At 24.9% G+C, this 72089-nt stretch overlaps 3 protein-coding genes across 4 annotated transcripts; 1 reads left to right on the top strand and 2 right to left on the bottom strand.

The window, feature by feature from the left end:
* Positions 1-13049: 13049 nt before the first annotated feature.
* Positions 13050-54953, bottom strand: LOC145829721 (JNK1/MAPK8-associated membrane protein-like). 2 transcript variants are annotated; one of them, XM_082937584.1, is made up of 7 exons: positions 54942-54953; positions 18443-18549; positions 17450-17633; positions 15740-15946; positions 14584-14768; positions 14226-14302; positions 13050-13656 (listed from the first exon to the last, which is right to left on the bottom strand). In XM_082937584.1, exons 2-7 carry the CDS (start codon positions 18495-18497, stop codon positions 13447-13449), a joined length of 918 nt encoding a protein of 305 aa, XP_082793710.1. In that variant the 5' UTR covers positions 18498-18549; positions 54942-54953; the 3' UTR covers positions 13050-13446. The 2 variants fall into 2 exon arrangements, with proteins under 2 accessions (XP_082793710.1, XP_082793709.1); XM_082937583.1 differs by lacking the exon at positions 54942-54953 and having other exon boundaries at positions 18443-18560.
* On the top strand, positions 35210-48657 carry LOC145829433 (leucine-rich repeat-containing protein 57-like). The gene is made up of 6 exons (XM_082937217.1): positions 35210-35279; positions 38161-38284; positions 41562-41697; positions 42056-42324; positions 45799-45978; positions 48176-48657. Exons 2-6 carry the CDS (start codon positions 38192-38194, stop codon positions 48215-48217), a joined length of 720 nt encoding a protein of 239 aa, XP_082793343.1. The 5' UTR covers positions 35210-35279; positions 38161-38191; the 3' UTR covers positions 48218-48657.
* A 4717-nt stretch (positions 54954-59670) lies between the features above and the next one.
* Positions 59671-63419, bottom strand: LOC145828524 (uncharacterized). The gene is made up of 3 exons (XM_082936279.1): positions 63167-63419; positions 60690-60799; positions 59671-59922 (listed from the first exon to the last, which is right to left on the bottom strand). The coding sequence occupies exons 1-3, from the start codon at positions 63417-63419 to the stop codon at positions 59671-59673; spliced, it is 615 nt and encodes a 204-aa protein (XP_082792405.1).
* Positions 63420-72089: the final 8670 nt, after the last annotated feature.

Here is a 72089-nt window from a genome sequence, read left to right as displayed (position 1 = left end):
TATTTTTATTACTGTGTTTAAAAAACATTTATGGGTCATTTTAATTTTTTTTTTATATATTCAACTACTTTTTTATATCTTTTTTAATTTTAATTTATAAAACAATTAATGCGGATTAAATAACTTGCATTCTTTAAAAAAATCAGTTATATTAATTAGTTAACCCAAATAAATTTACAACTACTATTATTAAAAAAACTATAATAAGTTTTTCGACATAACTAGTGTCTAAATACTTTAAGAAAATACTTTATTAGTAATCAATTAGAGTTTTACACATAGCAGCCACTTTTTAAAGCAAAACTGCCGGAATTACATCAAACCAGCCTAAGTTTATTAAAAGTGGAAAAGTAAAAATTGAAAAATTGTCTGTTAATCAAGCTTAAATACCAATGTTATAAAAATGTTCATAATTTGTAGCTAGAATAGAAAAAAAAGCATACAATTAATAAACTACAACCTTAAAAAATATTCTGAGAATTAAAATAATTAACAAGGTAGCTTAAAACAAAACTCACAAACACCTAAGTTTTATTTAAATGTCTTAAACATGTTTAACCTAGTCTGAGTTTTTCGAGTTTTCAAACTAGGATATTTGTTTGGTAACCCTGTTTAAATTTAATAAAAAAACAAAGTTATAACGAAGTTTATTAACAGTAAAATATATTTACACGGCAAAAACACAAAATTTTAGTTATTATAAGTCAGCTTTGAAAAGACAGAAAGTTTCTAAACAACTTTAAAATAATAAAATATTATAAATTAATATAGTAGGAGAGTTTTAATTTTATAGACTATTATGGCATTTCTTTATTACTTTATCTCCAATTAAAATCTTGCATTTGGAAATTAGTAAATGTGAAAGTTAAAACAAACTGTAAGAACTTTTAGCAAAATTTCCTCTGAACAAAAACTTTTTTATGTTACATTCTTATTTTTGTTGAAATGCGTCAGTAGACATTTTAGTCATAATTAGAGTTAAACAGTAATTATAATAGAAAATTATGCTTTAACTACATTTAATCTAAATCAAATATTAATTTAAAAATTAGTTCGTCAAATGAGCATCTTTGTACATTGATTTTCATAGTAATTAATTTAAAGTGCACAGATATTTATTTAAAAATCAAAGTGTGTCATACACTAATAAAACAAACTTATGTATTATTATCATGTTGTTTCAAATGTTTTGTGTAGACTCAAAAGTTATATGCAGTGATAAAACATTTATAAAAGAAACTTAAGTACAAATTGTATTTAAACAAAATCCCTAAATTTTAAAGAAATGATATTTTAGTTATCTATTTTGTTTTACTCATATACATAATGAAAACATTTGCATTTAGTTTATTTAGTTTGAGTATTATATGATAATTCTTAATCTAGGTACTTTTAAAACTTTGTTTTAGTTCACCAGCTGTTGTTGTAAGAATGAAGTAAGAAGAAAGTTATTATCTAAATACTAAAGTGAAAAAACGCTGCTAGAATTTTTTCACATTTTACTCCTAAGCAGTAATGCACAGCAATACAATACAAGATGATTTGTTATCAAGCTGTTTAAATGTTTAAAAATTTGATCATTTATGAAAAAAAATGAAATCTCATTTGTATCTGTTTTAGCAGATGATACAACTGATTTTTCAGAAAGTATGCAAACTGTCATTGTGTTTAGGTATTTAGTAAAAGATAAAGTTAAGGAAAGATCTTGGGTTTTTTCTTACCAGAAAACCAGAAAGCTTCCGGAATTTCAAGTTGTATACTTAAAAAAATAGATTTAGTTTTAGGTAACCATGTGTATAAATTAAATTGTCAGACATATGATGGAGTATCAGTGATATCTGGAAAATATCAAGGTGTACAGGTAAATATTAAGGAAAATATCATTGTGCTTGGTTTGTTCATTGTCATGCTCACCAAGTAAATCTTATAGTAGTAGCTAATTATTGTAATTGTAATAAAGGTGCTCGTATATTCTTTTCTAATGTAGAAGGCTTAACTAACTTTTTTTCTAAGTCACCATAAAGATAAAATGTTTTACTTGAAAGTTTTTCTGAACGGTTGCCTAGAAATTCTGGAACAAGATGGAATTTCAAGCACCGTTCAATTAAAAAAAAATAAGGATAACTATAAGGAAATTATTTTAGCTCTGTCAAAGCTTGATATTGGAAGTTTTTCTCAAGAAATAATTTCATGAGCTTCAGGATTTTTTAAAATATTGAAAACTAGTGAATTTACTTTTTGATTGTTTTACCATGTTTTAATTTCAGTAAATGTTTTATTCTTAAAAACGCAAAAACTTAATTTAACAGTTGATGAAACAAAAAGTTGCGTTAAAAGTTTTAAGTCTCAAATACAGATAACTCCAATCACATTTTTTTCTACAAGATTCTTTGTCTCAACAGGCCAAAAAGGTTATTGACAGTATAATGGTGAGAGTTTCTTCAAGGTTTACGTTTACAGGGCATTTGTTAATACGCTAGCTTCTTGATAGAGAAAAAATTAGTTTGTATAAAAATAGTTTTCCAAAAGTTTAGTAGGCAGTGTTAAGCTGCTTATCCTTTTATAAGTAGTGGAAAATTAGTAAGTGAGTTAACTTCATTTTACACAAGGGTAGATACTCCTGATTTTAATAACTGTAAGGAATTACTTTCAGTTCTGTTAGCTTATAATTTAGATAAAATATTTGAGGAAATTAAGGTAGTTGTTAAAATTATGAATACAATATCGTTAACAACCGATGTTTCTCATTTTTAAGAAGAATTAAAGGTAATTTAAGAAATACCTTGAATCAAAACAAGTTAAATAGTTTAGCTGTTCTTTCTTGTAATAAAAAATTTACACAAGAATTTTCATCATTTAAAGATGAAGTGATTAACCATGTTATTAATTCTAAAAACCGTAAGCTAAAATTAAAATATAAATAGATAATCTTTTGAGAAGAATCAAGTAGCATTAAGTAAATATTTCTACACAAATTTGTACATATATACTTCAGAATATTACATTGTTTTTGTTAATTAACTCAGTTTAGCTAAAAAATGTAAAGGCTTTTATTTCTAACATTTTAATTGAGTTTATTTTAAAAGTTTTAGTAAGCTTTAATATTAAAATCTTTTGAAGAACTTTGGTTTTTTCAGTGATGCATTTTTATAAAGTACATCTTTAATTAGTAACAATTTTAGAACTTGGCTTAGTTTGTTAATGTTAATTTTTATTCATTTTTTATATGCTCTCATTATAATAATTAGCTTAACTGTTTTGATTGGAACTATTTAACTAGGTAATTTGTTTACATTATCATTCTGAATATTTTTCTATTATTAAGACAATTTTTTCTACTAATTTTAAATAGTTCATTGTTTTTAGTATCTTAAGTAAAAAAGTTTTCATTCCACATATTAGCTCCGTAATGTAAGGAAATTTTTTTACATTGTATATAATAACAGCACAGATCTTAGGTTTATTTTTTACTAAAAAAATGATTTATTTTCAAGATTTTACATTCTGTTTTACTTGTATTTTTAGATTGATTAAAGTTCAAAAGTTTTTATTTACCTTAGAAAATTTTATTCCAGCTGTGCTTTTTATTAATTCTGTTACAAACAAAATATGAAAATTAATGATAATGATCGTAAAAATTATGTTCTCAATTGTTTTATTTAACTGACTTGCAATTTTGTTTTCGACAACTTGTAAAGGTTTTTTATTGAGTTTTGTAGTTTACAATAGATTTATTTGAATTATTTTTCAAAGTTCAAACCAATGATTTTAATATAATAAGACTACCTGCAAGTTTTGGTCTTTTGTTACCTATATTAGTCATAGTACAATGTTCGTTATTTTCGGTAATTAAATAAACAGTATGTAACATATTAATTTAAAAAACTGATTTAAATTTGATATGAAATTTGTAAGTTCATAATTATTTTCTGGTTCTATTAGTTTTAATTTATCTAAATTTAATACAGTATAATAAACAAATAAATATAAAAAATTTCTATTACTACTTACATGTTTTTTTTTTCTAAGCAGAAAAAAGCATTTTAAACACAGAGTTTTTCGGCTAAATATTGCGTACTTAACTGGCAGTGCATACCTAAGAAATGCTTACTTAAGCGGAAAACTAAGAACAAAAAAATTATGAACCCCTTTGAAAAAAGTCTAGACACGCCCCTCTTGCTTACTAATTACAATAAGGTAGATACGATAAAAAAATATTTAAAACACAAGTTTTTATACTTAAAATGTATTTTTGAAATGCATTTAAGAAAAAGTAACTGTTTCCTGTACTGTCTTGGACGTTAAAAGGTGTTCAAGTGGTGTGCGACTCTATAACTGAAAGGTTCTTCGTACACCAGGTTCTAGGATCAAAAATTTTGACCGTTTATTTTTGTCGTTTAATAAACTAAATGTAATATACTATACATTAATACAGTGTCTTAAATAGTAGGTGCAAACAGATCAACTTACTGTGCTCAAACATTCAAAAAGAGGTGAAAATGAGTTCCTACTAGTACAATATTTCACCTTAACAATATTCTAATGATTTTTCAATTTTTCTTTAAAAAACAATTAAACATTGCAGTGAAATTTTTTTTTTGATGAAAGTTACATGTAAAATATTTGAACAAAATAATTAGTGTGATTAGAGTTAACTTTTTAATTAATTACTGTGCAGAGCTTAAGGTTACATTGGAAAATACTAAAATGTGCATTAAGAAAAATTATTCAACAACTATTAAAGTTGTAACTTATAAAGTCCAAGAAGAACGAAAATAGACCAGTATTTTATAGTTTCAACTAGTTAACACTAACAGATGAAGAAAAAAAAAAGCCTTGATGTTTCTACTGTAAAGAAGTAGTCATAAATAGGCAATCTGTCTTTTTAAGTTTAAGCAGTAATACTGTTAGAATACTTTTTATCAGTGACATAAAATAGAAATTTTTTATACAAAAAATAATAAGACTTTAAATTAAATATGGTACACTTAAAGTAAAATTTTAGTGTGCCATATCAACATGCTTGCGTGCAAAAGAATTAAATTTTGCGGACTACATCCGCGGACCACGTGTTGCCGACCCTTTTGACTTAGTAACTTTCAAAGTACTACTCATAAACTGCTATATGACTTGTAATAAAATTCTACTTACTTAAAACAATTTAATAAAATTAGAAATATACTGAAGTGGAAAACTGGCTTTATTGACGTTTTTCAATGTCGACGACTTTAAGTTCAATAATTACACTTTTCCTTTTATCAGTTTTTTTTTAATCTACTGTGCACACGTACACACACTTTTAGAACTACTGAGCTTGTTAAGAATATAGAACAATATTTGAGAAGGAAAGACTATTTTTGACATATAAAAAGCTATCAAAATATCTGTCGGTAAGGAGTTCTGCAAATAAAAAATAGTACTAAGCCAAGGATAAGCCGAATACAAACTGTGAAGTATTTTATCAGACTGCAGATTTACGTTATTTCAAAAAAAAATTTTTTTTTGTAATAAGAAACTTACAGGTAGCCAGAAAAAATTTTTAAAAAATATAAAATAATGTGTAAAAAATTCCTTTTTTTTAATTTTTGAAACGAATATCAAAAAGTTCTTACTAATAATTGCTTCAGTAATGTTAAAATAAAGGATCTTAGTTTTTCTTTTCAATTTATAAAAAATCAGCTTAATTTTAAAAGACGCCTTAACGAAAAGTGAATTATAATTACCATTGTAATTGTTTCAGAGATTTTTTGAAGTGATAAAAGTTAATCGACTTTATATTGTGATCATCATGTTGTTTACGACTTTAGAGTCTTATAAATAAATATTTTTTAGTTCATGAAAAAAAAATTGGTATCACAACACTACGCTGAAATTAAGTATTGACTATTGAATATTATGTAGCCTTTTTTCTTTGTTAAGTTTTACTTTAGTTTCAACGTTCTACTGAAGAAACTAAAACTTAGTAAACTAATATGTAGTGTATTAGTCATTAAGTCTAACAAAATCTATTAAATTGTATAACATCAGATTAGAGTTAAACTTTACTTTTTACTTAGGATCCTTTATCTTTAACTAATTTTAGTCTCATTCTTAAATTTTGTACTGTAACTTTTAATGACTTTACTTACTTTTAGTAAATTACAGTAACCTCTCGCATCTTTACGCACTCGTGACGTTACGCACTCTCGTTTAGTTACGCATTTTAGAATTCTAAAAAATTCAAAAAATAAAAAATTTAGTTTTTCTTAGTATTGCACAAGTTAGGTTTGTTGTATATTTTTAATTTAAAATATGTTGTTAAATGCTATCTCACCTCTCTATATCTTTAGACTTCGTAAACTTATGTTTTTTGACTAATTGATAAACATTTAGATTAATTAAGTTAGCAATAAGAGATTAAATAAAAATTCTGAAAGAAATATGACTGTCTTAAATAATAAAAGTATAATGAAATTATGATAGCTAAAAACACAAAAAAATAATACAGCACTCTTGCTATATATAAATAAAGCAACACAAATTTTAATATAGACACCACACTATTTTTTAATTGTAACCAATTGCTTTATTATAAATTGAATTTGCTAAGTAGAATAGAATATGAATGTTAAGTATCAAATAAATGACATTTAAGTATAGATATAGATAAAACTTCTTATTATTTTAGATATATTTTTATCTTATTTTTTAGTATATTTATAGTTTTATCTTTTGTTTTCATATTTATAAATAAAGTAAACAAATTGTTAAAAGTGGGAAAGTTCCCAGTCTGCCCTTAACTAGAAGCAATATCAAAACATAGCCATTATAGTAAGTATATTTGGTACCTCTCGTATCTTTACGATCTCTCGCATCTTTACGCACTTTTTCTGTGGACACAATGTGCGTAAATAAGCGAGAGGTTACTGTACTAATAACTTTTTTAATGATATCAGGGAATTTTTCTGTATTTTGTTTTTTGTTGAAAACTTTTAAAATAAACTCGGTAAACATACATTCTTCACCAAACTTATTGTTGATAAACTTTACAGCGATGAAATCTTAATGTACATGGACTAAAGTTTTTTTAAGACCTAATCTAGTATAAAATGTTCTGTATTAATTTGAAGTAAATACATTTATCTATAATTAATATACAACTTTACTAAAATATCTCAAAATATTTAGAGAGACGCTTTAAAATTATTCGAATTATAATAATTGAGTTAAAAAAACCAACAGATGAGATTTAAATTGAAAATTTATTTAGCAAATTAGTCTTATACACAAATTTCGTACCTTAGTTTTACAAATATTTTTTTAGTGTATGGGCTATTTGTTAAATATTTTTAATGGTCCAAGGTGCACGAAAAAACATTTCGGTTATCAAGTAATACACCAGAACAGTTTAACGTCATGTCCAGGACAAATAACTTTAGACTTTAATTTGTATAATGCCTATTTATAAACTATAAGTTTTAATAATATAAAAATAAATCAATTGTAAATTATTCTATAGTTTTTTTTTTCTACAAGCATCAGTATCGTGTAAAATTTTTTCATTGGAAAAGCTTAAATATTAACTAAAAAAATAAGATTAAACTTTAGGCACAATTCACAACATAAAGGTTTAAAGTTTTCATAAACTAGTAGTTTATAGACCAATAACAAACAATAGTATAGAAATATCCTAACTCTTAGTGACTATGTGTAACTAAAAAATTAAATAATCATATGAAATGTTTTAACCACTAAATATTCTTTTTAGCTGTAACATGTTTAAGGTTGTTAATAAAACAAAAAAATATTTATCGAACAAGCTTTATTCATTAAAATTGAATCAAAAAACACATTTGGTATCAAGTGTTAAAAATTAAACTCTCATATGAAGCTTTAAACACGTCTATTTATGCTTTTAATCTTTTTCCTACAAACTTTTTTTACGATTCACATTTTTAAAATCAGGTTGTTTTTTTTAAGTCTAAATAAATAGACTTTTTTTATTCTTAGCTTTTAAGTGAAGTTTTGTAATTTAGAAAGAAGTGTATAATAAACGTAGACTCTTCATCTTTAAAATTTAAATTCATAAATATATTTAATGTCTAAAGATGGAATTGCTTTATTCTATGCAGAAGTCGTTTTAGATGTTATATTAAAGTTGACCTTTTAAATTTTTCTTTATAATTTTTGCTAATCTTTTTAGAAGCTGTTTTGCTTTTTGAAATAAAAGTTTATTAAAAACTAAAAAATTTTTACAAATTGTAAGCATTTAATATATGTTAATTCAATTGTTAGTTTTATAAGTTTTAATACAAGAAAGCAAACGTAAGAGATTTTTTTAAATCATGGACAGTTAATTTAAATTGTATTGGAAAAATGTTTGCTTACTTGGTCTAAAAATAGAATAATAGTTCTTGTCTGTTAACTTGGACAACAAAAGTTTTGACACCAAATTTAAAAAATGGTTAACTTAAAATACATATCCTACTAAACTGTGCATTATCAAAACTATTTTAACCCTAGTTATGAGCTGTAGTAACTTTTTTTACTGTAAAGTATAATCTGTAGCTTATGAAGTCTGTTTTGATATGAGTTCATTAATCATACTTTTAACTATTTTAAAGTTTATAACAATAACTTGCTTGCAGAAAACTAAGGGAACAAAACTTGTTTAAAAGTAAAAAAATAAAAAAATGACTTTAATTGATCAAAAACTGGTATGTAAAGTGAGAATAGATTAAATAGAAGAACGTTAAAAATGAGAATTTTGTCATAAAACATACTTTAACTCCGAGGCGTTTATCCTCTTTTTTTTACACTCAGTAAAGACTAGAGGTTTGTCTACCTTTTTGAGCTATAGAGCACATTCTATCAGGAAACATTAATATATAATTAAAAGTATTTATCATAATAAGAAAAATAAGTATTAGTTTTGGACAAACTGTGCTTATTTGAAAATCTTAACTTCAAAATGAAGAAAGATAGATTTTATATGAAACAGTTTTTTTTTTGTCTTCAATTAGCAAAGTAGTGTTTTACTTATGGATTTAAATATTTTAAATTACTTTGAACTTTGTGAAGCGTTTTTAAGTGTCTGATAGTTAAAATTAAACTCTACGAAACAAGATCAGCATCTAAAATATAAGGTTGATCCTCTAGTTTCCTTAATGTTTGCACACCGAAAAGTTAAACACATCGTTATTAGCTAAAAAACTTTCTTTTCGACATCAAAGTCAATATTTTTGCACCTGAAGTTTTTATTATTTAATCTTTCGATATACTTGAAGTTAATTTGGTATAAAAAATTAGACCTGTGCTGTTGAACTTAAAAAGCCGTAATTTATTCTTGATTAAATTTTATGATATGTAGATATATTGAAAGTAACATAAAAGTATAAACTTATCTAGTTTATGCATAAACAACTGAACTACCAAGGCGTAAATGTTTATTTACCTGAAATAAACGAGCGCACGCTGTCTATGTTACGCAACTGAGAAATTGTTTGATCTTAACCAGTAAAGTTATAGCAAAAAAAAAAATGAAGGTAGCAAACTATTTCTGATTGCTAAGACTTGATTAAATTATAGAACATTTTTTTGTTAAAATAAGTCAGAGTATGAGAATGTCTGCGTTATTTTATGTATCTTATATAGTAAAACACTAATAAATAAATTTTTCGATTTATAATGAAACCAAAGTCTGAAAGTAACAGTAGAAAATAATAAGGTCTTAAAAAACTTAAAGATTCAGCTTTTTTCTTCTAATTTTTTTTTTTAACGCAGAGGGGGCAATTGAAAATTTCTTATCAAATATCTACTTCAATGACTCAGGTGAGAGAGTATTGTTTATTTATTCTTTAAGATAGATTTTTCGAATCTAATTGAAATTTTGTTACTTTTTATGTATTTTTTTTTAACTCTCGGTTTTCAATATTCAAAATTCCAGTTTTTTTCGATATTTTTCAATTTCAAGGTATTTTTTTGGCCTAAATTGTCAAATTCCAGGTTTTTTGGCAACCCTGTAAAAAAAAAGGTTTGGGTTACGTTTAGAAAAATATTCTAAACTAACTGATTTGGAACTAATAGTATGCATCTAAGTTCTTGATTAATTTAAATATTTCTAGTCTAAGTTATATATGCACTAATAATGTAGAAATATCTTCTTATATGAAGATAACAATTTCTTTTGAAACAGATTTGTTGCCAAACAGACTTGTTTATTATTAGTATAACACTGTTTTTTAGCACAAGTTTAAGAACTAGTCTAATAAGCACTAGACTGCATCGCACGACAATAAACAACAGTTTCCAAGACGATCTACAATCAGTTTTTTCCAAATTAGGTCTCATCAGGAAACGCGAAAAACCACTTTATATCAAAGTAAGTACACTGAAGTTTGTATTTAGAATTGTAAAAAATGGACGTAACTAAATAGTTCACAACTTAACGTCAAGACTTTGTCAGTTTTATGTACGACTATCTTTAAGCTCGTTTGTTCAGTGAAGTAGTATAAAAACTTCGACAATTTTTAGCATTGTTGAGATGGTTTTGTCATTATCTAATTAAAACTAGACCGCTCGACCATCAACTACAGCTTCCGATAAAATATGAGACACTATGCTTTAGCGCTTATGAACTTAAGCCCGCTTGTTAGACTAAAACAGTGGTGCAGTGTAGCGCTAAATGAATGATGGCAAAATATCAGCTTTATTGAGGATAGCCGAAAAATTGTTATTAAAATTACTCAAAATATGGAAAACTTTTGTAAAAAAGTAAATCAATTAATTACATGTTTAAAAACGATTGATTATAACTGACATGATACATAATCTACTAAGAACTATACATTTGAGAGAAAATACCTATTTTGGTGTATTTATAATACGCAGTATTGAATTAATAAAATATTAAGTACTCTTATTCTATTTATGAAATAAAATATGTATCATTTTATTTAGTAAACTATTACTTTTTAAAATAAACATTGCCTTCTCTGAGCCGCTGTAGCGAAATAGCGTATTTAACATTATTAATAGATTTTTTTTTCAAAAGTGGACACTTGTTTATAGATGTTTTCAAGTACAGGCATCATTACTAGCTTTCAAAAGCGTGTAAATTTTATATATCAGTTTAATAAAATGTAGACTGCATCAAACAGTTGTAGTAAAAAGTAATGCATGGTTGCCACTGATCAAGCTGAGAAAAGACTTTTCTAAATCAAACTCTTAAATTAAACTTATTCTAAAATACATAATCTAACACTTGAAACTATCTAAAGCTTTCAATTTAATTTTGATACAGGTTGAAAACAACAGTTTTTTGCTGAATTCTATCATCAAACTTCTAGTACATCACTTAAACTATCTGTGTATGATTGATGTTTGTAATAAACAGCTCTAACAGCAAAATACTTGTATTACTACCTTATAAACACAGCTTGTCTAAAAAAAGACACAATTATTTAGCATTTCCTAGCATAAATGAATCTAGATAAACAAACGACATATAAGGAAACTTTACAATTAAAATCTTAAATTAATAACGAACTTTCACAACTAAAATCTAAAAACAATAACAAATTTTTACATTTGAAACCTTAAAACAATAAAGAACACAGTTTTTTAAGATTTCCTAGCATAATTGTATCTAAATAAACGAAACGACATATAAGGAACATTTACAATTAAAATCTTAAATCAATAAGAAACTTTCACAACTCAAACCTTGAAAAAATAACGAACTTTTACAGTTAAAACAATAAAGAACTTAATCAAATACTGTTTTTTTAATTGTATGTACTAAAATTTATTTTCTCCGTTTTTTTATTAGCACTTCAACGTCTTTCCTTCATCATGGTTTCCTTCATCTGAACTGCATTCCGCTTCATTTTCTTGGCAGTTAAAATCATTTGACTCATTTTATTCAAATCGTTATCATCTGCTGTCCCTACACTTGTTGAAAAGAATCTTTTCTCTAAATCAAGCCACAACTTGTGGGCTTCATTTCTTTTAGCACTCATTTATTTTTACTTTCATTTATAAAATATTTCCTTTTATCATTTAATATAAAATTTGTAACAAATAAATATACTCTTATTTACTTTAAAAACTTAAGTTACTCTACAAAAAAATACAAATAATAAGTAAACTTAATCTTGACATATACCTCTCTTATAACTTATTTTATAAATTTAAACAACTTTGAAAAAATTATAAAGAGGTAAGGTATACACATTAACTTGTTACATAAAATACTAAACTAACTGCTTAGTTATAAAGAACTCAATTATTTACCTAAACAAAAAACACTTGATTCTAAAATTATGCTAGATAAACTTTTGTGTATATATCACAGTTTCACTATGGAAGTGTCCTTGCTACTGATCATCAATACTAAAAAACTTACAAAATCTGCTTGTTTTCAAGTAGGGTAGTTGTTCAATATATAAAAATAGAAAGTTTTTGCAGTTTTGTAAAGGATATTTTACTAATTTATACCAGATGAAGGCGTTGGAAAAAAAATAAATATTTTTGTAAATTTCTAGGAATATTTTGGAATTTTTTTCTGACTTTATAGGACTTTTAATTAATGTTTACCGTTTGAAGGCTTTGGAAAACAAGGAATTTTGTAAATTTAAACTGACAAAATCTGACTTTTTTTATTTTATTTTATCAAATTTCCTGACTTTTCCTGACTTTTGTCTTTTTTTTATTATTTTTCCTGACTTTTGTCTTTTTTTTTAATTTTTCCTGACTTTTCCTGACCGAGTGGCAACCCTGATAATGTATTAATGATGCATTTTTGTGTAATTATTGTTTACCTTTTTTAGAGCTTATAGTATTGGTCTAGCTTTTACTTGTTGTGTATTCTTTCATAAACCTTTTTTAGTTTGTGTTAATAAACCTTATATCTCATTCGCTTTTTATAATAAATGATGATTTTTTTTTGCCAAAGGTGTGCAAAATCACCGCATACTTCTTAAATCATTATACTTTCCTCAAAATACAAAAACATGTTGAGGTGAAAAAAACAAAAATGTAACACACATAAGGCAAATACTATATTTTTCACATTTATTAAAAATATTTTACTTTTATAACAAATTAAAGGCAAGTTAAAAAAATTCAAGTAAATTAAAGTATTTTATACACAGTTTAACTACACTTTTATGTTTATAAACATTAAAATTATATTTAAATACTTTAAGTTAGTTTTTGAATTTGAGTCAACAATTAAAAAAATATATATAACTTAGTCTAAAAAATAAAGTACAGAACTTCAGATATTAAACTTTATAAACTGACTTAAAATTTTATTATAGTATTTATACATTTGAATACTAATAACAAAAAAAAATAACAAAAACATGTGTTTCTATACAACACATTTTAATCCGTTCTTATCCCCATAGTTTTCAATATTCAAAAGACTGTGATAAGCTCAAATACACCAGGTATACCACACAACTATGAAGTAACTCTTTCTTCGTCGATTTTATCTGGTCGTGAAAAGGGTTCAGTAGCAACCAGCATTACAATTGGCAAAGGGGCTAACAGCAACAGCCACCAACTACCGTCAATAAAACGAGATGATATTGAAGCTAGTGTGTATAGCATTGCCAGGAGGTGACAACAAATAAATAGTATGTGATTTTTATTTGCAATGCTGAATATAGTCTGTAAAAATTTTTAAAAGCAGATAAATAAAAATTTTGCAAATGTTTTTAACATTTTTTCAATTTTAAATAACAGCTTTTATAATTATATATAATCATTACATTTTTTCCAAACTGCAAGTCGTAATTGTGTTACAAAAAATTCCGTATCAATTAAAGTTGTAACTTTCTTGAGAAATACTATAAAAAACGAAGCATTTTTCAACTAAACACATTAAGACATTTTAGGTGAAATAAATACCTACTATAATAAGGAGCTAAATATAATATTTAAAAAAGTTAAGCTTAAATTGAGGTTAGTCAATTAAATTTTAAATTTATTAAAAAACTTGTAAATAAAAAAATACAACTTATGTTTGAAAGTTAATGAAACTAGTTTTATAAGTATTATACTAATTAATATTATAAGCAGTAAGATTTGCTTGTGGAAAGACTTTTTGCTTGTCACTGCAGTATTATTTTAGTTAAAACATAACTGACTTCAAAAATTAAAAAAAATGTTTTAACGATTTTTTTATTAATAAAACATAACTTTATGATGAAAACTTGCTAATAAATTAAAAAACTAACCATAACATTTTTTCGGACACAGTACACCAAAAGACTTATGATTGCTACAAATACAGTTATATACGGATATCCATAATCTATGTAAACATATATTTATGTATATCTAAATTCTGTTAACATTATAAAAACTTATAAAGTTACTCTTTACAAGAATTTTAAGATGTTTAACTCACAAGTAAAATTTAAAATTTTATAAATTTTGTAACTCAATGTTAAATTGTAGTATATATAAATTTAAATTTTTTTTTTAAGTTATGCCATATTAAAAGAACAATTTTGAAACCAAAACTAGTAACATGTTTAAATATTTAGAATTTTAATTATTTAATTTGTAAACATTACTACCACAAACACTAACATAATAAACCAGACGCAACACAGTGTATGGCAGCAAGTACTGGGTACTGGTACAACGATTTGTTTACTACATACTGCTTTAATTTGATGTGCATTTTTTGTTTTAAAATTACTGATGAAATTACGCCTCGGATGATCAACATGAGAAGTAAAGAGATGAAATAGTTTAAGAAGACATAAGATTGACTGTTTAGAAAATTAGAGTCTTTTAAAAACTTACTTACAATTTTTATAAACTGTATACAAATACTTGCATTTAGTTGCCATGTATAATCGTTTAAAATCACTGACCTTTAATGTAGGCACTATACTTTTAAATTCCTACAAATTTAAGATAAGAGTTTGTTACAAATATCATGCACAACTGTTTTCCAACTCTATTTTATTTAATTTTATATTGTTAGACTTCTTTGAAAAAAGCAAACTTTGTAGGTAGAACAAGTATTTTTAATATTTATACTTAAAAAAACTCTTTATATTCGAAATAAACTCTACATTTTAAACTAAAAAACTGTTGCCCTTACTTTTCTAGAATGGACAATAGACAAAGCTTTTGATGTTTTTTGTATTATAAAACAGCATTTTATAAAACAACTTAATTAATGATTTCAGTCCTAACTAATTTTATTAAAAACTAATTTTCAACTGCTTTAGATAGGTTAAGATTACATATTTATGAATCAAAAAATATGATTTAATTTAATGTGCAACACATTAATTTAAGCTTACATAGTGAACAAATGCACCATAGTAAAAATGTCTTGAAAAAGGTTAATGTAAAAATTAATTTCTTATTGCAAATACTGTAATATCATTTAAAGTAAGGCTTTTAAACAAAATATGTAACTGACAAAATTAGTTGTAAAAACCATTGATAACCATCTAAAAGTAATTGTGTTTTATCGAATTTAAGAATAGAAAATACATACAGAAATTTGTACTAAACACAATCTTGCTTCATACATTATTAGTAACTTAAAAATTACAACAAACAAACCTAACCAAAAATTTTCTATATTAATAAGATTTATAATTAAGTTTTATAAAAAAAAACTAAACTAATTAATTGTCAATATCATTTAACTTGAAACTTATTAAGCATTTTGGAACCATTTAATACAGTGAAAATTTTTTATGTCATATAAGTTTAAACTTACAAGGGATATACTGCTTCTTGAGCACATCTTACAACCTTTGTGTGGTTTATTAAAGGATTTTGAAAGACAGTGTACCAATCTTTTAAAGAGAAGACACCACATGAATTTAGTTCAAAAGACATGTAAGGAGGAAAACACATAAGAGTGATAACTGCTGAAAATAAACATTCTAAAAATATTAAGACGGCTTGAATGATTGCTGGTTTCCTGTTTAAATTAATTTTAGTAGGCTAAGCTTCCATTTTTATTTAGTTTGAGAATATAAAATTTATTTTTTTTTACGGAAATATAACTAGAAAATTATAGTATCATTTTATTGAGTTTAAAATTTAACGTGTACAGTAAGCTATAAATATTAAACTGCATAGTAGGGTGCATCTGTTTTCCCTCATAGGTTAAAATTTATGAATAGCCCACTGAATTTTTTTCAGTTTTGGGAATCACATAAAAAACAACACAATTATAAAGCTTTCTAGCTTTTACCACCATTCAGCGATTTGACATCTTTCTGAAACAACCCTTATGTAAATTGTTTGGGACCTTAAAAATTTAAATTCAAGTATTTGGTTGGAAATTTTTCTACATGTTAGAATTATCAAAAAACATTCTACGCTTACTAACACAATTTTAAAAAAGTTTTATGGAGGTGTATTTCGTTTTCCTCAAAAAAGAAATGTTAAAAGCAATTTATTTAAATAACCTCAGTTTTATTTTAACTAAATAATCAAAAGTCCTATTGAAGAAGTTAAAAAAATATTAAAACTATATTTAATAAAAAAAAAAAAAAATTTTATAGTCGAAAATTCTTATTTTTAAATATTCTTTAATAAATATTACAATAGCGTTTTTTTTATTGAAAGAAATATTGTATAAGAGTTTGACTACTATTTTTTAGAAATGAACAAAAGGGGAAATAGACTTTTATTAAGATTTTTTTTAATCTTATAAATTCAACAATCAAAAGTTTCACCTTTTGCCATATGTTTTAAAAGTTTTTTTTATTAAATTAAATATATCTCAAACAACAATTGAAATCTCTATGTTCTTTAAAAACTAACTTATAGTATATTGTTTTAGCTTTAAAGTAAGGGCTAATTTTAATTCATAAAAAAGGTTGAACCCCTATGGCTTTAAATAACTAGTGATTATAACGCAGCATATTTGGGAACAAGTTAAAACAAATCTTCAACACTTTTATGGTCTTAAAAAGTAAAGCAGTTTAAATTAAACATAAACAAAAAACAGTATTTCAAGAAAGCTGAAACACTGCAGATTTGATCAAGCTACATCCCTAACATATTTATTTAAAATAAATCATCTCTCTAAGAAAGCACAATAAAGGATTAATTTTTAAGTTTTAAAATTATTTATTTTTCAAGCTGAAACATTTTTTATAATGTACTTTATTTCATAAAATTTTAATTAGGAGAGCTATCAATATGTTAAGAAGTATATAAAGCAGTATTTCGAACAACTAGACTAAAGTATTTATGACTTGTCTAGTTACTGCTTTTTCAAAATGATGTTAGAGTCTTAAAAAATATAATTAATGTCAACCTGATTTACAACTGCATATTACTATTAAAAATAATATTTTTTTATTCAAAAATAGTATGCAGTTTGGTAAAATTAATATAATTAAGAATTTGTTAATTTTATTAAATACTTAAGTGACTAAATAGAAATTATAAATGCATAAAAAATACAAACTTTAGATTTCTAAATTTTGGTGGTCTTTCAGCAAGTAAATAAAGTTGTCTGATAGCTGGCAGCAAAATCATGAATCCTAAATATTGATATTGGTATATTGTTGTGGGTATGCTGCATTTAACACAATTTATGTGATTACTGTCAACTCTATAGCCTACAGGACATTTTCCACATGCCTCTACACCTAAATTAAAATAAATTTTATTTTTCTTATGGTAGAAAAACATGAGTCTTACTCTTCCCTTTACAACAATAAACATTTTGTGAAAGTAAAGCAAGCAAGTTGTCATCACCTGTAATTCTACCTATAAACTTTTATTTTGAGCAAATCATTAATTATATTATAACAAATGAAAAATATTAAACTACTTTCTTGATGGCATTTATGTTTCAAATTTAAGGCTATGATAATAAAATACTCTTCTTTATCTTGGTCTAAATTTGTAGATTAAAAAAAAAGCAAACAGTTACTTTATATTATTCTTTTAAATCTAAATTAACTACTACGGTTTAGTGGATAAAAATTTGGTATGTAATACTACTTTATGAAAGGAGCATGTTGAAAGAGTGAAGAAGTCTACTTAATTAAAAATCCTACTTCTCCTTCATGTTTTTAAGCATCATTTATAAAATTCTTAGTCTTAAATGTATTAAATAATAATACAATATTATTAGAATATTCTTTTAAACAATCAAAAAAAAAATTTTTTTTAAGGTATAGACATAAACTGTTTGTTTTAAAAATGTCACATTAAGTTTATTATATTTCATTAACCATATATAACTTTTTATTCTGGGGATAATAGAGTAAATTATCTAAAAATTGTATAAAAATTGTGTATAAAATTTACCATAAAAGAGGGGAAGGTAGGAAATGTCTTTTTTTTCAAACTATTTATTAAATGCTTCTAATTTCTATTTAATAATGTTTTTATTATTAGTAAAACTATTAACATAATGGCAGCTATCATTAGACTCTGACTAAAAACAAACCTGACTCATTATTCATTTTACCACAGTAAAGACCAAGGCATCTGTCAGGATCCATGATTTGTATTGAATTTACATAAAATATATAAGAATTTCTTAATTTTTTTTAACTTAATTTTCTAAGTAGGCAAATAAACAATTTTAATATAAAACAAAATCAATTAAAAAATATATATATTTAATCTTAACCTATATTTCTGCAAAAGAAGTTTCCCAAATTTTATGTAACAATATTGTATTATATTATGTTTTATTTTGTTTGTATTATTTATTGTACCAATGATGTATTTTGTAATTGCTTGTATCTGGGGATTCACCTTGTTTAACACTAAACAGTCTTGTATTTATGTTCTATATTTGTAAGCTGCAAAGTCCAGGCGCTTCTGATTAGCTTAAATTTATCTTCTCTTTATATCAAACTATAATTTATAGAAAAAATATTTTGCAAATTATTAATTGTAATTTTGGGATAATTAGTGATAAGGGTTTTGATTTAAATTTTCGGGTAAAATTTATTAGGGATAGGGATTTAAGTACTATTGATTGAGTGCTCTGATATTATTTTACCTTATTTACATGTTATAATCAATGAAAACACTTTTAAATTCTAACTAATGAATCTGATCCGATTCGACATTCGCGTAAAAGCAAAAATAATGAATATTTTTTTCGAGAGCCAAAACTTGTATTTTTTGCTGCCAATTCTTACAATATTACAAGTATAAAGTTATACTTCTACTTAATAAGATTTAAATTTCAGACATTAACAACATCCTTTTTGACATGTCAAACTTAAAATTTATTAATTTCTACATCTTTTAGAAATATTTTTCTTGTTTTTAGTTTTACAAAAACAAAACTTATTTAAGTAAACTAAGTGAAGAAAACTATTTAAAAAAGGCCTGTATATAAAGTTTTTGAACTTTATGAACCTATGGAAACTTTCATATAAGTTTGACTCTCTTATTAAAACAAATTTAAAAATATTTTTAGTGATCATTTAAATGTATAAGAAAACACCAAACAAAAATGTTTTTAGAACGTCTGCAGAGATAAAAATAATTGTATATATATATATATATATATATATATATCTAAAAACGAGAAAAATTAACAGAAATCGTAAAATGAGAATTAAGGGCACATTAAAAAAATACAGATTTAAAAGCTTAAAACGCGGCTAATTCTTGACACAGTGGCACACGAGCGAGTACATCGGACCGTTTTCGGGCTGGTCCTCGACCTGACCCACGGACACCTGCGTCCACTCTCCGTCGTCTTCTATCTTTTTGACGACCTTAATGAGCTGCTGGACGTGCTCCTTTCACGTGTCTCTGACCGTGAAGACGAAGTGGCCGCCGGTTTTCACCACTTGCTACATGTTTTAAAGAGTTGAAGTTTTATTGGGAAGCTAATATTAGGAACTGAGGAAGTATATTGTTCAATTTTTTGAACCAAATTTACAGATAACCACCAATAATTTTTGTATAAAATATACATAAACAAAAGTTAGGACAGAGATGTTTTAAAACTACAATAACTAATTTGAAGTACTTAGTTTAAATAATATTGAACGGCTTCTTACATCTTTCTTTTACTTAATCGATTCTGTTCGTTTGATCCACGATTTTAAAACAAAATATACATTTAAAATATAAGTGTATTCAAGATACGATATAAGTATTGACGCAGCAAAGGTGCGAAGCAGCTCAGTTTATAAGCTAGCATGTTCATTATTTATACTTTATCACTTTACAAATTCGTTTGAACTCTTACTAGTTTTACAATAATGTTTAAATTTAGCAATTAAAAAGCTGCAAATCTGCAAAAACAATCAAACTTTTTGCCAATAAAAATTGTGTTTTTTTTTAATTGACCTAGTAAATTTACCACGACCTGTATTATAAATGTCATTTTCGTTCTCTTAAAAAACTCTTGTTAGCATGAGCTCTTTGTAGTCTGTTAGAATCGCAAGTTTAATTGTTTAATTGAGCAAAAATGGACTGTTGAAGTTGGTCCTGCAATGACTACGCTTTAAAAATCAGATTTTTGTATTTACTTTTCTGCATTTTAATACTATTACTAAATAGTAATAACTTGTATTAATTAAAACATGCAGCAGAAAAATAAACTTTTAGTAGCATCTGATAATCCCTTTATTTATTGACCATGAAAAAGAAATAAAAAATTATGTTTCTAATTACAAACACATTAGTTTAATTTTTAATTCTAGTTAAATTTTGTTTTTTAAATATACAAAGTATATATTTTAAATTTAGTCCTTATGTATCAGTATAAACTAATGCTAAATTAATTTTGTCGAATTTATTGCATAAAATAGATCTAAAAGATTTAGTAAACGTACAAAAATTTTAATCAAAATATGTAAAATAGTTACTATAAAAAAAGTTTGAAAATGCTTTATGTATATATAACTGAAAGAAAAAAAAATCTAACATACTAGATTATTGAGGTTATCATACATTAACTAAAGTTTAAAGAAACAAATCTCTGTTCTTGACTTAATAAACTTTTTTTGAATGTAATAAAATTAAATAAGTATAACCTAACTTGTTAAAAAAGACGACGTAAAATAAACAGTATGTAGTAAAAACTAGTTCAAGTAACATTATAATATATTGACTACTAAACTGCTCACTAATTTTTTTTTTTCATTAAAAAGAAGTTCTATGCGCATTTTGAATGTTCCGAGTTAAAATTTTAAATTGTGTTTATATTTTCTATTTTAGATATTAATTAATCCACTTTAAGTTTAGCTAAAAAACTAAAAACTTTTTCAACTTTTTAATCAATTCATAAACTAAAATAAGAACTGATTTTAAACTTTAAACCGAAGATCTTACTAAAAATGAATTTTGTTTAAATAAATCCTTTATAATAAACAAAGAAAACAGTAAAAATAACATGAAAATCTTAACAAATATAAACCTAATTATCCATCATGTTCTTCTGTAGGCTTCCTCATTTGGAATTGACTTTAGGCTTTAAAGTGTTAGAACTCACTGTGACGGCAGGCGAGAAAATAAAATGAGTACAAGTGACAAGTAACTCACTAGCATCAAATTTACTTATGGATCATTCTGATAGTCTAACTTTATAAAAATTTAACTTATACAAATAAAATTAAACTTCATTACATTAACTCTATTAATATAAACGTTTAGTTACAGTCGTAAATACTTTTTAAAACATTAAGAAATGTTAAGTAAGAAATTTAATTCTGTTTGTCAGAAAAAATTAACTTATAATAATCTAATAAACAAAGTTAAATAAGATGTGAGAGTGTGAATTGTTGTTGTTACTAATTGTTACAATTTATAAATAAAATATATGTGGGTAAATCAAATAAATCAAAATAGTTTGCTAGTTGTAATAATCTAAATTTTCCACTATCAAACTTTAATTTTTTTTTTATCTTTTAAATTAATAAACACCACAGCATTCCAGATATTGTATCTATATAATAAAAACTACTAAGAACTAATACAAATTTCATACACAAGACATTAGACTGTATCAGTAGTGATGTATAACTTGATACCGAAAAGTTTTTTTAATCACTACGTTTCTTAACCAAATTTTTGATTGCTTTTTTTTGACGTTCAATAAACAGTTATATAGTTTCATTTACTAATAAAATATGAAACAAATAGTATATGGTTAAGACGGGTAGCTCGAAAAACATGCAAAAAAAAAATGACTCAGCAACTATGCAAATGTTTGCATATTTCTCATGTTACCCATTCAGACATGTTTGATTACTGAATTTACTTTCTGTTTTTAGTAAAAATATTCTGCATACTGTAAGGCCTTTATACTTAATTTAATCAATGTCTAAAATGATACAAAATGAAAACATGCGTGAATGTAATTTTTCTAAACTGTAAACTTTACAACTGTAAATGTATATTAAAAAATTCTAAGTCACTTATAGCGAAAAACATTTACAAAAAAAAAAAAGTTTTTTATATATTTAAAAGAAAAATAAACAAAAATCAAATATTTTTAATTTTAGTTTTTATCATAAATTAAAACTATTCAACTCAAGCTGCTTTATAACTATGCATGATTAAAAAAGAAAATAATATTTAATTAGTAAACAAAATCTGTCCTCCTTTGTTCTTGTTAGGGATTCGTCCATAATAAGGACGTAACCGGTCTCTGTCTACCGAAGGAATGTGTTCTGATGATCGAATTGGTATCATAAAACCTTTTATTAATTATATGTTAAAAAAAAGTTCTAAGAAAAAAAATGTTTAAAAATTTGAGTTTTACTATGAACAAACTAAAAAAAATGCTTTAACATTTTAAAACTATGCTTAGCATCACAGTTACCATAAGTAGCTATAAAGCTATAAATCTTAGTTAAAAAATTGCTTTTTTGGAAGGTGGTAATAAATTAGCTTTTAGCCCTTAAATAATTGCGATAAGTGATTTTACACTATAAGCTTATGGAAAAAAATATTGCCGTTTTGATAAAAAAATTGCTTTTAGAATAAATAAAACCCCCTTTTTTAAAAGCTTTAAAATTTTTAAATACTGGTGACTTAAACATTTAGCTCATCTAGTAATAGCTTCTTGCTCTAAAGTAACCTTTAATAAAGAGTAAAACAGCATAAATAATTAGTAAACTGAAATTAATGAATGAAAATGAAATTTTTTGTCAAAATAAGTTTTAAATTAACTTAAATTTTAGCTTTAAGCTTGTTGAATGATAAAAGGAAAATTATTACAATCAGTTCTTTCCTTAAAAAATATTTAGAAATCTTATTAAAAACTGCCATTAAAAAGATTAAGTTGATAATAGTCTTGTTTGTTAGTTTAAGATAATTAAAATAATTTCATTGTCTGAATAAAATAAGGAGTAGAGTTTGAGACTTATATTTATTCACCATATAGAAAAAATCAAACAGCTTAATTCATAGTATATTAGTTAAAAAAATGTCTATTCCTTTTGATAGAAAGTATTTTATCATTTCATTTTATACATATTATATCTTAAAAATTAACTTTATAAACTTTAAACTAAAATTTCCAGAATATTGTTCTATAAGTAAACATAGCAATGTGAAAAAGCAAATTTTTTAACTCTTTTTTGCACTTGACATTTTTTTACGTTTTTCATTTAATTTACTTAAATTAAAACAAACTTTATGCTGGTTAGACATGTTAATTGTTTTATTCAATAAAACAAGTTTACAAATCAATAAAACAGTTAAGCAAATATTTAAAATTTTTACCTACATACATATACAAAATTTTTCTAGACAATATTTGAAATACATGGTGCTCTTAAGTATTATGATTATACTAAACATTTTATTGTAGTGAATTTACTAATTCTTTCCTTTTATTTATTTTTGAGTTATTTATTGCATTTTTTTGGTTGCTCTTGTAGAAAGGGAAAAGTAAAATTTAAATGATGTAAAAATCAAAATTTAGGGTAGGAGACAGTGTGGGCGGAGCCCATGGTAGACTATAGTTTCCACGGTCAATATTGGCAGTAATAGGTTAAAAAAAGTGCTTTCCATTTTTTTATTGTATGTATAAATAGTTGTTAAGTTTTTTGGTTATTTTTTACTTATTATTATTGTTTTTATATTTAGCTCAAAGTATTAGTCACAAGCAAATGGTGCGCAGCCCATGACTGAAAGGTCCTTCTGCACACCAATCCATTGACCTTAGTTGTGAGCCTCACATGTTTTCTTTTTTTAATAAATTTTAAGTTATAAATTGAAAATGTGCTTTTTCTCTGGTTGCTAATGGACTTATATTTAAGACAAAATTTGTATGAAGTTTGTGAAGTTGAATTTTTGGTAGATATATTAGTTTAAGATTATAAAATTTTCAAAAGGATAATCTTTAAAATATTTTTATAAAAAAAATAGAAAGGATCTGTTTTGATACAGAAGTGGTAAATTTGTTTTTTAAATTCTACCTGTAGATACAATATTGCACATTTTAGTTTTTATAATCAAAGTTAAATGTGTTTAGTGTATACAAGGTTCTCTCTGGCCCAGACTTTTAAAATACCTAATCTCAAAAAACGGAGGAGAAGATAAATTTTTAGTGAAATAATCTATTTTTGCAGTTTTAGTCTGCAACTCCTGTAAGGAACCTATTTTTGCCTCTTACTTTGACTGGCTATATCTCAAAAATGATTTTGAATTTTTAAAAGCTGTAAAAAGCATTTTGTAGCTTAGTAAAAATATATAAAATAAGATCAAATTGTGAAAAAAAGTGTTTTATGATTAAATGCCCCATGCCCTTATATTATTTTCAAAATAATTACAAAAATCACTTCTTGATTTTTTAATGTCATTTTGAAACATTTGCAACTGTTTTGTTCGGTTTGTTGTTTTATATGGTGATTGGAAAATATTGATTAAAACAATAGATTTAATTTTGCATAGTGTTGGACTAGTTGTTATATTTTTATATATACAATTTACTTTGATGATTTTTTAAATAGTTCCAGACTAAAAATAAGTTTGATCTGTTTTAGGAGGCTACTAACACTTTGTCATATTATATTGGTTTTCTATATTTGTGCTCCTGCACTTAATTTTACACTGTTTTTTGAAATACTTTTCAATTTGATTATAAACAGGGTTGCCACTATACCTGGAAACCTGGAATAACCTGGAATTGGACAATTTAGGCAAAAATAACCTGGAAAAACCTGGAATTTGAGAAATTTTGAAAAAACCCTGGAAAAACCTGTAATTTTGATCAAAAAACCTGGAATTTTTCATAATTTTGATATATTCAGTAGTAAAATTTCAGTTTGACACAAAAAATCTATCATATAAGTAAATTTTTTTTGTCATCATCAAAATTTTTTTATTAAAATACACATTTAGAGTAACTTTACAGTTTTTTTTCAAAGTTTTTATACTATTTAACACAGTTTCTTATATAAAAATTAACTTAAAACTAAAAGTGTGTACTTTTAAAAACCTGGAAGAAATTTGGAAAACCTGGAAAAAAATTTAAAAACAAGTGGCAACCCTGTATAAAGGTACAACACACTTTATAAAATTTTCTCAAAAATTTTTAAAAGAAAACTTATTTAGTTCCCCATTCTACCTTGAATTTTAAACTAAAAATTTAAACAAGTTCTTTATAAAATGAATTATTATATACTGATAATATGTTTAAATATTTTTCATATTTTTGTTTAATAAAAAACCCATTATATCAAGTAGCTGTATAGTATCTTTTCATTATTTTTTACCTTTAGTTTAATTTTATACTTAAAAAAACAACTAAACTTGTACTTAAAAACTAAAATGTAGAACAAAATCAGATAACCAGGAAGAATTTTTTTTTTTAAATCACTGGCTACCCTGTTTATTAAAAATATTTTAACAAGTGGTATGGAATGTAAAACAGACCCAACTAATGAATTATTATAGAAATTATGTAAAACATAAAGATAAACTTTTGACAGAGTGGTAAAAAAATCTAGAATCCTGGAAAAACCTTGAATATTCAAAACAAATTACTAGAAAACCTGTAATTGTTAACAATTTTTACATATTAAGTAGTAAAATTTTGGTTTGACATGAAGAATCTCTCATAATTTTTTTTTAACACATTTGAAGTAGCTTAACTGTATCTTTTTAATGTTGTTATACTACTTAACACAGTTTTTAACCTTAACTTTAGTCTAAAACTAGACTGTGTACTTTCAATATCTGTACTCAGAACGGATATCAAATATGTCAATATTCAGCTTCCCTGTTAAATTTGTTTATGAATTACATGTTGTTTTTTGTTGCTCTACTTGTTTAAATTCTTAAAAAAAAAAACTAAATTTTTTAAAGAAAAAATAATTGATACATTAAAAGCAAGCAGGTTGATTTGAAACAAATGTTATGCTATGAAATGTTACAATTTGTTTAAATTCTTAAAATATTTTTTTTAATCTTGATTGTTACATCAAAAGCAAGCAGGTTTATATGAAATAAATGTTGATAAAAGAGATATGCATGAGCATGAATGTTTTGTTTTAATTTTTATAACTGCATGCATATTTTTCAGCAGATATTTGTGTAGTTTGATAAATTTCTAGATGCTTTTTAGTTTGTTCACTTATTTTTCTAAGTAAAAGTTATAGAATATAATAAACATAACAATAAACTGTACAGACATAAACAAAACCTATAAATAGTATGGACATATTATATATGTAATTTATATATTTTTACAAAATAATTGATGGGTTTTAAATATTACCGAAATACTAAAAGTTTTACTTTAATGCACCATGCTATAAGTAGCCAGCATTTAACAAATGGTAGTTTTAATTAATTTGAGCTAAAAACATTTCATAAAAATATAGCTATTATTTAAAGTTATTTTTTGTACATTTGTAAAACTGCATTAGTTGAATGCGCCTTCTGTAATATGGTGTTATTAACTATGAGTGTTCATTCGACATATATGAATTTTTATTTATTAAAAGTTTATTAAATGTGAATCAAACCTCACCCTACAGAAACTTTGAAGTACTCTAAAAATATTTTTGTAAATTAATTATGTAACAGTGTTGTAATTGTTGCTTAATTTGTAAACACAAAATTAATTAAACTTAGAATATAAAAACTAAATTCAAAAAAGTAAGTAAAATTTAAATTAACTAAATTATAAGTATACTTGGAAAAAGAGCAAAGATCATTTTTTAAACTTACTGATTTTTTTTTTGGCCTCTAAGACTTTTTCACAAAAGTTTTTGTAGTATGACTTTTTTTAATTTTAATAAAGAGAATTTAGGTAGATTTCTGAAATTATAATTACTATTAAGTTACAATCAATTATTTGTAGTGGAGGCTTAAAAACAAATCTACTTCAGGCTCCCTCATCATTCACAATAGCTGTAATACATGTTAAAACTCGAGCTAAGATGCTTGAGGCAATACTGGGCATAAGCAGCTGCTTGCTTAAATGTTTGATGATAAAGTACAAGCTGCTCGTTTGAGGCGTACCGAGTGCACAGCTGTAATAAAACATGACCTTTGGCCCATGTGCAAGGATTACTCAAAAAGAAAATTGGAGATGACTTATAATTTCCTTTTTGTTGACAAGGCTACTGTTAAGGCTGGCGAAATCAGCTATTTTGGTAAGCATCCAAAAATTGTAAATATTTTTTATATACCAAATTTATTAACATTATGTAATATTGGTTCTGCTTGTAAAGAGTTTTTTTTTAGAATTTAATTAAGTTCTTCTAGTTATTTAGTAGAAAGGTTTTAATTTCATATTTAATTTTTCAGTTTTTAATTTATAAATTTGTAATAATATTATATATAATTATTATTTATTTGTAATCATTTTGAAAATTATTTTTAGAGTCTTTTGTAATATGAATGGGTTTAACCAAGTAACAGTTTTTTTTACAAAAAACGCTTGTTATTATAAATTGTAAATTTACCCAAAATTAAAAAGCAGTAAAAGTTGTTTAAAGCAAATTAAGTAAAACAAGCTACAAAAATTATACATATAAATTGTAACGCTTTTCTTATGAAATAGTTTTAGAAAATAGTCAATTCGAGTTCTGTTGATAATCTCGAACATTTAAACATTATTATCAAAATCTCTTTAATCACAAGTTCAAAAATTATATGAATAAATTGTATATAGCTTGACTTTTATTTTTGACTTTGGTAGGTCTACTTGAATGCCCTTGTTCATGCACTTTTCATAACCAGTATATATATATATTAAAGGGAGCATAACTACTTTTTATATTCTGTAGGTTGATATGAAAAATACTACCAATGAAAGTGGTTGGATAGAAACCTCAAATTAGCTTTTTTGTCCGAAATTAAAAATTTCAATTCAAAAAACAGCAGACCCACATTAGATGCTTCAACTACCCAATAATATAATTCAAGAGGTTTGAAACTTGTTTTTTTAGAATATGTTTTAATGCTAAAAGCATTTTTAAATGGTTAAGCTGAAATTTTAAACTCTGTAAAATTTTTTAAATTACCTTTATACATGTCTTGTAATTTAATATAACAGTATGTATTATTATGAACAAGTTGTTGTGTTTCCTAGAGGTTTTGCAATCTTTATTAAGATTTAAGTGTAAAATCACAAACTTCAGAGCTAGGTATGCTTGATATATTGAAATAGTTTGTTCTTAGTGTTTTATTTCATCTGAGTTTTTAGGAAATGAAAACTTTTTAGAGATGTTTTTTATTTATTAGTTTAGTACATATTTGTAGTTTTATCACTCAAAGTTTTTTTTCTAAAAAGTTAAACTTAATTTATTTTTAAAAAAAGAACATGTTTCTCTATTGTTTTATCATTTTATTAGAATTATAGTTTTATCAATCACTGATTTGTGTAAAAGTCTTAACAATAAGATAAAGTATTTTTTTTTAACTTAAAATGTGCTTAAAATCTCCTGTTTAATTCTATTTTGTTGTTGTATTAAACTATAAGAGTGTGTTAATCTACTTTAAATTGAACAAAAAGATATATTTTTGCTGTTTTTGTTTTCTACATGTTAATAACAAATCAAACATATAACATTTTAACGAACATTTTTATATAATTTTATGTTGAAAAGGTAAAATTTTCAAAAGAAAGTTCCTTCTTGTGTGAATTTTCTTTTAACTTTGATGCTACTTTAAGCTTTTTTAAAGAAGTAGGTGACTCTAAAAAAAAGTAACTGTTTAAAGCAATTTAGTTTTTGATTGCATTAAAAGTTTCTTTACTTTTTAAGTCAACTTAAATATCGACAAAAAGGTTATTATTTAGTGTTTTTTTATACTTATTTTTATTAAACTACATTTAAATAAGTTTATGTTTAAAAATTGATTTCAAAATGTTTTGTTTTAATTGATTTTCATATTCATGTAGAACAAACAAAATTACTCAAGCTTGCAATATAAAATGCATTTTAAAAGCTTAGTTATTTAAAACTTATTTGAAAGTTGTATTGTAGTAAGTTATTTGAAACATGTAGTTTAATTTTTTTAATCTAAGAAAAAAAAAAAACTTCTAAAACGGAATTCATATATACTATATGATCAAAAATGTTGTGTAGTAAATTTTAAATTAATTAGATTAAAGGAACATAGCTTATTGTTAATTATTGTATATAAGTAAGCTCATGTAATGTTTTCAAACATTTAATATTAAATTTTTTTTTTTTTTAAATCTCTGTTTTTTGTTACATCATTGGTAATATATGAATGCTTTAAACTAATTATTTTTTTACCTTGTACATTGGAGGTTAAGTGTGTAAACTTTCAATTAATGTTGTAGTTTTTGATATTCAATTTTAAATGAGTGTAAAAAGTATTTTAAGCCATATCTTCCCATCGATTTTATTTATTTTTAAAAGTATGGATAAAAGTTAGTTTTTTTATTACACACTGAAAGTTTTTAGTTCAATTTTTAAAACTATAATTTTAAGCTCTACATTTCGATTAAAATTTAACTATTATGAATACCAGTGTAGATACTATTCTTATTCAACTTTTTTACATTTCAAAGTATATTTACTGATGTTGTTTGATCTTTTTTTTCATTTTCACTTAGCTAATGACATAAAACTATTAGAACAAGAATGTAAATAGCATATATATTTTTTAAATAATTTTAATAAATACCAATGTAAGTAATTTTTAAAATAGCTTTAATCCATATGTTTTCTCATTTTTATGATGAACATAAAGGATTATAAGACCAGCTTCAAATTAAAAATAAAGCTTATATGTATCTTTCATTAATAAATAGATTTTACTGTTTTTAGGGTGTATTCACACTTTCAGTTTTGCTAAGTTACAAATAATAAACTGTTTCTTAACTTTTTCAGTTTATATATTGACATTTACTTTTTCTTTGATTTTTATTTGTAAAAAAGCTTTAGTTTTTATTATTCTTTTTAAAGCGTTTTTTGTAGATTAACTTATACCATTTGAATTTTTTTTTTCAAATCTAAAAAATAATCAATAAAAATAACCGTTAATCGGAAATTCTATTTTCTATGATTCAGTTTTAATAAGTACCAATAAAAGTATCTATTTTCTTTTTCAATAGCTTTAATCCTTATATTTTTATTTTTTATGATGAACAAAAAATATTATAAGACCAGCTTAAATTTAAATAAAAATTCTTTTATGTATACTGTTGTTGTTAAATATATTTTACTGTCTATAGGGTTAATTTACATTTTTTTAAAAAGTTAACCATTTAAAACTTTCACATGTTATAAAAATGTTAATTATGAAAAAGCCTTATTTTTTTTTACTGAGAGCTTATAAATGTTAAAGGTAATGTAAAATAGTTTAGGTATTGATAAAAATGTAAACATTGAATGCAATATTTATTACAAATAAGGTAAGTTTGTAATAAAGAATCAAAAGTATTTAGGGAATTTTTTGTTTTTAAAAGCATAAGTATTGATTACTTAGATAAATTTAGTTTTAAAATATCGCTAAAACTGCAAACTAGCGAATGGTTTTTGTTGATTAGACCATTTAATGTTAATGTAGTTTTTGCATTGTATCATAATATTTTTTAATATATTTCGTTCAAGTATATTAAATAGAAGTTAATGAATTAAAAATAACTACATTTAAAAAAAGTTTTCAAGTTTAATTTACTTAGCAAAAAATAGAAAAAATACTATTAACATAATTTCTTAAAATGCAAACTTAAGCAGCAGTGCAAACTCATAACTTGCACATTTAACCGAATGTGCGAACTCAAAAAATTCTCCATTTAGAAATAATTATTAGTTTTATAAACAAAAAATTATAATTTTTGAAAGTAGCTTTTCAATCACCTAAAAAACAGTATAGGAATTTGCTCTGCTCTGATGCAAAGGCTTTAGTTTAAGTATTTAGTCATGAAAAAGTTTACTTTCATAAACTTTAAATTTGTGAGAAAAGCACTATACTATAACTTTTTAATAGTAAGCTAAGCATTCATTGATATTCAAAGTAAGTCAAACTTAGCTCTTGTGAGATACCAAACGGTTAAAATATTTTGTATGTCAAGTTTTCATTGAAAATTATATAAGGGCAAAAATAGCTATAAAATTCTGGCAACTGTGCTTAGCATTTAAATAACCTTCTTTTAGAACTAACAGTTTTTACAATTTAAAAAAATATCTAACTTTTGAGTTTAAGTATAACTGAGTTAATATTTTTACAAACATAAAAAAACACTTAAAATAGCATAAATCTTTCTTTGTAAAAAAAACAATTGATATTAAGACAAGTCAAAGTTTTATCAATTTTGTATTTTATTATTACTTTCAGCTTATCATTAATTATTTTACTTTTTTTTGATGAAATGTATGAAGAGATTATTTAGTTTTTTACATAAATAAAATTTTGGCTATTTTATGAAAATCTTTACTAATACGAAAATAAAATATTTTTTATAACAATTTTTATATTAATAGCCTAAATGTAAGCTTTTTTACGAGTCTTGTTGAAACGTTTTGATGTTTCCCATAATTTTTGCTGAGTTAGCAAAATAAAAAAACTTTTTTCATGTTTATTTTATTTCTAGTTAATAAAAATTTATTTTTGATTAGTTTTCAATATGTTTTGGTAAGGTGGGTTAGGGATATGGGTATAAAAAAAACTTCAAAAAAGTTGCTGACTCATCAAATATTAGAGGAAGTACCTCAACGTTTCAATCGGACCCCTTTTTTCTACAGCAAAAAGCTGATCAAACGAGCTCTTATTAACTAAAAGCAAAATTGAGGTCAATTCTTTACTTAGGGTATTTAAAGTATTACAAGCTATGTTTACTCACTACTATTCATAAAAATGAGTAGCATATTTTTGAAATCTAAAATCTACCTTCTAGTTACCTCGTATGCCATTTGACAGTTAATTTTTTACATCAAATGTATAGTTTAATTCTGTTTGATTATAGTTAAAACAACTATTAAATTTAAAAATGTTTATATTTTAGTTTAAGGCTGTTATTACAAAGCTACTGATACAATTTAAAGTACAATTTAAATACCTTGATTTTTACAGGTTTATCTTATTTTGTTAAGCTTCATCTAAGCTATCAAACTTTTTTAACTGCTTCAAAAAGTATAAAGTAAATTTTTATATAAGCAATTTAAGTGTGTCTGCTCAATAGGTTCCTAGTGGAAGGCACAAACCAAAAACACAAAAAAGAATATTTCATTAAAATCAATCTTCTCCTTCATTTTTTAACCAATCTTCTTTAAACTTTTATAAAAAGTTCATTATTAAATTTTAAAATTATTAAATGCAGAATTTTTTTAAATTTTTGAAAATAAATAATTTATTAGAAAATAAAAAATTTTTGTGGTTGTTTTTTATCTAAAATTATTTTTTTAAACAGTTTTGAAATCTCAACATTAAAAGATGATAATCAAATACAAAAGGTCTGCATGCATTTTTGTTTTGCTGTTGATTGTTTTTTATTTTAATTTTCTAATTATTTGTTTAATACTAGGGCTAAATAAATATACTTAATACTACCTTTAAAGGTTGTTGCAAAAGAAAATGGTGTTATTCCATTTTATAATGACATTTTAAGTGCTAATACTAAGTAAATATTTTTAAATTTGCTAAAAAGAGCATAATTTAAAATGTTTTAAAGAAAATAAACTAAAATTATTTAAAAACTAGTTATTACTATTGTTTGTTAAACCTTAAAAAAAGCTCAAAAAATTTAGTCTAAAGACCTGGTGAACAAAAAACTTTTTGGTTATCAAGTTGCATACCTTTTTTGTCCAGTAACAGATCAGTTTTTTCTACCAAATAGATTTATAGATTTGCAGGTAGTAATTAAAGCAGTTATTAAAAACAATAATGTTAGCAGTTAAAATGTCATCAGAATTTGAAATGTCATCATGATTTTTTGTAAGAAAAACACTTACCTTTACAGGTAGTAATAAAGTCTATTTATTTGGCCCTGGTATAACCAATAATAAATGTCAAAACAAAAATAAATAAAATGTGTTGACCTTTTGTACTCAACTACCTAAAAGTCTACTATGAAAGGAATGTGTTTCCTGAAATTTTGAGGTCTTAATCTCAAAAAATGAATAAGAAGATAGAGTCTTAGTGATTTTTTTAAATTTCAAAGAAAACTTGTGGTCCATATATTTGTATCAGAAACTTTTTACAAATTTAAAATATCTCAAAAGTTGAATAAGATTTTCAAATTCTGTAAAAACTTGCTTGTAGTTTATATTTAAAGCTTTCATATAAGAATGTTGTTTTTGTAAAGAAAGTTGTTTGAGCCCCCTCTATGCCCTTAATAAATTGCAAGCATAAAATTTACAATAAATAAAACCAAATGAAAACACAACTCATTAATAATTAAATTTTTATGATTAATTCTAACTAGTAGATATTTGTGCTTTCCTTGGCAAACCTGAGATTTTAATGGTCAAGTTATGCAGTATAAAACTTAGTGTCTATATAAGGGTAGCCATTATCCTGAGTTTCTGAAAAAAAATTTGGGTTTGATATCTTTCGAAAAAAACCTAAAACTTTGAATAAAATTTATTAAAATTTTTTAAAAAACCATAAATGTTGAACATTTTAAATGCGATTCATAGAATTTGAATTACATAAAAAATAAGTAATATACACAAAATTTATTTATATTTCATATAGAGTTTTATGTATTATAGAAAACATTTAAAGTAGATTTACAATATCTTTTGGGTAAATTTTCAATTTACCATTTTTATACATTTTTATATTTTAAATTAATATTTTTACTAAAAACCAAAGGAAAATTTGTACTGTCAAAAACCTGGAAGAAAATTCTTAAAAACAAGTTTCCAACCTCCAAAAAAGTCTTCAAAAAGTTTCAAAATATTTCAGATAAAAATGCACCACAGTTTTAAAACCAAGGTCTGTTCAGTTTTATTATTTTATTTTTCCTTTTTTAGTTCCAATTATTTTTCAAGCTCTTTCTAAATTTAGTTAAAAATGAGTTTTACTTTTGTTAATAATATAAACTTTGTAAAGATGTTTTTAGATGTAAACAAAGTACAGCTTATTATTTTAAAGGTTTTACCTAAAATATTTTAAAATTACAACTGTTTAGTACTTATCCTAGAATAAATTCAAAAAGTTGTTTTCAAGAGTCCTAGCAATTTGTAATTAAAATCTGAAATAAACAATTCTACTTATAAACAACTCCATTTTGATAGATGCAAATCTTTAGACTAATAAATATGACAAGTATTATTATATTTATTTTTAGATTCATTTTAAATTTATATGTTATCGTTTCAACGTATATAATATGTTTTAAAAAATATCTAAGTATAAACTGTAAATTATGTTGACTTTCAACCCTTAAACATTAACCTGCTTCTTAATATAAAATATATTTTAAATTTTTGTGATATCAAGTGTTATAACTTATTTTATAAGGGTCATTTAAAGTTTTTCTGAAATCAACCTTGTCTTTATGAAAGTTTCTTTAATCATCTCAAATTTTGCAAAGGTTTTTCATGATGTTTATGATGATCTTTTGTTAAACCAAAAGCTTGAAGGTTGATATTTGTAGCACCTCATGCATATGGAAATTTATTTTATTTTTTTTACTGTTGTTAAAGTTCAGTTCACTGTTTTGTTAATTGTTTGACTAGGTCTGATGTTTTCTCACCAAAATAGGTCACAAATAAATTATTAATCTATCATATTTATTATTAATTAATTTTTACAAAATTAATATTGTTATAGTTTGATAACTGTTTGTATTTTCAGAAAAGTTTTGATATATAAAACTTTTTATAAATAAAATCAATACAAGAACAGCTGACCATTTAAAATAGGTAAGAATTTTGTATTTATTTATAGATTTATAATTAAAAGACAAAGAAAATAGCTTATAGAAAACTAAAAATGATTTTTTTTAGTAAGAATAAATTTTAAACTCTATTATTTCATACACTTGTATAATTAAGCATGACTAAGTGTTATGTTTTAAATCAATCTTCTCTCTTTTGAACTACCTTATACATTAAAGTTATAACCTTTAATATTTAAGTAACATTTTTAGTTTTAGGTTTTTAAAATAATTTTTAAATAGATAAATTTTTTTAAATATTAAGTAAGTCTTTAGTTAAAATATAAAATCTCTTGACTACCTTTAATCTTTAAAATGTTATTTTTATTTTAGATATTATCATAGACATAAACAGTCATAACAAGGTTTATTTTTCAATAACATTGTATAAGTTGTATAATAAATAAGTGGTATGCCAAAAAGTAAATTTGTATCAAAAACAAAATTTTGTCTTAAAATTTAAGTAAAAGTAAAATCTAATTATATATTTCCAATAATAGAAATTTCTTACTTTGAATTGTGTGGGATTTATGAAGTATGTGGGCTATTAATTTTTTTACAAATAATAACTCTTTATTAAATTTTATAAGTTCATAATGTACAATATTCTCAAAAAATTGTCTTAAAAAAAAGTTATTGAATTTAAACTATTTAATATTTTTAGTTTTAAGTACAATTTGTTATTTGTGAAGTTAGATCAAAATGTTTTAAACTTATATATAGATTAAAACTAAGTTTACATTTTAGCTGCATATAAAATACTTTTACTAAATTTGCTATATTATCTATTAAGTTGTTTTTTATTAATACTACCTTTGGAAAATATCTAACATAATTAGTTCTGATTTTTTTGTTTTTAAATCAAGATTTTTTAATTTATATGTTTAATATTATACAAAATATTATATTAAATTTATTTTTGTTGACTCATAACTTTTTACAAAAAAAATATTTTAAGCTCTTAGTTAATAAGAATTTGTAAAACTTACAAAAAAAGATTTATATTTGTTTTGTTGAAGCTACTGATGCTATTGTAATGATATAGAGTAGGGGTGGGCAATGTACAGTTGCCGAGTGAAATTGAAGGGCCTACTAATACAACAAAAAATACTAATTTTAAGTTGAAATAAAATAAAACTGCAGCACACAAGTATGTAACTGGCAAAAAGTTTTGACACTTACCTTATATACTTTGGTGTTTAAAATGAAGATCAAAAAAAGGTCTTAGGGACAGCTTACAATAATTTATAAACTTACACTAGGTATAATGAAAATAAAGTTCACATAGTAGTATTTTGTCAAATAAGGGATAGTCGAGTAATTTGTGTGAGTTAAATGAACTTGATATTCTCTGGCCCATCAAGGGCTAAACTTTTTCCATCTGCCCCGCCCACTAAAAAGTTGCCCACCCCTAACATAGGAAAAAGTTTTAATTAATTTATAAGTTAAATGTAAATGCAGCATTAAGTTCAAACAACAGTTGTCTGAAGTTCTTTCTAATTATTATAAGTTACAAAATTTACAATATTTTTTTTATCACTAAAATTTTTAAATTAAATAAACAATAATTAGTTGTTGATTTTAGCAATAAGTTAAGCTTAATCTGTTAAGTTATCTTTAAAGTTGAAAAATGATATACTACACTTTGTTATTTGTGTTTGTTTTAACACCTTCCAAGGCGGTAGTAACCTCTGAAAAAGCAATTGATGCCTTTCTTACCAGTCAAAGTAAAATGTTAGAAGCTAAAACAATCAGTGACAAAGAACTAAGTTTCATACAGTCAATTTCAAATGGAAGACCAGTTTCAATTACACTTCTATATGAAGCCCTTTGTCCATTTTGTAGAACTTTTATAACTGAGCAGCTTTATCCTGCATTTAATCGTTTAAAGAGTACAAAAGTTATTAAATCTATTAAACTTGTACCATATGGACTTGCATATAAAGGAAAAAATAAGAACAACCAGTATAAGTACTTCTGTCAACATGGCCAAGTTGAATGTCAGATAAACACAATTGAAAATTGTATAATTCATTATGCTAATAATGACTTCAAAAAATACATGGCACCTATTAATTGCATGGAAAGTGCTCTTAACCCCCTTTCTGCAGCAAAAAAATGTGTTTTGAATAATCATCTAGACTGGAAAAAAGTTTACTCTTGTGCAAATAGTAAAGAAGGTAATAGGCTTATGTACAAAGCATCACTTTTCACTGCAAATGTTTTTAAAGGACGTAAAAATGAGTTTGTACCTTATCTTATGATTAATGGAAAGTTTAGTAACGAACAAGAAGATTTATCTCAAACTAATTTCAAAAAACTTCTTATTGAAAAATACTTAGGGTATAAGCCAAAAAATGACCAAGATGTTCTAACACAAGATTATGATGATCAAGAAGTTATGTAATGTCAACTACAGAAAATACATGTACATTCAATATAACTAACTATTGTATAACTTGTTCTATATTCAATTTTAGTTTTTGGCTATAGACCTAGGTGTTTTTTGTTTTTAGTAATTGTACATTTAAAAAAATGTTTTTGTTTAACCAAGTTAATTATAATTTTGACGTTGTTTTTTTTAAGGTGAAACTTAGTTTTTTATTGATTATTACTATCCTCATAGTGTTTCAAGTATAATATACTTGTTGTCTAGTATACTATATTAGAAATATGATGTTTATAAATATAAAGAACTAATTAACAAAAGCTGAAACATTTAAATTTTATCTCTTACTTAAACCCAAGAAACGTACATAAATTAGAACGATATATATTTCGGAATTATTAATATAACTTAAAGTCTTTTTTTTTTCAAGTTTATTTGTTATTTGAAATTTAGTTTAATAATTAATATTAATATTCAGATTATCCATAAGTTGAACTGAATAGACCAGAATGGGAAATGGAACTTCGAAAACAATTAATAACCATCTGCAAAATGCTCAAAAAACCGGAGTTTGCCAGTTAACTCAAATGCAAATAAAAGAAGTAGATAACATTTAAACTTAATTTATAAGCATTAGTCTATTTAACTTGTTTTAACCATTAGTAAATTGAGATAAAAAATGTAAAACTACTTTTTTGATTTCATCAGTGTTCTCAGTTTAGGATATAAAGTTATACTCTATTAGAATGAAAATTGAATATGATTATTATTATATTGTTTATTGTGCAATGTTGGGCTGAGGCATCAAAACCTTAGCCCACAAAAACACAATGAGAAAAACAAAAAGAAAGTTATATTCAACAAAAATAAACATAAACAAACATTAAACAAAGTTAAGATTATACAAAAATTCATTAATAAGTTTAAACTTATTTGCTTGAATAAAAGGAGATAACTTAGTACATATAAACACATTTGTACAAAATTAGTAAGATTAAATTAATAGTCTGTTAGGGGAGGCAAACACTTTTTTCACAGTATGGTCTTATTTTAATAAGTTTTTACTAAGCTACAATATTCTTTATACAGATTTTGAAAATTCAACATAATTTTTAAGATATAGTCAGTCAAAGTCAGAGGAAACATAGGTTCCTTATGGGAGGCGCAAACTAAAATGGCAAATAACTAGAAATCACTAAAAATCCATCTCCTCTATGTTTTTTGAGATAAATACCACAAAATTTCAGAAAATGTTCCTTGCAATATTTAGAAAATTCTGTCAGAACAAAATTTAATAAAAATTTTTGCCACCAAATTTTTTAAATATTCCAAGGAACATTTCCTGAAAGTTTAAGGAAGTTATCTAAAAAAACGTAGGAGAAGATAGATTTTTAGTAAAGTAGTCTATTTTTGCCTTTTTAGTTTGCGCCTCCCATAAGGAACCTATTGTTGCCTCTGACTTTGACTGGCTATATCTCAAAAGTTCATTTGAATTTTTTAAATCTGTAAAAAGCATCTTGTACCTTAGTAAAAACTATATAAAATAAGATAAAATAGTGAAAAAAGTGTTTCACCCCCTATGCCCTTAACTAATAATTATTATGGATTAAACTGAAACATTGACTGAACAAATTCCCAAATTCTATATTCCAGAGATTTCGATCCAAGTTTAACCAATCTATCATTATACAATCTAATAGATATGTTACAACAACTACATATCAAACGGGTAAAATTTCTTTGCACAGACTCAATTTTTTAATGTCTTTTTTTAAATAGGATGACCAATTTTGTGTATTGTATTCAAGCTTAGGACGAACGTATATTTTAAATAGTTTTGTTAAAATAGTAGCTGAATTTGTTTTAAAACTTTTTTAATATTTGATAAGATGAAATTTGTGCAACATTTTATGAATAATTGATTTGTTTGTTCCATTTTACTTTTTCAGAGATATTTATTTCTAAATCCTCAAAAACTTAAACTGTTTGTATCTTAGTGTTATTGATTAAAAGGTCAATCGGGACAGCCTGATTATTTTTCTTAATTGTACAAATTTTACATTTTTTAGGATTTAAATCTAGTTTTCTTGTTTCTAGCCATTTGTAGATATTATCTAGAGAAGATTGTAAAGAGATATTTGACTCACTAAAAATTTTTGTATTGTCTGCAAATAAACTCATATTATTTTGAATATTAATGTTGAAACTAATATCGTTAACATAAATTGAAAAAAGAACGGGACTAATTACAGCACCTTGTGGTACTCCACTGTATATTGATAAAGGGTCTGACAGCGTATTATTAATGACCATTCTTTGTAATCTTCCCAATCAAAAAACTGTTGAACCAATTCACTAAGGATTCATTGTATAAAATAAAGTTATTTTGTTATTGTTGAATTTTTATCTTTAAAGTCATTGTACACATTTATAGTGTTTTTTTTATACAGTTATGTCATAAAAACAAAAGTTTTTAGTTATGGCATTTCTAATTAGAAAAATAACAAAAAGTATTTGTTTTACACCCAGTTTTGGCAAAACAAATTTAAATGAGATTGTTTTTCAAATTAAATTCTCTCATTTTGTAATTTTGGATGCTATTTAAGTCATTTTTAATATTTTAGCAAGTAAAGCTTTTGATGGAATTAAGAATTATTCACGTTCTTTGATTCTGCAGTTTCAACAGGATTGCTACAATTTAGAGCCGCTCTTGCTAGTTTTAAACTTATTAAAGAAAAACTTGAGTAAGTTGAGGCTAACTCAAGCTAGTTCAAAAACTTTTCAGAATATTAGTTTTTACAAAACTCTAGCTTTCCTAGTTTTAATGACTTTAAAATCTATTATTTTTCCTTAAAAGTTTTATTTCTTCTTCTAAATATTAAGTTCTTTTGTTATTACTATGCTTTTGATGTTAGTAACTTCCTTACCACAAATGTACTTTTAACTAACTTATTCAAGGACTATTTTCAAAGAGTAGAGTGTATTTATTAGTGATAGGGGAATATAATAAAGTGAGTTTATAAGTATTGATGTGCTTCAAGTTATTTGAAAAATTTAGAAAAAGTGAGCTAGCATTCTCAAAATAAAAATTTTAAATGTCTGTAGCAGTAACATAACAGTTCAAATTCCAAAAAATAAAACCTTTATGATATTTCCAGCGGCCATATCTAAGTTTGAACTTTAAAAATAAGAAGTGTACTTAACAGTTCATTTTTAGTAGACTACACTACACGGTTACAACTAATCTAATGGGTTTTATTGTTTCATTTAATTTAATTGTTTTTTGTTATAAGCTTAGCTAGGCGTCGACCAACGAAGGTTAGTGTAAATGTCTGTCTAAAATTGCAAAATTTTCTTACAAACTTGTTTATTAACAAAATTAAGTCCTAACAGAATATTGCTAGATAGCAACTATAATTGGTTATATTGCCAAAATTAAGAGAGCTACTGATTATAAAAGTGCAATAATTTCAAATGTCAGATACATTAAAATTATATTTTTTTAATGCTGTATAAAAGGATTTTTAAAGCTTTATTTATCTATATACAATACATATACTGTTTTTTATTTTAAATTATTAGTTATCAAGTACATTTGATAGTAAAAAAAATCATTATTACAGAATAAAATAAATTTTATAAAAAAATATCTACGCAGTTATGAAACGACTACGCAAAGCAAGCTTTAAAAGTAAAACTTTAAACTAAGTAGTTTGCTACATAGTTTTTTATTCGAAAAAACTAATTATGTAAGTAAATACATAAGTTATTTTTGCTTAAAAAACAATAAATAATAAAAATATTCTTGAAAATTCTGAATGCAAAATACAGATTAAATATAAATTATACTTGTATTATGTTATGAATAATATTGATTAGGTACCAGAAAAGTTATTTTTGCTGAAACAAAACTTGAGAGTTTTAGATTTGTCCTCAAATCAAATTGAAATAGTGCCAGAAGCTATTGGCGGTTTTATGCAAATGAAAAGTTTGTGCATGGACAAAAACTTACTTAGTAAGTTAAGAAATAAAAATATTTTAAATATCAATGAAAATAAGCCTATTGTAACTTTAGATTTTTTATCATCTCTGTATATTTATCTCTAAAATTTATTTTTAATAGTTTTGTAGTCTTCATTGAAATAAGTTTTTTTGATAAAAAAAATGTATATGTTTGAAGAGGTAAATGTTTCTTAAAATTAAAATAAAATATTAAATATCACTAAATTTTTACTTGTTATTTCTTATAATATTTTCAAAACTTTAAAAAAATGTTTGTTTTAAATATAATCTTACCATAATTTTTAATGTCTTAAAAAAAGTATACGTTACTACATGTTCAACTTTTGTAGCTTATCATCAAACTTTAACAGCATCTTTACCAAAAAGCATTGGAAACTTAAAAAAGCTCGAATCATTATCTGTCTCTTTCAACATAATAAGGTCGATACCTTCAACAATAAGTGGTTTGAAAAATCTTGTAACAGTAAACCTTTCTTGTAACAAGTTAACTAATTATCCTAACGAGTTGAACCAACTGAAAAAACTAGATGCAGTTGATTTGCATGGAAATTCAATTAAAGTAATTCCAGATGGAATAAAAAGTTGTTCTGCATTAGAAATTAACTTGAACAAAAATCAGGTAACTTGTGTTTATAGTAGGTTGATTAAATCTATCAATATTAAAGACTTTTTTATATTAATTTAATTTTTTTAAGTAAAATATCAAAAGAGATATAGCGTAAATTTTTAAGCTTTATAACAAAATACGTGTATGCCTTTATTGATACAAAATAAGAATGTTTGGATATTAGTTTGGTTTTAGATAAAACTATGAAATGAAAAAAAAAGTTTTGTTTAGATTAATAATTCTAATTGTTATAAATTGAAATATTTTAAAGTTAATTAAGTAATTTGTTTCTATTTTCAAAAATAAAGAATAAATCAAATCAACTGTTTTATAAAAACGAATTGCATGGTTTAAATTGTAATCGTGTTATCCATAAAATAATTTTATTACTTCCAGAACGTAATTAATGTAATTATTCAAATATACTTTTAAACAATTAGAGTATTTTTTATAACAAAGTTTCATACAAGAATGGTTTATAAATAAGATAAAATGTTCATTTTTTTCTCCACTTAAATTTAACTTGTAATAAAAAAATGAAATGCTCACTTATTAACTATATAAACTGTAAAATTTTTATAACATAAGATTTTTGATAGAATAAACTAAAACTACAACTAAAACTTAGAATTTTTTAAAGCAATAGGACTGCAGTGTATTTTTTTCAAACATAAATATTGTTTGAAATAAAGTGTGACTCATTACTTTCATTAAGTTTCATTTATAAATATCAGACAAAACAGAGTGTTTTTTAAGTTATAAGTAGTGATGTACCGGACTCACTATCCGGGTCCGGGTCCGGCCGGATATTGCCATTTTTGTCTGATATCCGGAACCGGCCGGATTCTAATTTGAAAAAAAAGTCCGGATCCGGTTCCGGCCGGATTCTAATTTGAAAAAAAAAGTCCGGGTCCGGTTCCGGCCGGATTATAATTTGAAAAAAAAGTCCGGGTCCGGCCGGATCCTAACAGAGATCCGGCCGGACCCGGATCTAGTTAGTAAAAAAGAGTATACTGAAAAGTATTTTTTCAAAAACAAACCCGGTGTAAATTAATAAGAGTCATTTTGTCAGTTAAAATTAAACACCTATCGTGATTGAATCATTTTGTACACGTGACTAATTTACATTTGTTTACATTTAAACTATGAAATAAACAATCATGAAATGCAATTCTTTACATATGTTGTGAAATTAAAAACTTTGGAATGAATACTTGCATTATTTATTGTTTAAAGTTGAGCTCAAAGAATATTTAGAGTTAATACGGTTAAATGTATGAGCCAATGAGAATCATATGACGAAATGTTTCAAACTAAATACTGATGCAACAAAACATCAGAACATGACAGGCAGTTTATATGTAAGCAGCTAGTTAGTTTGGTGTGTAGCTTGAAGCAACAAAATATCTTGAACGTTTTTTTGAATGCTTATTGTAAGAAGTGTTTTGTTTTAAAAGTGAATATTTCAACAGGTGTTTAATTGTTTAAATATTTAAGCCAGGTTTATATTTTAATAGTTTATTAAAAATTTTACAGTTTCTTGTTTACTAAAAGTTTTATTTAATTTTCAATTTTTTGTTTTAAGTCTTTTGATATAGATTTAAATAGCTTCCAATTTTTAAAGTGTTACCAAAGTAATTAATAGTTTTGTATATGCTAGTATTTCTTGTTGTGTTTTATATAAAAGATTCATCACCACTCAAAACTGTCGTGTCTGATTATAGAAAGTAGTCTCAGTTAGAATTTAGTATTTGTTAGATATTAATTAAATAAGGTAGGATTTAATTATGATGGGTAGTGCAAATAAGTTAAGCGTGCCACAATCAGTCCACAACTTTACTACAAAATTGTCAACCTTTGCTAGCTGTACTACTGAATATTAGATTAAAGTAATTTTTTCAGTTTTTAAAAACCTCATTCTAACTTAGGCTTGTTTATACTCACTCTAGCTAGTTTTATTGACTTAAACAAAGGCAACCCTGCTAGTTTGAAAACTTTTGGGAACTTTATATAATCTTGGACTGCCTCAGGCTAGTTTAGTTTTTTATAAAAACTCAGGCTAGTTTTCTTTTAGATTTTGAATGAGTTTGAGCTGATCCAGTTTTCAATATTTTGTAATTTTCTAGTGTATTTTCTTCAAGAACTTGATTTCAGATTTTTAATTGTAAATAACACCTAAATTTGTAAACCTTGTGGCATGCTGTTCTACTTATTATTAGATTAAAGTTCTTTTTTTCAGTTTTTAAAAACCTCATTCTGACTCAGGCTAGTTTATTCTTGTGATGTACCGGACTCACTATCCGGGTCCGGGTCCGGCCGGATATCGTCATTTTTGTCTGATATCCGGATCCGGCCGGATTCTAATTTGAAAAAAAAGTCCGGATCCGGTTCCGGCCGGATTCTAAATTGAAAAAAAAGTCCGGGTCCGGCCGGACCCGAAATTGTGGGTCCGGTACATCACTAGTTATAAGTAATATTGGCTCATATTAGTAATAGTTATAAATGTATTTATTGTTTAAAATACAAATGCTTCTTGTTTTTTTATTAATTGAAATTTGGTTGTAGTCCGAGTTTTTTATTAAAAAAAAGAAGCACCTCTATCTAAAAATGGTTTATTGATTTTCAATTAAAGCTTTAGTTTAAGCTTATGCTACTTGAAAAATATTGAAGGCATAAATCAACCTTAATAAGAAATTCTATTAATGAGATAACTATTAGATAAAAAGGTTTTTAGTAAATTTTTAAACAATTAGGTGTTATTTATTTAAAAATATTCAGGTTAAAGAATGTAATACAAAACTTATTTACAATTTAGAAGTTTTATTAACTAAAACTTTAATTGTCAAAGTTTAGATCGATTTACAATAATGTTTTAGCTTACTATTAATTCCAAGTGAGCATTTAGTTTTGCATTAAAAATAAGAAACTGAATTTTTTGTATTCAATTTAGCATTTTCAAAAGATAAAGTCCTTAGTAGCAAACCTAAAATGAAGAAAAGGGACAGCTAAATTTACAAATGGAATATTTAAAATTGTTTATCTAATTTAGTAATTACATGTGTTAGACACTTAATATGTATTTTTTGGTTTAGTTTAATGTTATAAAAGTCCTTTGTATAACTTTTTATAATATAACGTGTTGATATCAACTTTTTAATTCTATAAATCTTTAAATACTTTTTATGCACTCTGAATGTCACGTTCCACATTACTCAATACCAACTGTTACCTTATTTAATCCAACTACCTTGTATGGCTTTTTACTGTTTATTTATTTGCTGATTTGTTAGTTTTGTCTCTTTAAAAAGTGTTTGAAAATGACGATTACTTTCAATAAGTGAAAAAAAGATTAATCTGTTATAAGATCAATATTTTAGAAGTCAAAAGTCTTTCAGTACCTTCTTTTGTTAGCTTAAGCAAAATGTGGTATTAAATCATCTAAATACTATAAGTCAGTTAAAATAAAATAATTATATTTATTAATAGATTTCCAAAATTCCGGAAGCATTAGCTGAGTGCCCACGTTTGAAAGTTTTCCGCTTTGAAGAGAATAATGTTGATAAGTTTCCATCTAATATTTTGATAAACAGTAAAATTAGCTTGATAAAATTTGATGGAAATTTGTTCACTGCAAAGCAATTTCAAAACCTTGATGGTCACGATAAGGTTATTGTTTTGTAGTTTTGATAGTTTAGGCAAGTAGAAATTAATATACTGTACATAATAAACTAATTTTAGCTTGTTTCAATTTTTAGTTTGGTATTTAGATTTAATTTTACACAAAGTATTGGCGTTAAAGTTAGTTTAAGTAGCTTACTTAAAAAAAGCTTTTGTTAATTATTCAATTAAGAACACTACACTTACTAACTGTACTTTAAAATTTTAAGGGTGTTTTAATCAAATCTATTATTATATATAAATTAGAATCTAATAAACTGCCTGTATGTAATAAAGTATGTAACATAAGTAAAAAATTGCGTAAAAGTTTTTGTGAATTACCCATTAAAATTTAATTATTTAAAAAGCTTAGAAAACGTTTTTGCTAAAGTTATAAACGTTTCCTTTAATAAAAGTTCAAATAAATTGTTATTTTGCGCAAAATTCAAAAAGTATAAGAATATTATGACTTGAAAAAAATATATACATATCAGTAAATAGTTTAAAGAAAACTACATTGATATTAAATCAGAGGTTGCAAAACCACGGCTGCGGGCTAGGGTTAGCTCATTGAGCAGACATTTCTGGCTCAAAATATGTGCAAAGAAGCTTTTAAAAGACAACGTCTAATAAATCTGCTCTATTAAAAAGACAAACCTGTTTTTAGATTATGAGAAAAACACTTGATGCTTCGTATGATAACACTATAAATTAAAATCTAGGTCAAAATTTGACATATACTCATAACTCAAATTTAACAAAAGGGTTGATCATGCCAATTCGATCATCAGACCACAAGTTTCGGTAGACTGAGACCGGTTTCGTCCTTATTAGGACTCATCAGTCAGTCACAACCGAAAAACTTGTAGTCGTCAATCTACAAACGGTTTATCATGCTTTCGCATGAATATGTTAAATTTGTTAAATTTGAGCTTGTCTCACGGCAAACGAAAGTCCGGACTTGTTCTGCAGACTTTCGCCGATTTTGTTGATTATATTCATAACTGTAAAAATTACTTCTCATTAGCTAATTAAATGTAAGTAAATACTAAGATTTTTAACTAAGTTGACTATAGTTATGGGATATTTCTACTTGACTTTTGTAACAACGTAGTAGGTGTTGTAATTTTATGCAATTCTTCTTGTTTTAAAACCTGATAAGTGTTAGTAAAATTTATAAATAAGCGTTAATCAAAATTTTATTTCTTTTAAAATATTACTGTCAACTGTTGAAAAAAACTTGTAAGTTACTTTTATTATACAAAAAGTGTAAATATTCAAAAGTTGCAAATTATTACCACTAACTTTCTAAAAACACATTATATAATTTTTAAAATGATATACATATATAAATAAAGAAGATCATGTATATTACGCTATTAATACAGTTTTGTCTAATCTATAACTAACTGAGTAAAATAGTAAGAAAAGTATTATTTTTTGTACGAATAATTCTATAAAATTAGTGTTTTTTGTACTATTAAAAATTTGAAAAATCAGGTTTTCAATTTTACCTTTGTATAATTAATTAAATTAGAAATTAACACGAGGTAATATTTTATTTACTATATTTATTTTATTGTCAAAGTTCTGAAGTAGAAACAAAGTAAAGCTAACTAATGTGTGGTTTTAGAGTTAAGCAACATATAGTAAAAAGGTATATAAAAGTTATTTTGTATACAGCCCTTTTTTATATTTCTTAATTAAAAATTTGTTTTCAACATCTATTATACATTCACAATTTTTTTACCTTAACTTAAAATCATTTAGTTTTTGGAAGTATATTGTAAGGAGTCTTTTTTTAATGAGTTTTAATATTTTTTTTTAATTGATAACATAATACGCACATACGCTACTTAGATGAGTTGTAAATTATTAATAATCTATGAATACCTTGATAAAAAAACTGTTTCAAACATTACAATTAAACAAAGTTACTCTTTTTTCTTATTTTATTAGTAATATAAAAATCGTAATTTTATAAATAAAAGTTAATAAATAATAAAATAAAAGTCAAAACTACTTGAATTTGAAATATTTATAAAATTTACTTCTTGTTAAATTACTGCTAAGTTTATATTTACTTTCAATTATATTAGTAAAAGCAAAGTATTAATACTTTTAAAAAATTTAAATATATTAAAATGATTAAACTAACAAAAACAAAATAGTTTTGTTTAAACTCTAATATTTTTTTTCTGTTTAGTACATGGAAAGATATACTGCAACAAAAAGAAAATTCGACTAGAATGGACTCAGTTTTAACAACCTTACAAACAATCATACTAACAAATCGCAAAATGCACTAAATCTTTCCACATGTTATGATAAAATTGGTAAACTAAAAACTTGACTTACGAGTACAATGTTCGAATTCATATCATTTTTAAAGTTTTTATAGTACCAGCATTTAATTAAAAAACAATCGACAAGAAAAGGTAACTCCACAATACAAGAATAGTTTAATTGTGTTTAACCTATTTAATGCTTAATAATATTTTGAATTTTTTTGAGTATAAAATTTACTTATTTTCTATACGAACAAATGTTTGCACTACTTGCAATTCTACGAATAGTATAAAACTCTTAAACTTTATTCACTTCAATTGTGCAATACTTCATGTATGTAAAATTATTTAATTAATATTTGAATTTGTAAAAAAATATTTTTGTCAATATGTCAACTAAAATTATAAATTTATTTTTATGAAAAAATATTTAATGTGATCTATTTTTAGTCTAATATTTAATTTCTTTTTGTTAATATATTGTTTATTTGTAAAGTAAAAAGTACAAAGTATATCATGCATTTTACAACAAAATAGCAAATAACATATGATGTATTTTTTGATATTCTGATAACAATTTTTTGAGCTTTGAAATAAATAAATAAAACATATATAGTCGTATTTACTTAATGTTTCTTATTGCAACTTATTGAGACAAGTTATAAAAATTAAACTTTTTAATATTTGTACGTTATTGTTAGTTTGTATTTTTTTAAGCTTATTTTACATGTATACTACTTAATCAAAGTTTGTTTTTATTTTTATAAGTTAAAGTATACATTAAAAAGCTGATATTTGTTTTAATCTAATTAATTAAACTATTCTGTAGGTCAGCGATGATTATTTAAAATTTGTTTGAAAAAAATTCCTTAAAATATATATTGGTTTTTTAATTACAGTTTATTGACCTACAAAATTAAACATTTGTTTGACACTTTAATAATTTATTTCAAAAAATACACAAGACTCAAAATTCATAACTATATATATTTCATGCTTAACTCATTAGTTGTTTTCTAAGCATTTAAAAAAAATCAAATCTAGCTTATATAGTGAAAATGTAATCAACGTAAAAAAGTAATAATAATAATAAAGCAAAGGGTAAATAACAATACATAAGTACTTCTAATTACAATACAACTAAAAAATAAATAAAACATACGTAACAACTTATAAACTATTTATAAACAAAGAAACAGTATAATCAAAGTCTTTATGTTTACACAATATAGGTTTTCTTACAAAAATACGTATAGCCTCAAGTACAATAAAATCAAAAATGTTAAAACAATTCAATCATTTTAAATCTCTTTAAGTTATTATTACTTGAACAATCAAGGTTATTAAATAAGTGTTCTGCAATAGCAGATCTTTTTGAAGTATTTACTACTCTAATATATTTATTTTCTATATTACTCGTTTTACAAAATTCACTAATACTTTTTGGAATATACTCCTTTTACCAAATTACCTTGAGGTCATTCCAATATAACTATCTTCAAAGAAGCAGTTAAACTGGTAAACTACAATACTTTTTTTTTAACACCTTTAAAGTTTAAACACAATAAAGTCAGCAGGGCCGGAGAATGTTCGATTACTTTATTACTACCTTATGTCAATAAAAACTCCAGAATTATAGAGAGAAATATTAACCAATTAATAAATAAACCTTATCACTAAGCAAAACTGAGAGATGTTTTTTTTATCCAAACCAATGATTAGACCTGGGGGCAAAGATCCGATATCAGAATATAAAAAAAGTTACAAGTATTAAACAAGTGTAACCAAAAAAATGTATTGGGAAGGTGGTAAGTTAGCTACAAAAAACGAGAATTAAAAAGAAATAAATAATCTAATTTTTCAGCAAAAATGTTCAAATAGTTAAAATCTAATGTTAGCAACTCCATTAACTATTAGACTTAAGAATAAGAAAAAATCTACACAAAAATATATTATAAAATAAAATGGGATAAAGGTAGTATGCCTCTTTTGATTCTAAAGACCGGACAGACAAAAATATATTATGTATTAGTTGTAGGAAGTATTTATATTTAAAAAGGTTTAAATTTTTTTTTTAAATATATAAAGTAACCTTAAACGAACTTCTTAAATAAAAAGTTAGAACTCTTTAAAACAGTAACACTAGTGATATGCTAAAAAAACTTAATATTTAAATTGGAAACCAGTTTGTTAGCTATAGTTGGAACTGCAGCTACTTAAACTCATCTTTTTTTTTTACTTTTGACAGTCTTTTTCAGAATGCTTCTTAATGTTCAACTGTAAAAAAATTGTGTTTTCAGTTTTTACTTTACATATTATAAACTAAAACATTTAGTATTGAAAAAAAGTAAAAATAAATTAACACTTTTGAATTAATTTTATGATAGTATTAATAGTATAGAATAATTCACTTAGCTAGACAAAGCTGTTTTAGATAAAAAAATAATTATATACTCTTTTTATCTAAATAAAGTAATAGAACTACTTGTTTTAAAGTTAGGAAATCAGTTTAAATATTGCGACAATTTACCAAACATTCTTTGTGAAAACTGTTTGAATCTATTTAAAAATAGACTGACTATCTGCATATTTGTTACAAGTAATTGATATTTGTAAAGACTGTTTTTATAACATGTTTAATGTTTTTCATAAAAAAATGAATCGACTAACAAATTTTCTGTCTGTTTTTTTCTTCAAACAAAAGTGCAAGTAATCTCACAAATTGTAGGTTCATGAAAACTGCAAGGAACATCATTAATGTCCTGTATTGAGTTCATTTTGTAATTTGTGTGCACACAATTCTCATCACCACCACTATCGTTCGGCTCTCCGTCCATCCAACTGTGTTAGAATAAATGCATCAGTTTATATCTAAGTTTTAAAGTTCAAATAAAAGAAACATTCATAAAAAGTTTTTATTATCAAAGATCAAGTTGTACTCATTAGTAATTAATGCTATATTAGATTTAAATTATGCATTAAATTAGCACTTAAAAAAATTTATTATAGAACTAGTTACTAGTCCATAACTTATTTTTTAATTGATAGCCTAAGAAGCAAAAATTTAATCTTAATTTGGTTAAAAAATCACAATTTAGTTACAAAAAAATTGAAAAATAATTTAATAGTGTTTAAAAATATAACTACAGGATTAAATATGATCAACTCACCCAACTTCAGTGTCATTCATAACTTGTTGATCAGGCCAAATAAAGCCGCCATTCGTTTTACTCAACGGCATCCAAAATCTTGTATGGTTTTCATTAAAACCTAACACTTCTAGGAGGTTTCTGTTTTAGTCTTGTGTGTTTAATTTAGACAATTGTTTGATAGTATTGACCACCAAAAAAATTAAAAAAAAAACGAAAAAATATATAAAACCTTCTTTCTTTTACATTTTTAACATTAGAACGAGCAATGACGGCGTTGTAATAGTTGCACAGTTCTTCTGCTTCACTGTAATTTCTAAGAGAAGAATCGAAAAAATAACCCTTGTTGCTTATATTGTACCAAAAACAAGCTTCGAACCCTTTAAAAACGTTTAAAATAAAACTTAAATATTAAGTACGAAAATAAGTAATTTTTACAAGTAAAAAAAAAGTTCTATCTATATGAACGTAATTATGTTTTATGATTGCTTATACCTGCTGTAAGAAAACTTACTTTTATAGTTTATTGAACGACAAAAAATGAACTCAAAATGTTTGGTTATAGGACTTGGTGCTTAAAAAACGTTAGGTTATCAAGCACCACGAATACCTTTTATGCGGATACACACTAACGGATACCTTTATATACTAAATCATTATTAAAACTTTAAAAACATATTTTGAAAAGTAATTAAAAAAAACAGCCTGAAGATATTGATAACAAACTCTGTTAAAAATTTACAACCAATTGTCAAAAGTTTTAGTACAGCCTAGTTGATTAGGAAATGACAAACAGAGCATAACTTATGAAAATAGTACGATTAGTACATACTTTCTGTCAAACTAAAGTCACATAATCTAACTCAAATAACACTAAAACTTATCTAAAATTCTCAGTACGTATTAGAGTTATTTACAGTTACTGTTTATTGAACAGGATGATGAAAGCGAAGCTGAAAAATATGGTCAGAGGTTTCAAGGTCAATAAACTACACGCTACATATTTACTTTAATTGTTTTGATCTATTTAAAAATAGTATAAAAAGCATTAAAAAGTTATACTCAACATATATAAACTAAACTACTTTGTTTTAGGATTAGGTGATTTAATTAAGATACTGATCAAGACAACTTAAAATTTTTTGTTAGTAAAGCTGTTTTTAAAGTTTTTTTGTAAACTATTTAAACAAATTTTTAAGAAATTCTAAAAGTAGAACATTTCTAGTTAAATATAAACGCATCTTTTAATATGATTCGTTAAAAAAAATATTTGAAAAAACAGATATGTGCAGCTCTATTTAAAAGGCTTCTAATGTTGATTATAAAAATTTTAAGTAGACATATTTGTAACTAATATTTGTAAATGTTATTAAGTTCTTGCAAGATATGACTAAAAACTTAAAATTGTTCTAATTAAACTTAGTTGCTTATTTCAAATCTGGAGGGCTTTTTTTTCTGATAATTATTTATAAAAGTACGACGGAACAAAAAGACTATATTAATTTTATGGTTTGTTACTTAAAAGTTAATTCAAACCCTGAATAATGCGGTCAAAGTCAAAACAATTTTATACGGAAAAATAATATGATAATAAAATATTCTTAAAAAGCGAAGTTGTTTGAGTTCTATAAAATCAATTTTAAGGACTTAATATATGAAACGACGCTAGTTATAAAAATTAAACACTTGATCTTTTTATTTTAAATTTTACAAAAAGATTTTTACTAGAAATGAATACAATAAAAAAAACTCAATTCAAAAAATTGTGAATTAAAATTAAACTATAAGCTTATTAACTTAAACTATGTTTATCATGATATACAAAAAAATTACTGTTATAAACTTTAAATCTATTTATACCAGTAGAAATATAAATCAAGCAATACTTTTTATTTCATAGTTTTGATCGTAAACATCATTTTGCAAATTCCCGAGATTTGATATACTGCACTGTTTATTAAATAAAAATAGTTTAAAAATAAATTAAGATAATACTTTGAATTAACATTAAATCAGTCAGTCTTAAGGCTGCTTTACAAAAAATTAACTTTGATTAAGAATTATAAAATATATTGCTAAGTTTTAGATTTTAAGTGTCTTATTGCTTTTATTTTAATAAACTTCTAAACATTAAAAAAACTATTTAAAATTTAATAAAAAGGTAATAAACAATAGTCATCTATTTACAAATAAAAGTATTTTAATAAATTAAACACAATATACTACAAAAAAATAAATAAATTCAAAACTTTTAATTATTTCAAATCAAAACATAAAAAACTAAAATTAATAGTTTTTTAAAACAACCTCTTCTATTGTTAGTTGAAACAGTATAACAAAACATAATACAAAAAAAAATGTTTTATTAGGTTTTAAAGTTTGAAAACTTTTCATAATGTAATTTCTTGACTAGATTGTAAAAAACAAAAAGATTATCTAAATGTATTTTAATGCCTATACACTATTTCAAGTGTAATCGATTTTTTTTTTATATGCAGTGAAATTGAAAAAAAGGATGTTATGCAGTATCGATGAGTCATAACTCATTTTTTATTATTCGATGTAACATTTATTACGTTTAACTAACGTTAATTTAGTATTTAAACTTTTTAAATGAACAGTTTTAAAATAAAACAGCAATGAATGAATAAAATATTTTAATAAAGTCGTTTTATACTAAATATTTAATACTTTTATTATTAAAATAAGAGTAGCGAGAATTTTTTAAATGCGTATATTTTGTTGTTGAAATTTGAAATAAAAAAAGCTATAAATAAAAAAAAGATAAAACACCTTTCGAAATTATATTTTTTAAACTGTCTCTTAAACTAAAATGACTATGATGTTTTGGACAAACACTAACAAACTTAGTATTAAAAAAATAGTTTGTACAATTGAGCTTGTTAATTTTATAAATAATAATAACGGTTAAGGTAAGTTTCAGATTTTACCGGGGTGACGGTTTGAAAGAGTGATAGTTTTTGGACATACTTGATTTTTTTTGATTGTAAAGTTAAAATATTTATTTTCAACGGTTTTCTTGGCAGTAATATAAGATAATTTTAATTAAAAAAATTCTTTAAAAGAAATTATATTCAAAAAAAAGAAAAACTATTAATTCTAAATTCGATAAACCACGATAAATTTAGTTGTATTGTGTAAAACTAAAACTGAGCAAGCGTTATTTTGTAGATAAAAAAATGTGGTCTCCTGCAGTGGCGTCGCGTGGTATTTTTTTTAGGTGGTGCAGAATTTAAAAAAATATCAATTATTTTAACAAAAATATGTTTTTACTGTCAAGTTTGAAAACAACTGAATTTTTGCTACACCTGAAGATAAGCTTTGCTTTTAAGGGCATCGGGGGGATGAAACAATTTGATCTTATTTTATGTAGTTTTTACTAAGCTACAAGATGCTTTTTAAAGATTTTAAAAATTCAGTATATGTTTTAAGATATAGCCGGTCAAAGTCAAAGGCAACAAAAGGTTCATAATGGGAGGCACAAACTAAAACAGTGTTTAAAAAATTGTTTTACCCCCCCCCCCCCCCTTTATGCTCTTAACATCTACTTTAGAATTATTTTACTGAAATTACTTTATACAGTTTTAATTTAACTACAAGTCATCTTTTATCAATATAAAAAATTCTTAAAATTTTTGAGATATGGTAATTCACAGTCAGAGGTACAAATGAATCCTTATTTTTATAATATAAACTCAAACAACAAATAAATCAATTCACTAAAATCATATCTTTTTTTCTATAAGTTGGCCTCAAAATCTTTAGATGTTTCTTTTATAAAACAAAAAAAAATTGCTAAATTAGATATTTAAAACACCAAGAAAAAAAAAGTTATAACAAAAGTTTTTTTTTGTATATATAAAAATATATATTGATACTTAAAAATTAAACTTCTCTTCAACAAAAGTATAAAGTTTTAAAAAAATTAGGATGAAAAAGTTTAATTAAAAATTGTTTTAAAAATGATGGAGAATATAGGTTTTCAGTAAAATTGTATTTTTTGCTGTTTTGGTTTGCTCCTTGTATAATAAACCATTGTACTCTCTGGCTTTGACTGGTTGTAACTAAAAGTTTAATTGGAAATTTCAAGTTTATTAAAGAGTAACTATTAGCTTTCTGAAAAAGTTAAAACAAGAACAACATGTAAAAAAGTGCCTATACACCCTCCCCCCTTACTCCTCACTAATTTGCACATTTTTTTTTACAAACATTAACATTTTTATTAACTTTTTTTCTAATTTTAATGTTTTTTGTTGGAGGTTTAAAATTCAATAGTTTTTTAAGGGTATCTTTTCTTTATTTAATATTTATTTGTTTTTCATTTTGATGACAGTATTTTTCTCAGGAGCTCAACTTTTTTAAGTTTAGTTGTGAGGCTGTTGAACTTTTCAAGAATTTTAAAGATAATTTATAAATATGTAACCATTATAGAAGTAAAAGTTTGGTTAGTTAGTTTTCATGTGGCCATAGGGGTAAAACACTTATTTTTTAATTTTAAATAACCTTGTTATTTTCAGAGTAAAAATTAAAACTGCTTCAGTCAGCCTGAATATTTTTCTAATTTGGTCTGTTTTAATTTATCTTGGGTCTTCTTGAGTTTTTAACATTTCTAAGTTATCCTGATTATGAGGCAAGGCAACCATGTTTCAACAATTTTATCTAAAATTTTTGCTTTGTTTATGAAAAAACTAAACCAAAAGTTATATAAAGTAGGGGTAGACTAAATTTTCCTAAAATGTTAAACTACTCTAAGTAATCAAAGTTTCTAAATTAAGGCTATTTACTTTATTTAAATATGTGATTGTTTCAATAATACTATTTTTATTTAATATAAATCTAAAATATTTTTCTGTAAGAGTGAACTAGAAGTTTATAATAAACTTCTTAATTCTTTTTTTCAGAACTTGAATTTTATTATTTATTTTATTAACTTTATGATAACAATAATCAGTTATAGTTAAGTTTATGTATGCAGATTAAAATAAAAAATCAAATTTTTAAGACTTTGGGGATTTAGGGTTTTTATCTTTTTTTTCAAAATATGCAATTTATGACAAATCTTTTAATAGAAGTGATCTGTTAAATTTAAAAAATCATGTGGGTACATAAACTCAAGTTTAATCCTTTGCAGTAGCTTGCTTTGTTTTTATTTTATGTTTACAATAGCTTGTAGATGATACTTAAGCAAGTCCTGTTTTAGGGAATTTTCAACTTAGCTTACTTACCGCTAGATATTGATTTTGCGGTAATTCTTGAAGAAATTTTGCTTTTTTGAGTTCATTTGCGGCAGTCAGCTAAGAGTTTGCGGCAGTGAAGTGGGCAAAATGGTCGTTTTCAAAATTGAAGTTTTAAAAGAGATTTCGTTCAAAAAAATAACGAAAACGTTATAGATACCTATTTTTTTTCTTAGAAAATTTCAAGGTGGTGCAGTTGCGGCAGTGCAACACCCCACGCGACGCCCCTGGTCTCCTGCATCGCCTGTTTTGAGTCCAGTGGGTTTTTAGTGTGGTTTATGTTAAAAAATAAGGTTGTTTCGGTTGTTTGTACAATATTGTCCTGGACAAGACATTAATAGGTGTACGACTCGATAATCTAAAGGTTCTTCGTGCACTATTTTTTTAGCCTCTTTTTTTGCCGTTCAATAAACATATTGTTTATAATATTTATGACTGTAAATAAATTAATTGTTAATGCTTTGAAGATACCTCTTCAGAAAGAATGGACTTAAACACTCAAGAAAACACTGCGTGATTCAGTTGATAATGTTTTAGAGAAATAATCCTAATCAGAAAGGACGGCATTAGACTACAATTTATTTATTTTTTTAATTTATGTTTAGTTTGCAAGGTTAAAGCTTTCAATTATGTTTCTCTGTTTTGCACTTGCAATTAATCTTTTCTTAAATTAGTCTGTTCACTTTTAGAACACCCTGCTGTTAATGCTCTTGTTGTTTTGAAAATTATAAAAGAGTGCTACATTAGTTACAAAAAAGCCAAAAAGTTATACTCTACAGTAGGGGTGGGCAACGTACGGCCCGTGGGCCGGATCCGGCCTGCTGAGTGAAAATGACCGACCCGTGAGCAAATTGACAGGCCCGCAAAGGGTCAATATTATAAAATTTTTATAAAACTTGGTATCAAATTTTTACAAAACAAAACTGTAAGAATTTGACTTTAAAAACATGCTAAAAAACGACTTTATAACTTAATGTGTACTAACAAGTACACCATTTTGTCCTAATATTCCGTGTTGTTCTAACTTAGTAAATATCTTTTTGTCACATTACCTCAAGCAAAGTATTTTTTTAAGTACGATGTTCTATATACGTACCTTTGTCAATTACAATGTCAACTATAGTTATTATTTGAACATGTGACATGTCTCAATCTACATCTTAAGCTGACAGACTTGAAAAAGTTTTGTGAGTTTAAAGGATTTAAAAAAGTGATCAACGGTATCTATAAAATTAGATTCCAACCGGATCTAAAACTTTTGTTTAAACTAGAATCCGGATCTCGATTTAAAGTTAGTATCTAGTCGGATTCGGATCTAAAAAGTCATTATTCGGCTAGATCCGAATACCGGATCTGGTAAATAACTAGTTCGAGGTGCTCCGGCCCGCAAATGACTAATTTTTTCAGGATCCGGCTCGTTGATTGAAAAACGTTGCCCAACCCTACTCTACAGCAACAATTTTTAACTTGGGGTAAATTTATCTCTGGGGGCAAAGTGTCTCGATCACAAGTAATGTAAAATATTAGTTTTTGATTGTCTTTTTCATTTACAAGTTAGTTTTAACTGTATTTTTTTAGTTAAACAAACTATTTTTTTTTTCTTACAACTTATGTTATTTTATAAACATAAAGTGCAAAAAGTCGATTTTGTTTCTCAAAACTAAATATATATTTTTTTATTAGTTGTAAATTTGTTACTTTTCATAAAAGGGTGAAATATGATTAAATATGGTAATACTTTTTATGTGTCTAAAATTAACTAAAACGCACAGAAATATTAATCTTTTCAAAGTTTAATACATGTTATTAATTTTTGTGATGAAGTTAAAAAATACAAAATAAACTTAAATTATTTTACACTGTAGGCTTTTTATTTTATGTTTTTTAATAACCTAAAAGAAGTCAATTCAATTTAAAAGTAATTTTTTTACAACTGCTAAAACTGTTTGCAAAATCTAAGCTGTTAACAAGAATATTTAGACTTAAATGATAAACCGAAAAAGTAATACTAGTTTTAAAAATACTTTAAGTTTTAACGGCATAGAAGTCATTTTTTTAGTATACGTTAGTAATACTTTTTTAATTAAGGTGTGGGAAGCTTAACTATATTTTAAGTATTATTAACTCTAAAACCAAACTCTGGTCGTTTTAGTAACACTTTTTGAAACCGACATCTTTATTGTTTGACAAAGTACTACAAATTTTAATACGTATAAAAAAATACTTAAACTTACAAAATAGTTTTTACAAGTTTATGCATTATATTTCTAGTGATCATAGTTTCATGAAAATATATTAAGAAAAATTTTAGAAGTTTATGTTGCAGTTTCCGAGTATAGACTTAGAGTACACGATGTATAAAATTAAGTTGAATTTTATTTTGTTTATGATCAATATTTTTTTTTGCTAAAGGAAAACATAAAATTACAACTCAAAGTGATTTAAGTTCTATGGAGTGAAAAAAATTAAATTTTTGTTTGTATTTTTGAAATAATAAAAAAACATATATTGAAGATGATAACTTACGAAGTCTATCATTTAAGTAACTGAGAATGTTGTTAACTTATGTAACAAAGATTGCTCAAACCATTTTTAATGTTAAATTTTTTTATGTACAGTCACGTTCATTAATTTTGATAGATTTAATAAAGTTCTTTTTACAGAAAACTATAGAAATAGGCTAAATACACAAAAAGTAAACAAGCAGGTTTTATATATAACTAAAGTAAAAAACAAAAGATCTAAAATGGCGAATAACTTAAAGAACTTTAAAGTCAATATACACTTCTAAATTTAGTACATGTTTTTAAGAATTGTAAGCTAGTTTAATCTTTTTTTTAAGAAAAATATAATATAATTTTTTTGAAAAATACTTTCTAATGCTGATAACACAAATAAGATAAAATTCTAGTTACTTATGTATTAAAATGTAACTTTATGAATAAAGATTAGTTGATAATAAAAAATTTCTAAATTGAAACTTTAAAATAAAAAATAGGAAACATATGTTCACGATGAAAAATACTTAGCCAAAAAAGCAACTAGAGCGACACCAAATGTAGAAATTACAAAAATAATAAAATACATTTCTCTTTGCATTTGTTTAAGAAAAGGCTTCTCTTTCAAAAATTTTTCAGTAACTCCACCTTTTTTGTTTTCGTGGGGAAATGGTTCGGAAGGAATCGGTTTATCAAGGAATTTACACAATGGCTCCCACCCCTGCTTGAAATCGTACACAAGAAGCTGCTCTTTTGGACAGTTCTGAAGTAATTCAAAATATAAACAACTGATTAGCAAATGGTTTAAAGAATATCATATTTTGTTAGTAAGAGTAAATAAAATTCAAACCTAAAGGTTATGTTTGTACTTGTGTTTTACTTTGTGCTTGTGTTTTAGCAACTTACATGTTCGTTAAATTGTCTAAATATCTGAAAATCAATATTTTACAACAGTAAAAGGTTATTTACATCTTAAGAGTTTTAACACAAAAAAAGATAACATTTTACGACAGTAAAAGCTAACATGTTTTTTTATGTTAATTAAAACTTTTTTTAAGTACTGTAATAGTGTAGTATATTAAATTTATAAAATATTTTTTATTAAACTAGGAAATGCATTTAAAAATAGTGGGCAAGTTATATCTGAATTTGCTTTTATTGTAAAGTAACGATCAAATTTTACTTGAATAATTTTTTAAAGTTTAATAAAACAGTTCTTTAATACACTAGTTTGTTGTTATATCTATGATGTAAGTAGTTTGCGTTTTTTTTTTTTTATTTAAAACTTCAACCGCGATTAGAGAGTGAGAAAGTACACTTAATATAAAATAATTTATAAAAAGGTAGGTTTATGTTAGTTTTAAGCATTTAGTCTTTATAATATGATCACGTTTGCTTTTAGGTTTTATTGTTCGTAGGAGCTAAAAAACTACTCTTTGTCCAGACCAGAAATTCTTACTAAAAACAATTACAAACTTTGTTAATAGAAAAGAAAAGTCTTAAAATATTTAAACTCAAAGAATAACATACATTTTTTACGTATGAACAATGTTGTCTATATCTCTGCCGAACAACCATTTCGTTCACTTGGTGATCTCCAAACCAGTATCTATGAATAGGTGTTGAAAATGTTGCATATGCTGTAAAATTTAGAGTTTTAATTTATATTATAACCTTAAGACTAGTTGTAAATTTTAAAAGTTTGTAAAAAGCAGGGTTTCTCAAAGTGGCCTCCTTTGGGGCCATGACAGATATTCAGTAGGCTATGAGCAGCAAAAGGGGCCATGAGGTCATAATTTGAAACTTTCATTGGTATTCAGGAATTGCAGATGAAAAGCAAAAAAAAGAATAAGGTCTTAGGTATTTTTAATGGTAGTTTTTTGAGTAATCATGTAGGAGGAGGTTATAGCTTTTTAATTTCTTTAAAGAAGGCCATTGAAAAAAAAGAAAAACTCTGGTTCAAAGCCTTTTTCGAATGACTTAAAACTTCTTTTAACAAAAAGGAAGAACATTTTTTATTTTTTGTACTATAAAAATTAAAACTAGGTTCGAACTACTATTTGTAGATCTAAAAACTTATAAAATTTTAGATTTTAAAAGCTTAGTTACATTTTATAAGAAAATTTATCATAAATTAAAAAAAAATTTAACAATATTTTTTTTCTTATAAATAAGCCCATTTGGTTTAATCATTACTGTTTTAATTTATTTTTATATGATATCGTACAGTAAAAAAATTCATTAAGACAATTTATGACTTGTAGTGTTCAGAAAAAGTTATTAAACTTTATTTCAATATAAATAAAATTAGTTCAGACAATAAAAAGTATGTAGAATATAGATTATCAAAATTGATTGTGTTTTTATTTAGTCTTAGGCATAAATAAAAATTAATTAAATTAAAAAAAAATATGAGAGCAACATAAATATCTTATGTAATAAAGCAATTAAAATAAAAGAGTTTTTTAAAGATCTTTGTCAACTACAAAGGTAATAAATAAACTATTGCTCATATACTTTAAACAAACAAATATTTTTTTATCGAAAATTTCAACTAAAACAATAAAATTGGCTCGTTAAAACTATAGTTTAAAAAAGAAGTGCAGTTTTACAATTTTACAACTTTAGAAAAAATTTATATACAAAAAATAATTAAATAATATCAACACTTGTTATTCTCGCTGCAAAAAAAAAGATCTTAAATAGGTATAACTAAGGATTTTTATAATAAGTTTAGGTAAACTTTTTTTTATGAACCGCCTACAAATATTTATTTAATTAATATTATTATTACTTATTGTTGTTGCAGCAAAAAATGATCTTAAATATGCTAAAAAATGACCAGCGAAAATCTTCAGAGCCTAAGTCTGAACTTTCATATGCCGTGAGAAAAGCTCAAGTTGATATAAGATTTGATCATCAGATCACAAGCCTACAGTAGATTTATACCTGGGTTTCAGTCTTAGTCGACCGAAGGCTTGTGGTCTGATGATCAAACCTTATGATAAAGAGGCATAACTAAGTACTTTATGTGAAAAACAAGCTTTAATAACCTAACTTATTCATGTACCGCTTAAATCTTCTGGCAGTTGGTGAAAAGGTCATCAGAACTTTAAGGAATACACTTGATTGCGTCCTGAATTGGTTTACCATGCTCTTTACCCACTCATGTTCATTTTTTCTTTCCGTATATACTATCTTTGTAAGTTTATATAAGTTATTTCTTCATAATTTAGTGGTATTTCTCTAAGCAATTAGAGTTCTAAAGAGTTCTTGTAATTAAAAGGTATTAAACAAAAATATTAATTAAAAATGTATAGAACTTTTAGAAGATTTCGAAAGCTAAGAAAGAAAGAAAAAATCAAGTGTATACTTTTAATACAAAAGTAGACAGTGTATGAAAATAAATAATAACATTTGTTCCGATTTAAGTCAAAGTAGCTTTTATATGAGTTACGCTGAAACCAATAAATGTTGGTGAGCCAACACTAAAGTGTTCATTTTGGTCTGGCTGACTGTCTGAGGGTAGATTGTCAACCAGATTTTTCTGCACACGCTCTTTCTTTGAATGGGCCAACACTCTAGAAAGCATTTACGCTTAGGCAGAAAAGTCAATACTCTTAGTACTTAAATTGTTCATAATAAGATAGTAACCCATGTATTCTAATTTATAATCTAATTAAGTTCTACCTACAACCTAATTGGATGAGGCCTATTAAAACCGTTTTTCATAGTGCGCTACGTGTAATTTACTTACTCTTTTTGATTAAAATTACCAATAATACTGTTATTATTAATACACTGACATAAAAACAAAACACGTATGTAATTAGAAAAATTCTACTTTTGTGAAAGCGCTTACATCTTTTAAACGCAAAATTTATACACATAGGATGTTAAATAGTGTGTTTGCTAGACAATAGTATATACTTGCATAAAGTGCTATAAGTTTATAATATGGTATTTTTAAAGTAATAATATTACATACATAAAATTAACTACCTTACAGTTAGGAAAAGCTTCCATTATTTCTTCCCAGAAGTTGCACATGGGTGTGTCAGTTAGAACCTCAATGTTCTCGTACATTCTTCTGAAGTCTGCAGAAGTAGCACCGTGTTCAAATATGTGCTCCCATTCTCGCCCGAACCACTCAAAGTTTTCTATTACGTCACAGATCGGCGAGTACCCGAGTTTTTCGAACGCTGCCACCATGGTTTTTGTGCCGCACTTTGGAAGTCCGGCTAATATTACTTTAACCATATCGAAGTTTTGTGTTTCTATTTTAGAAAAATTATATAAACATTTATCGTGAAAAAATTGTATATTAAAAAAAAAACTTTTTTTTTGTTGTTGTGTATTTTTCTCTCAATCACAGAAATGTTTGTATAAAACAAAAATAAAACTGTAAACCTTTTTTTAAAAGTATTGACAAATTTATTTTGCAACCGGTTTTTTAAATTTAAAAACAGCATAGCGATAAATAAAAAGTAAAAAAACACTGAACAGATTCTTAAAAATTAAATCTAGTATCAGAATTTAATTATATTTTTTTGTTAATCAATTTTCTGTTTATTTTCTTAATATTAAATCCTTGTTTATTTTCTTTGTATAGGTTTCCTACAGTTTTTTTGTTATATAGTTCATAACAAGTATTATTTTTAATGTATGTCTACAGTTAAAATCTCAAATATGTTTATCATTTATGAAAATAAAGGTTATAAACAGTTTTTTTAATATATACTAAAGTTTTTATAAGTATTAAAGTACTATTAGGCTAAGCTTTCTATTAGTAGAAAAATATTTCAAGAAGACTTTAAAATTAGAAAATATTATTTTATTAATTTTAATGTAAAATGTACTTAAAGAAATTAGTTTCAGAATGTTATAAAAGCAAATAACAAAATATAGTTTTTGTAAAGTATAATATATAAAACAAATCTTATTATTCTTGACGATAGGCTTTTACTCTCAGCTAATATTAAATTTCAGATATAAATGTACAGCGCTAAAATTACAAGAAAAATCTACTTAATAATTAACTAGCAAAATTTTATATTTTGTACTCGTTAAGTTTGTCCTTCAACACAAAAGACGAGATATTTGATTAATTCTGTGCAACAATAAAAAAATATTTATAGTAATAAAACTCTAACTCACTTATTTAAAATAAAAAACAAAAGTCGACAAACAATATTTAGTCTAATGAACTTTAGACTCATATAGCTTAACTTTATTTTTTTCCTTTTCTTATATTTTTTACAAATAACAGTATAAAACTTATTTTTGCATGTATTGCAATTTTTTACTTTTAAAACAGGAAGAATTTCATTTAAATTTTACTATATTTAAAAATTCTAACCGGTTATGAGTATTTACTGTCTTTATTTTTGAATTAAACACAGTTTTATAAAACAAACGCTTTTAGTTATAGCATACATAAATGTTTTAAAAAATTATCCTTCTACGATAAAACTAAAACAATAAAAAAAAAAGATATATGTAGGAAAATTTATAGAAGTTAAAAATAGATTAATAATAACTAAATATTCAAAATATAAATTTAAGCGTTTGTTAACAAAAGATCCTAGCAAAAAAAGTTCACTGAAATATATAATTATAGCTATAAATATTTGTGTATAGCCTACTTACAAACTTTAAAGATAGTTTTATTATTAATTTTTTTGTATACTTTATAGAGTTTTGTTAAACAAATTTCTGTGCTATTGTTTATACAATATATTTTTTACTAATTTTGCGATTGAAAAACAACCATTTTTTCTTTAATTATTGAAAACAACTTCCGTTCTATTATAAACTCTAATTTTAGTTTTACCAAAAGTTTATTAATAATTAGCCTTTTAGTCTAAACTGTAGTTTGTGTTAATTATTGTAACAGATAAAGGTACGTTCATGCACTAAGTAAATATTTAAATAAATTTGTAAATAAAGTTTCGTAGTTGAACCATAAAAAAGCAATTAAAAAGTTACTATATATTTTAATTTTAAATTATAAATAAAAACTAACATGATTTAACTTAAACATGATACTGAAAAGCTTAATTTTTTTTTTACATTTTATTACGAAAACATTAAAATTTTCTTCAAGATTATGCAAGAAAAAATAGTTTACCTATAGCATCTTTACTTATTTTTAAATATTTATTTCTTTCAGTAGTGTTTTCCGTCGTTGTAAAGGTAATTTACTTTATACATATGTTTTACATACAATGTAAAATATTTTTTACGAATTGCTACTACTTGTAGACTAAAATTAACATTTTATAAGTAGAACTTTTAAAACTAAACAGAGTGTTATAGACATTTGTTTAAAGTTTAAACAAAAATAAAGGTTTACTTAAAATAAAAAAAAAGTAAGAAAATTTTTATATATTTTTTAAAATACACATCAAGTACAACTAAAAATAAATCCGAAAACTTAAATACAAATTAAATATTTTGCTTTTAAGTTTAATTTGTAATTATTAAACTAAACATACTATTAGTAGAACTTATTTTGTCATGAAATAAAATCTAGTTTTACAATATCTAAAATAATATTAGTTATTTCTCCTCCAGTAGTTGAGATCTCTTTATTTGTTTTCTTAAAACTAAAAGATATAATAATATTAGTGATAACAGATCGATTTTGGACAAATTAGCTTAATTATTTTTACAACTTGTAATGTAAGCAACTTTAATAAATTGTATAAAGTATACAACCTAGAATTTTAAACATGTTATGTTTTCTACCCTTGGCTAATGAGTAAGTTTTTGTGATGTGTTAGTAAACTGTTGTAAGAAGTATTCAAAATTTACTAGTTTACAGGTACTAACGAAGCAAGTTCGTTGGAATATATATAATAGTAACAACAATTTTATTTTATTATTCAACTAGCATATGTTTCTCTGTATTAAGCAAGTTAAGAGATTTCCACGGAGCTCTGTAAACAAGTAAGTAATGCAAGAAAAGAATAAAAGTAAGGTACATGAATAAGTAATTACTAAAACATAGAAAATATTATCAATCTATAATAGTTATGGCTCAAGTTATAATTCAATAATTCAGACTTTAATACTTCTTTAGTCAACAGGAAAGAATTACCTGAAAGTTTCTTAGCGAGCTGCGTATTTTAGAACAACGGTGTCATTCAAATAAAATAAATCTTTTAAAGAAAAATTGGAACAAAAAACTACTTAACAAGCACTAATGTGTAGTAAAAACAAAATAAATTTTACAAAAAAAAATATAAACATCAATTAATCGCAATCTTACTGGTACTGAAATAGTTGTATCGGCTATATATATATAACAACGAAAAATTCAAAGGCAAGAGTAAAATAATATATTTCTAAGTGTGTAAAAAAGCATTTAAATACAAGTGACAAAAATCTATTTGAATACAAGTGCTTCAAACTGTTATCGATAGCAGAACATTTTGTCAAAGATTTAAAAATGTAGAAATTATTTTAGTTTAGAAAGATGTAAGATAATTAAAATTTCTTGTAGCATTTTCAATTCGAATAGACTTTAAACAATTTATACTATATTTTGAAAGATTGACCTGTGCTGATAAAATGATAATAATCTGATTGTCATATTTCCGTTTTTACGTATTATGTTATATTTGTGCATTCTGTTTTTTGCTGTCGAAGCTTCTGTACCTATTGTTCATTATTATTTGTGTTAAATTGATTTAAATTTGTGTTATTGAACATTATTATGTTTAATTAATAGTTTGTTTTCTAAATTAGCTTCCACCAAATCTTATACTGATGTTAATTGTTATATTGTTTTTTTTATAAACAAAGTCTCATTTTTTTAGTTGCGATCTACCTGTTGAAAAAGTACATCCGATATTTACTTTCAGTGTGATGTTTATTTTGTAAAAGTAATAAATCTGAATTAAATGTTTTAAGAGTTATAACTTTTTTCAACATAAATACTTTAAAATTTCAAATATTTAAAAATTTCTGAATGATTTCAAATATTTAATAAAAATGTGTTGCTTAGTTACCGAAAAAAGAGGCACGTTTGTTTTAAATACATTTTGTTAATAAATTAAGCATATTAAATAATTTTTAACTATTGTTAATAGAAATTTGACAAGATTACTTCGGTTCACATTGCCGTAACTCGGCTTCACGCCTTCTTTTGGTTTTGGTTTCTGTTTCTGACCCTTTTGATAGGTAGTGTACTAGTTAGTGGCTATATCGGTTGCGACCCTAGAAGATTGTACCATGGTATGAACTCGTGGGGTTATGTTTGTGGAGCCAGTCAAGGACCACCAGATTCAATAAATGACATAAGGAGATTCGACAACATAAACCGAAGGTTGTATGAGTTTTCAAGTCATATCCTAATACTTTAGTTTTATTACAATTTTATTATAATTATTAGTTTTATTTTAAGATATTTATTTTATACTTACAACCAGATTTGTATGGCGAGTTGGAGGGGAATTTTTCGGTAGCGAAGAGCTCATGAAGTGTTCTTCTGAGATAATGGAGCCACCTATTGAATTGTGTGTAGCGGAGTGTCCCATGAATATGACTTCTAAAACAGCTTGCCAATCGAACAAAGCAAACTTGTTTTCTAATTCGGATACAATGGAAGATATAACACTTGATTATTGCGGAAAAATTGAAAAGCTAGTGGAAGAATGTCAACTTGATGTGTGAGTTTTTTTAACTTGTAGTATATGCATTTTAGTTTAGTAAATACAACAAAATAGCATTTCTAAATTATACAAAAAATATACAAAAGGAAATAATAAGTTTGAAATAAAGATTAATAAGCTAAGTGTTTTTTTGTGTTAATTTTTTTGATTTTTCATAAATAAACTTATAAATACAAGTTTTTTTAGAAAAAACATTTCTTAAAACTTAAAAAAGTTTTATAATTTACTCTATTTAAATATTAGTTTTTTTTTTCACATTGTAATTTTATCTACTTTTTTAGTTTTAGCAATAACAATGCAAATTAAAAACTATTGAATATAAGTATACCCGTTTTGTTTTGTAAAGTCACTGAAAAGCAGCTTTTAATCTATATTAATTAAATTCATACCGTTTAATTAATATATTACATTTCTTTTAAAATCAGGCATATACCCATTAGAAATATAATTGAGATAATTTTTACTAATTTATTTATTAGCTTAAACACCGACTTATAAAACAGGACAAAACCTATCCCGATGCGAACAGTTCAGAACCGATGCGTGCCCGAAAAAACTGAAATCGGCAAATATCGCAGCTTTGACGGGTACGTGTCCTTGTGGCTGTTTGTGGTCAATGACACTTATCTTTGCATCCGTTTTCTTACCGTTTGCGCTCTACTTGTGGCCATTTTAAGTCTCTTATTTTTCACAGCTCTCGTAGCTCTACCCAGAGGCTCTCTTTTTTTCTGCTACTTTCTCGGTACGTTTTTTATGATATTTTCGTTCGGCTGGCACTTAAAAACATTAATAAAGGACCACGGCAAAGATACGAGCGTGGTAGATACAATGCTGCACGGCTTCATAGCAACGATGTCTCTCGGTCTTTTCGGAATGGCCACGTACACTTTTGTTGCGCAAAGAAAAAGGTATCACGGAGCAGCATGCATTCTTGCCGAGTCGACCATGTGTCTGCGTGCATTGCCAAGGTTAATAGGTGTTGGCTTGGCAAACATTTTTGTCGACATATTCCTCCTTGGTATGTTGTGGGTGATAGCAAGATTTTTGACCAGCTGTTTGAGCCACAAAAACCTTGAAAATGGAACGATAAAATTTGTCAGCTCTTGGGCAGTGTTTTATGGTGACTACTGGCTAGTCGTTTTCTTCTGTTTGTGGTTGACTCGCGTGACTCGAATTTTACTGAGGATAATTGTAGCAAAAAAAGTAGCAGGATGGTATTTTGTAGAGGGTAAAGGGACCCACCGGGCAAGCGTTAAAGAGAATTTAAGTTTAAATACATCTGAATTAGTTGCTGCGACAGCATGTGCTTTTGAAAACTATTATTTCCATGAACTCTTGCTCGAAGCTTTCAACACAAACATAAAAAGAGATGCAATACAACCTGAAACTCAGTTTCAAGTAAGTTTTTAAAACAAAATTGTAATAAATGACATAAGAAAAAATTCGAAATCTTTTATTGAGCACTTTATTAAATGTAAGTTTTCAATATTTTTTAAGGTGTAATTTAAGTGCCTGCAATATATTTTTTTAGACAAAAGATTACGTCATCAGCCATTTTAGTCCTGTTTCCGCAGCAACTCTAGGAGTTTATGGCAGAATCAAACCAACTATAATTAGTGAGAGTGTAAAGTTTTGGGATATTCCACTTCCAAAAAAAAACCCTGAATTAGAAAACACCGTCAACTCAAAAAAGTCCAGCAAGAGTATGATAAAGGATAGCCAAAAAAACGGAACTGGCCACCATGTGCAGAAATCGTACATATTGCTAACGTGGTTTATATTTTACTTGCAGTTTGGAGTTACTTGGTTTACCACAGAAATTTTCATTGGACTTGTGGAAGCAAATTTAGAAGTTGAGTTGCACGTGGAAGCTATAGTTATCTTTTTCAATTTAATCTTGGCGTACTTGATAACCTCTTCGGTCTTTGTTGTACTTAAGACGACAGCAGAAGCTTGTGTATTATGTTTCGTAGACGATCTTGTGGAGAATGTTGACTCCGGAAAGCCGTTTTACTCATCTAAAAACCTCATAACTGGCTTGACACTAAGGGAAGTGAAAGATTCAGACACGTATATTGGTGTTGAAAAGATAAAAAACAAAAATGCTCATTTAAGATACATTAAGGTAGCTTGTTTTGTTTTTAACTTCATTGTAATTAACAGAAAAAAGTTAAAGTGTTTTGATTTACTTTCAAACCACTAAAGGTTAAACAACATTAGAATTCTAGTTAAAAAATATTTATATTGAAACTAATTAACTAACAACTTTAAGGAAAATTGAAGTTTTTAATGAAATAAAAAATATAAACTTAATTATAGTTCATTTTTATGACTATCTTTCAAAATTTATATTTTTAAAGGCAGAGCTAAATCGACGTTCTGTTCAGGAAAAAAGCCTCTTAAAATCAAGAAAGTCTGAAAAAATAGAAGAGAATGTAAGCATAAAGATTCATGAAAGTTTTGCATCCGATAAAACGTAAGAAACTTTAAAATCTATTGTTTTTGGCTGTTTTTAGTAACTAAAGAGTTATGTAAATATTAGAAACATTATTAAAATGTTAATTTCTAGTAGTTTTTTTTCCCTAATAACAACAAAAATGTAAATATCAATACTTAATGAAAATATACATTATTTTAATATTTGAAATTGTACAGTTTTTTAAATTAATACTATAATGTTTTAACACTGAACATCTGCTAAAATTGCATAGTTTTAAACCTTATACTACCCTTCATTTAAACAACATTTAGCAAAGGTTATATTTAAGATTTTTATTCAAAATAAACAGTCTGTTACTATTTTTCAAAGAAAAAAAGTAACTGTACTGTGCATCTATTTCTACCTATAAAAATGCTAGATTTCAAAATACCTTATTTGGTTACAATATAAAGACGACATAGTTTAAATATGTTAGGTACCTTCTAGCTAATCGTTTTTATTTTACAAAACTGTGATTAGGATTCTAATTATTTAGCAAAAACTTTGATAAGAAATCAAAATTTGTAATCAAGATAATGAATGTGAAGTTTTGATTACTGGCAAATGAATGCTTGGTATAAAACATTGTGTCTTATGAAAAGAATAAATTTTAAATTAGTCGTAGTAATTTAAGTTAAAAAAAGACGTTTCAGAGTTCTGTTAAGTATTAATTTTTGATGATTTTTGAAAAGTAAGTTAAGACAAATCAAACTATATTTTGTACATTTTTTTCTTAATGTACTAATTTACTCTTTTTTTAATAAACATGCTTATAGTTTATATTAAGCTTAAAAAGTAGTTTGTAAATAAATTTTCTTGTAGAATCACTAACGTTTTGACTATTTTTACAAAGATAATTCTTATCTAAATACTGTTAATACAAATAAAACTGGTTTTGAATTCTTTCCAAACTACAAAAAAATTAGAAGCTTAATCGAAGATAATGGAAATTTCTTTACTGGGATAACTCATCGACTTTCAAAAACTGAAAAACCTATAGGCCTTGATACTGAGGAGCTAGCTACCAAAATTGTCAGCTTTCATCTACTTAACAATGCTGCAAAGAAATTACGAGAATCGAAACAAAACAACACCGACAAAAACCCCATAAAAAATGATGAGTCTTCAGTTTCTATGGAGAGAATACCAAAAAAAGTTTTAAGGGAAATGGAACAGGAACTAATAGATTTGAGAACTTTCAAAAGGTTAGATTATTTTGATGGTCGTAAATTGTTTTAAGTACACAGTTTTTAAGTTTATTATCAAAGTTATTAAAATTTATTGGTAGTACTAACTAAAACGCAACTACATCTAAGACTAAAAAATAATAATGCAATAGGATACTACTTACTTAATGATGAGTTTATTGAATGTTATAATTTTTAAATTAGGTCAATTATTAAACAACAACTCGGCTCTCTTCCTGAAGATCCACTGGGAACCTTAAACCCTGAAAACAGATACTCAGGAGAAGAAACAGAAACTGCAGACAATGACTTACAAGTTATCGATGCTAGAAAAGGAGAGGTTTGTATAAAAATATTAAATTTCTTAAACCTGAATAAACAATCAATTGATTTATTATCGAGATAGGTTAGTTTTTCATTTAAATGAACACTTAATAATTTTTCAAAATAATTTTATTTTCTATTGTAGTTTTTCACATAAAATTTTTTTAGGTAATAAACGTAAAGCCTGCTCGTAAAACTAAAAAGAAAAAGAAAAAGAGCATGTTGAAAAATAAGTCTAATTTAAAAGAAAAAACCAAAGACA

Source organism: Thalia democratica, chromosome 2 (genome assembly GCF_965202585.1).
Source record: "Thalia democratica chromosome 2, ktThaDemo2.hap1.1, whole genome shotgun sequence".
Taxonomy (NCBI): Eukaryota; Metazoa; Chordata; class Thaliacea; order Salpida; family Salpidae; genus Thalia; species Thalia democratica.
This window is presented reverse-complemented; position numbering and strand designations above follow the sequence as displayed.

Excerpts from the sequence above, each read along its gene's own strand:
- LOC145829721 (XM_082937584.1), bottom strand. The coding sequence starts at position 18,497 with ATGGATCCTGACAGATGCCTTGGTCTTTACTGTGGTAAAATGAATAAT. Across the intron at positions 14,769-15,739 it reads CAAGAAGCAGTATATCCCTT|TCAATCTTATGTCTTCTTAA; the intron begins GTAAGTTTAAAC and ends TTTTCTAAACAG. Across the intron at positions 14,303-14,583 it reads TGTTGCGTCTGGTTTATTAT|ATTATGGATATCCGTATATA; the intron begins GTTAGTGTTTGT and ends ATGTTTACATAG.
- LOC145829433 (XM_082937217.1), top strand. The coding sequence starts at position 38,192 with ATGGGAAATGGAACTTCGAAAACAATTAATAACCATCTGCAAAATGCT. Across the intron at positions 38,285-41,561 it reads CTCAAATGCAAATAAAAGAA|GTACCAGAAAAGTTATTTTT; the intron begins GTAGATAACATT and ends AATATTGATTAG. Across the intron at positions 42,325-45,798 it reads TTAACTTGAACAAAAATCAG|ATTTCCAAAATTCCGGAAGC; the intron begins GTAACTTGTGTT and ends ATTTATTAATAG.
- LOC145828524 (XM_082936279.1), bottom strand. The coding sequence starts at position 63,419 with ATGGTTAAAGTAATATTAGCCGGACTTCCAAAGTGCGGCACAAAAACC. Across the intron at positions 60,800-63,166 it reads AATGGAAGCTTTTCCTAACT|CATATGCAACATTTTCAACA; the intron begins GTAAGGTAGTTA and ends TAAATTTTACAG. Across the intron at positions 59,923-60,689 it reads ATTGTTCATACGTAAAAAAT|AACTGTCCAAAAGAGCAGCT; the intron begins GTATGTTATTCT and ends GAATTACTTCAG.